The sequence below is a fragment of the Gymnodraco acuticeps genome, unplaced genomic scaffold, assembly GCF_902827175.1.
Source record: "Gymnodraco acuticeps unplaced genomic scaffold, fGymAcu1.1, whole genome shotgun sequence".
NCBI lineage: Eukaryota > Metazoa > Chordata > Actinopteri > Perciformes > Bathydraconidae > Gymnodraco > Gymnodraco acuticeps.
Window position 1 is genome coordinate 1,579,945 of NW_022990015.1, and position 72,089 is coordinate 1,652,033.

Below are 72,089 nucleotides of genomic sequence, written 5' to 3' on the forward strand. Positions count from 1 at the left end.
CTGATATTCTCAAACACTTGTTGCTTCTTTCTTCCAAAACGTGAGCGAGTCAACAGTGGCCTCGTCATTAGTCCAAAATGGACTTGTCCCGCCTCCACGTCCCCCTGGTTGGCTGTGTGTTTGCCTGAGCAGTGGGCTGATGGCTGGCTTAATGAATATGTATATCATCGGTCCTGCTCGGTCAGGCCTCACCCTGCCTGTCATCGGAACAGAATGTGCGATGTGATTATGTCATTTGTTTCACCGGAAATCCAAGCATATTCTCAGAGAAGAGCACATTAAGTTTGTGATAACACTGGGTTGAATTGACAACTGTTGTGCGTAATTACGCGCGATAAAGAGTGCAGCTTTGTATTCGTGTCTGTGGCTGTGCATGTTGTTGAGTTGGTTTCACCCCCCCCCCCCTAACTGTCAATTTAAAGCCACTCCCCTTCCTGACAGAAATGACAAAACTCTCTGTTGTGTGCTACTTCAGGTCATTTAGCTCTGGTTTCAACTGCATACAAACTTGATAAACAGGTTGTGGGACCGCCTCTAAAGCCGGAAACCTTTCCTATATAAACGCACACCTTTCTCTTCACAAAACAGAAACTACGAAAAAAGCTCAAACACTGAACACACGGGACAACTCAACTCGCCTGATTTACACGACAGCCAATCCCCGCAGAAGAATTACAGCCAAGCAGACGCTACTCTAAGCCGATCAGCCCGGAAATAAAGCCACAGAGGAGAAACAAACAAGTAACTGATCTTCCACAAGAAAAAAACTCGCCACTATGATGATGCAGCAAGAATCCCCGTCGCAGAAGAACTCCCTGTTCAACGCCATGAACAGATTCATCGGCGCCGTGAACAACATGGACCAGACGGTCATGTTGCCCAGCATGCTCATGGACGTCCCGCTGGAGCTGGAGGAGGACAGGGAGATGACGAACTCCATTAAATCTGATGAGGACGAGGGGGACATGTACAGCTACTACGAGCTGCTCAAGTCCATCCGCAGGGACATCCAGGTGGGGGTGAGGCGTGCAGAGGCCGATGAGAGGCACAAGGAGAGCATGGTGATCAGCCGCAAGAACTCCTCCGCGTCCATCTCTTCCGCATCATCACTATCATCCTTTTCATCCGAGGAGGAAGAGGAGGAAGACGAGGATCTGCAGAAGCAGTTCCAGTTCCACCTGACCGGGCTGCAAGGGGTCCTGTCCAAGCTCACCGTGCAGGCTGACTCTCTCACCAAGCGATACAAGAAGGAGATCGGTATGTGCCACTAAGCTCGGAACCACAGAAACTGAAAGGGAAAAAAAACAGAATTATTTCTATTGGACTGGCTGAACTGACTTTTCTCAATTGGTTCTCTTTGCTGCTGCTGTCACTACTGATGAAATTTATGAACAGTCATTTGAATGGTAGAGAAAGAAAGACGGCTTATTTATCTTTCTACTCGGTGGTATTATTGTCTGTAGATGTGTTGAACCTCATGAAAGCATTTGTGTACTTAACACCAAACGAATGTGTTTTGCACTTCAAAGTTTTGAACACATATTGCATTCAGCACCTGTGGTGCATATATGAAACATATTTAAAACCTTTTTATTTAATGTAATGTATTTTTTTATTACCTCACTCTGTATAGTTTGAGAGCCAAATGTTATTTCAAAGTTGGAGGAGAGGTGGACTGCATGAACTACAGGACCTGTTGTCTGAACCGCCCCTCTATGGGGGGGGATACTGACGAAAGATCCAGCTTCCTGTTTGTGCTGCTGAGGATGTTAGTGTGTTCAGATGTATGTGTCTCTGTATGATGAGTTCTCCTTCAAATCTGATGTGTCTGTGACTTTAAATTATGCCTGCATGGAAGGAGGCAGATGCTCACTGTAGCTGTTGCCTGTGATCTCCTAATGCCTTACATGCCCATTGAACAAGCATCAAGTGATAATGCCTCTGCATGGAGCATAATGAGGGTTTCCACAAGATGTATTGTTGTTATTGTCATGTATTTGCTATTATTATTATTATTATGGTATTATTGGACCATGTCCATCTGTCAAAATAAGCAAGTGCTTTTGTATGACCCTTCTGCGCCATTTTTGTACTTATTTGTTTCTGAAAATAAACTTTGATATGAACTTACTTCACTTGTTTCATATTGTTTTTCTTAAACATTCTGTCACAAAAATTACATCACAAAAACTGAATTTGGCTAATCCAAAAAACAAATAGACCAACAACAAATGATCCATTAGTATATGGGTTACCCAACACACTTTGTGCTTTATAAAACATACATCTTGTTAAACAAAACATTGAAATCAGAACCTTTATTCTTCCCACAGAGGGGAAATGTACATTTTTACAGCAAAAGTGAATATAGAGACTAAGAATACAACACTATAAGAAAGGGCATGCACATACTATTTAAAAAAATTAAAGTATTTAAATGTACAAGTGACATCCGTAAAATAATTCCAGTTTACATATTGCACACACGTTTTATTGCACAACAGAGGTGTTGTAGTCTCTATTATTTGTGTGAGGGTCTATGCAATATGTTTTTCTTCAGGACCAAGGAGGTTTTATTTTATACATTTGAAAGGACTACAATATGCAGTACAAACTTACTTGGAACATTATTTAAACATTGAATAATAAAGACAGACGCAGTATTGTCTGCATCTCTTCTTGGGAGTGTCTTCAGTTATGTTCTCTCAGTTAGGAAAACAGGTTTAATTAAACACAGAGTTATTTTGGCACAGATGTACATTCAAATAGCATGCACGCACTGCAAAGAATACGTTTCAACTGCTGTCTTACTTGTAAATTCTGTTCAATTCTTTAATTTATGTCAAGAAAAGACATAGAAACAACATCATTTGCACTCTTTGTAACACAGTGTCCCCTCAGAGGTGGATTCACAGTTACCTGTTGGTTGAAGAATGTTGTCAGTCATAAACCTTAAAACATCTGAACTCTCAGTGAAGAGCCAGAGGGGGGAATGCTGCTTTGTTCCATATTATAACCTATAAAAGGGCCAATTTGAATGCATCTAAAAGTAGTTATTTCAATTTGTTTGTGTCAAAAGGGAATATTTCCAGAATACGGTGCATCAGATGTATTGTAGAACAAAATAGAATAAACGTCAACCGTACAGCACAGCTGTCATGAACAGCCTCAAAGGCCAAGAGGAAAATGGATGCAGCTTGGGTTTCAGTGTCACATTAGCTCAATTAGTGCAACACACCCACTTTTCACTTTCATTCTTTCACACCCACAAACTTTGAATAAAACCCAAACAAAACAATGAGAGCAAATGCAAAAATGTCCTAAAGATAATGTTCAATTGGCTTTATTCAGTGGAAAGACAAAACCAGATGAAACAGAAAGTCACTTTAATAGTCCTCAACAAGCAAACAATAGTGGACACAAAACGTCATGGAGAATAGTTGACATTAAACCAAAGACTTCAAGGGAGCAACTACTCAAACATCTTTAAAGAGAAACAGCCAGACATTTTTTATTTTTCGCTGGTTCAAAGCGTTTACAGGAAATGCTGCCACTATATTGGCATGCTGAAGAATCGGTACAAAGTTAACATGCCTTTCTGTTTTTCACTGAATGAAGTTGCTGGTTTCAAAAGCATCCACGGAGGTAACATTATCAATAACCTTAAGGTGAATGCCAGAGGCTATCACTGAATAGCAGTACTTTTACAATCTCAAAACACTTGTGAGCAGGACGACACAAAACTTCTTCCTGGGGCCTTTTGTTTCTGATAATGAGATCCAAATTAATTTGTAAACACAAAGGGATATTAGCAGTGCACAAACAGCAGGGTTTGACAGGAAAGTTTGCTGATATCAGTGGGGGGAAAAAACTATATTTACTTAAAAAGTAGAAAAGTATGACAAGTTAAGATCATGCATGCATAGAATATACTTAAGTACAAGTAGGTAAATATAGGAAATGATAAGCAATAAATAAGGGTAGTATTAAGCATTGAAGCAGGAAAGTACTATTAAGTAAGTCAAAAGTATTACGGGTGCAATGACCTATGAAAAGCATTTACTGTTAAAGGTGTGAAGCTTTTAAGTTTGAGCACCTTATTACTGTTGGGTAGTTTAATGATGCATCATATTGTATAGGCTCTACTTGTGTTTTGTATTTTAAAAAAATGCAAATAATAACCGTCCCATGTGTCTGACTTGAAAAAAGTACATATCCTTGTTAGTAATGTTGTTAAGTAAAAGTAAAAGTAGTGACATGACGTATTTAGTTTCACTGCTGACTGATGTGTTGAAACCACCTAAAAAACCCTACAAACATGGGAGGGGATTTCTCCAAACCTAAAGGGTTGGTTATTTCTGATAACGTGAAGATAAACAAAATGAATTAAGAAGTACAACGAATAAAGGCAGAGTTTTAATGTTAAAGTCAAACTCTCGATTGTCCCTCTGACGAGTAGATAAAACGCTGGCTCTTCCCTTTTTGTCCCTTTGCGCGCACCGTAGAAACAGGAAGTGCAAGAAAAGGCGACAGCAAAACATCAACAAATTGAAGCGAATTAATAAAAAATAAACCATTGTGACTAAAAATGGACAGTCAAAACTCAAAGTCTACGAGTAACGATTCACGCTGCGTGTTTTTTAATACAGATTCAGAAGACTATCGATGCGTAAGTAGCTAACGTAACTGTAAATCAATGTTCGCCTTTTTTGTTGCTAATTATCTCGTTAGCAACATAACGGTTACTTTTAACTCACTATGGGTTAGTAATTATTAACTCCAACTGATGTATTTATTTATTAATCGATTAATACATTGATGCATGGATGCCTGACACCTGCATGGTTCCTAGTGTTCAACAGTAACCGTGTAACTAAGCTTTCAGTCATCTAGCATGCTAGCTAACTTCATTAACTGGTTGATTATTACCATTAAAGTGCATCTAATTTAAACGAGCTAATCCCCACTTGCTACTGAAGAGCTAATATAACTCAGTTGTGTCTGACAAGCTAACAAGCTACCTTAAGCTAACCTAGCTGAGCATTACCAGCTTTATGTATTTTAAGATGATGTTTCTCATACGTTATGAAAGCTTGTTTACCCACATTGTTCTAGAAATGAGACATGCAGGCGGAAAGAGTATGTTTGTTATTTTTAGAAAAAAATGATAAGCATCGTCTTATCTTGTAATGATAACATGTGAACCTGTTTTGCCAGCTGAATGTGATAAAAGTAGCAACACTAACAACAACATCAGAGACAGAGTGCCTACGAATTTATTTCCTGAATAACAACTCTGAAGGGAATATTTCTACGCTATTTTATACCTTCACTCCAATACATGTGTACAGTGTTGTTGTAAGGTAACTAAGTACATTTACTCAAGTACTGTACATAAGTACACTTTTGAGGGACTTGTATTCAGTATTTCAATGTTTTGCTACTTTGTATACTTCCACCCCACTACATTTCAGAGGTAAATTGTGTACTTTTACTCCAGTACATTTATTTAATATCTGTAGGTAGTTTGCAGATTTGTATTGATAATGTGAAGTATAAACCTCACTTAAATAGAACTGTATAATTTAGCTCAGCTACATTTAGGTTAGTGATTTGAATTGTATGCAAGTTGAAAATAAGAAATAGGCCTATTAATATGCTGCATACATGCTTAATCAACATAGTGTAATCCAAATCAAGATCACGTACCATAGACTTAATAATACCTCAAAGTAAAGTCTCAAGCACAAAAACTGCATCACAACCTTCACAAACATAGATTCAAATGATATTGCATACACGTGGTGGTTGTGGTATTGAGTCCAAAACCTGCAGATGTATGTAGATGATAATAAACCAGTCAGTAGTTCTTGTATTCAGAATAACTTTGTCTGGAGATAACCGGCTGAATCCAGACTGAAGTACTATTGCGTGTAGTGAGCTTGTGAAAAGGTGTAGGTGTAACTTTGCATGTAAGCAGCTTAAAGCTCCAGGTTGTGATCCACACTTAACTAAGAATGCTGCAATAATGCTGTCCTGCCTTTAGCCCAGTTATCTATTTTCCCGTCAAGCAGTATCTTGTAATTGCAAGACATTGATCATAGGGTCCCTTAAGCTGTCTGAATAACCCAGATGCAGATAACCCACATTGACCAAGCTGGCTGTACCAGTTTGAGTTTCGTGTCACTGTTCAAAACGAAAACTATCCATACATTCCTCATAATTTCATCAGTATTCATGCAGTCGAGTTGTTTTGTTCTCTGTAGCATCCCTTTTTCTTTGTCAGTTGAACAACAGCATGTCACAGATGTAGGTAATGATTCACTTTTGTTTTGCTCCGAGAAGCAAGTATGTTATTTTCATAAATATAGACTGTCCAAGATGAATAATATATACTTTTGTTCTGGGATTTTATCTTGCGACTTTGAAGTGGGCTCAATGTCAATGATTGAGTGTGTCTCAATGGATTCTGTGATAGCAGTAGCACGTAGTTTGTTTAGCTGTTGTGTTTAAAATGACTGTTAGTTCTACTACTTAGCCTAAACCAGATAGCTGATTAATACACAGCCTATGAAAAAAATATTTTGCAATATATTGATAATTGTCTAATGAAATCCAAGAGCAACAACCAATGACACGGATGCTTGCGCGACTATTATCAGAAGGAAATTCCACAAGTTTACATAAAGCAAGATCTTTCATTTCATTTTCTACAAAATAATGTGTAACTTAGTTAATTGTTGTAGGCTTTGTATCACTCTATCATCATTAATAATAATACATTACATTTATAAAGCGCTTGTCCTGGTGCTCAAAGCGCTTACAAGCAAGTAAAACAAAATAACAACAAAAGTAGAAAGTGCTAAGCTAGGAGGAATAAGGGCAAGGGGTTAGTTGATTAGGAGTTGAAGGCAAGAGTGAAAAGGTGAGTTTTGAGGGCCATCATTTAAATATAATTAAAACAGTAATAACACTGTAGAAAGCATCAGAAAACAAATCCTCCTATACTAGTGTAATCAGAAATCTACTGCAAAGAAAAGTTTAAATACAACTTGACAGTCACTTCTATGAATGACATAAATCTGTCATGTCATTTGTATAGATATCTCTGTTTTGTTTACATTGCAGGTTTTAGACTGATGGAAGTTAGTGGTCTGTTGTCGCTGCTCAGAGGACACGTGTAGGACATTGTGTGCTGAGGGCCACAGCAGAAGTGTTGCACAGCTCAGTGTTGACATGTCTTACTGTAAAACTACAACGGGTCCCTTTCATTTTCCCTGAAGCTTCTTGAACTGACTCACACATTTCTCATTCTTTTCATTCCTCCGCTCTTCTTCCTCTTCCCTCTCTTGTTGCTCTCAGATCAGTTTCAGCTTGGATGTTGTTTTGCACAAACTATGTAGAGTATCAGGTTCTAGCTGTCATTTCTCTCAGCTGTCATTTAACAGCACTCAAAGGCTTCCGAAAGCGTCATGCTTGTGGAGGTCGTAAACACCTTTACATGTCTGAGCAAATATTCACAATTCTGTTACAACTGTTGCCTGAAGTAGATGCAAACTCCATTTTGTACTTACTTTAATTACACACATGCTTGCAAACAAACACAACAGACATGCTTGAACAAATAGCAGTCTTGTCAACCCAGTAATTTCTGAGCCTATGATTATAATCATGGCGGCGCTGTGTTTATCTTTCACTCCTCAGGAAGTTTGTACAATGCTTTGAAAAATATTACACAGAGAAAATATTACGATTAAATATAGACTGATTCTTTCTTATTAATGAAGTTGAGCTATAATTAATTGTTTGTCATTTACAGGTGGTGATTTTAACAGTGAAACGAGCCACAGGAACCTTCTCCTTAGTAGGATGGTAAATATTTCTTCAATGTATTTATTCCTCAAAAAAGACTTCACTTTGATTTTGCACCAGATAGTTTACCTTTTCATGTATATTTTTTTATATCTGATATGTTGGCAGGGTTTTTTTAATACGTTCCTGTGGATTTAAATGATGTCAAACTAGCTTTGCAAAGGTTTTATTCGTGCAGGGTAAACACTTTGTCAGACACACTAATTGTGAACATTACTTTGTGTGTTTACAAAAAATAAACTGCAGGGTTTTTGTTTTACTTGTGCAAACAGTAACCACTTCTGTCACCCTGTAATAAATCTCATCTTTGCAAAGCTTGAGGCTTTGTCTAAGTTGTTTTGATTCACTCTGTGTAATTTGCAGTGTTGTTGTACTCTGTCAAACATGTATGGCCAAGGAAGTAAAAGTTATTAAAGTCTATTGTAAAGTGGTGTGCATAACTGCATGCAATATTTGCTTGTAAAATATAGTTTTTTAAATGAGACTGAAAGATTTCTATTTAAACTTTTCCAAATCCCAGGGCACTATGGAATTACAAATGACTTATATCGAATACTTTTTAGAAACAAACAAGGGAAATTACTATATTGGGACACGTTTCTCCTATGGTCAAAAGGACATTTATAATTTCACAGAAGTCATAGAGTTATTTCCCATTTATTTCAATAGACAGTTGTATTTTGCAGGTGGCTTTTAGTGGCATTTTGATGAACTGCATCTTAACATTTTGGCTTCAGCATCTAGCTTTTTGGCCGGGGAAATCATTCCTTCAAATGCTGCTGAGCAGGTCTCTGGCAGGTTTTCAGCAGCTCTCATTAGTTTCAGTCTAAAATGTCTTTAATGGCCAGTAATCGTACACTAAGCTAAATAAAATCACCAGATTAACGTTTGCTACAGAACCTGCAGGGATTTAGAGTTTAAGTTTGTATGATGTGGGCCTATATGAGTGCAGTAAGCTGGTATATCATTATTACAACACCAAATGATTTGCCCCGTTTGCTTTCAGTTAGCAATAATCTCTCTACTTTCTTATCTCCACAGTATTTTCATGCTCCTTGTGATCTGGCTACTTCGCAGATATCACTCTTTGGCTCAGGTACATTTCCACTACACTAGAGTATGCTTTGACTCTCTTTTCCCCTCATTTTCTATTTGCTTCATTGCCACCGGAAATATGTTCAATTAGCCATGGCAAATCTTGGCATAATTGAACCCAATTAAAATGCACAGATTAATTAATTATGCAGTTAATTGACTCATGGTTGTTCTGTGATAATGACGGCTTTCTTTCCCCTTTAGGTCACACAACAGACTGAATAATATGAGTGTAGATGTGCTTTTCCCTCCATGTTTTCTTGTATCCACAATTCAAAAGTCTAAAGCAGATCAGTGTTTGAGTTTGCAGCCTGCTTGGTGTTTTTAAAGGCAGTCCGGCTGGTCTCTCAGGTTTTGCAGCACTTCACGTTATCCTCCTAATCTGAAGTAAATGACAGTTTAGCTGATACCTCCGCACTAGGTCGCTCAGTCACCTCTTCCAGCTCCTCTAACAACACGCACTGTCCTCACCTCCATCCCCTCACAAAGGTTACCTGTCAGTCATAAACTTTAATGCTCTTTCTTTAGGGCTTTTTCTGTCTCTCGCTCCTCTTCCTCTGTAGCATTGGACTTAAAATCACACTGTACTTTTTACATTTATATTCAATCTATTATTTCATATTCCATTCCTCACATACTTATGTATATATAATATCCTGCTTTATATTTTGTTACTGTACATTTGTAATTCAACATGTATATTTTCAACTTTTTAATGCTATTTTATTTCTATTGAGATGTTTACATTTTGGAATGTTTATTCCAATGTTTATTTCTATTTGTACAACGCAAACATTTCCCAAATTGGGATCAATAAAGTACTTCTTATCTTATCTTATCTTATTGGCAGAGTCATTGCTGGACACAAACTAGGACTGGGTGTATGTATGTGTTGCCATTTTTCTAACCACCTCTTAAAAGAGCTATCTTCTTAAACTATTGTAGGGCACAGATTATCGGATGATATCAAATCAAATACTTTAGTTTATATAGAAGAAGTTAAGCAATCTTTTTCCTCCATCCTGTAATATTTTCGCAGCGTTGTCGCCAGAGACGCCAAGCTGTCAGACGCATCAGTGCTCATTTGATGTATAATTTCTCTCTACGTGAATGTAAATGTGCTGCCATATTAAGTTGGGATGTTTTGTTAGAGAATCCCGCTTCAAGTCTTCCTCTCATTTTCCCTGTACAGAAGATGATCCTCAGCCTGACTGTAGCTGCCTTCTTCAATAGCGTAGCATATGTCATGGTGAGTTACGCGAGCTTGCTTCAGTAAACACCCACAAAACAGAGTTTTCTTTTAGCTGAAAATATGTCTCTATGCTGTTCTTCCTTCTTACCTAGGGTGATTCACATCCAGAGGGATCGCTTTGTGACTTCCAGGCCTGCTGGCTAACTTACTTTGGTAAGACGAAACTTCATTATTTAGTCGCAGGCACACTTTTAACAATAGAGGTTGAGTATGCCAGAAAAAAATTCAACAAAGACATCTATTGAAGAGCTCGTAAATCACAGTGTGAAATAATATTACTTTGTCATTTCCTCTTTCTTTTTTTTAGCTTGAGAACAAAATGTGCTTTGACACTGATGCTCCGGCTTATAGCTGTATCTTTCACCCAGAGCTTATTTGAAATGCAACGCAGGGAGTTATTACTGGAGGATTGTCACGGAGGTGATCTCTGGGGCCATAGATCTCGGCCTCCGTTACGGGTTGTATAGCTTCTTTGTTGATTGTGTTCACCTGGTGCCCTGTGTTGTCTCCTCCCCCCTCACCTGTGTCTTGTTGGTTGATTAGTCTGTGGGTATTTAGGCTCTGTGTTTCCTGTTTGTGTGGGAGATCCTTGTTGCTGGTGACTGTGTTCACATGAGACAGTAAGATTGAGGCTGTGTCATGTGCCACAAGGAGTAATAAATGTCCACACTGGGTTATATTTGAACTCTCTGCCTCCTTGCTTGGTCGGGCCGATCAACGGTCAGTCTCACAAGGATATACAGGCTAGAAAGTGAGCTTTTGAAAGCGATAAACGTTTTAAATAAGTAATTGTAAAGTCACTACTATCAGTCAAAGAGAGTACTAAAGCCTTGCCTTGTATATAAAAAACAAAACAAAAAAAGCATATTGGTGTCTCCAAATAACCAGACTTCAGTGCTTCTTCTTTATGCCTTTTCCATTATTGTATCTAATGTGTCTTACATTGAGTTTATGGTAATTACTTCTCATTGAATGGTTATATTTTTAATTGACATTTTATTAGAGCAGCAACGATTAGTTGTCAGTCGGTCGAGAGAAAAATAATCCCGACTATTTTAATAATTGATTAATTATTTAATTCATTTTTAATGAATGTGTTTCCGACTCTGAAGTATGGCAATTTCCAGCTTGTCTCCTTTTTATATCATATAAAACTGTATATCTTTGGCTGAAAAAACAAGATATATATAGATCACCTTGGACTTCGAGAAAAATGGGAAAGACATTTTACTCAATTCTCTGAAACTTTATTGACCCAACGACTAATGTAGAAAAAACCCTGCAGATTAATCAATAATGTAAACAAATGGTTATTGCTGCCCTATATCTGAAACAGCCTCTCCTCTTGTCCTGTTTGACAACAATTTGGCAACTCAAATTGTGCATGCTGTTCCTATGTTCTCAGGAAAGAGATGGAGAATGTTTACATGCCATTTTGAGATACACCAGTTGTCAAGGGTGGAGGAGTATTCACACACCCATGCCAAGAATACCACACCCGTAACGATGGTGTAACATGTGGGAGTCAATTGCAGCTATTCAGTACACGCCCTCAAACCAGACGCCTTAGTGTTTCATCATTGATTTTACTCCAATGAGCACATCATTTGGGTTTGTCAGACACATCTGCAACTTCTCAATTTGGTTGATATTGGTAGGATTTCTTGGACTTATGAGGGCAGGATTGTGTTTACCTTGAACATCTTGGATGCATTTGTTGCAATTACAGTTCCTTTAGCCCCAATTAGCATAAGGGTTGTCAGTTAGGACTGGCTGCTAATGCAACTCTCCTCCAGGCCTGTTTTATTGGTCTCACAGGCAGACACACATCACCCTCACACACACTCAGACAGATACAGGGTAATGGGCAGTGAGTTAGTGCTGCAGGGTTGCTGCCTGTCACCTCGCTTTATCACGAGGATCCTCACGCTTAGGACAAACGGCCACACATAAACACCGGCTGAGCGGGCACTTTGTTCTGTTGCGAAAGCCCCGAGTCTAGTGGGAGCCGCATAGCGCAGCTTTGCTTTTAACTCGGACTAATAAAAGGTTATGAAATGTGTTTGAAATGGAGGAAGACGGTAGCCGGGGCAGGTGGTGGATCGGAGCTGTACGTTGTCGAGTTTTAAAGCAAAACGCTCCGGCTGTTGTCAGGTTATGTAAGACACGCTGTGACTGTGATTTATTTCGACAATGACATGGACGGCCAGCCTCCTTCTTTCTTAGTCACTGCGCACTATTCCTAAACAGTGCTTGAGTGTACAGACTAGAGAGAGAGAATTTTGTGTATTTGTGTGGGGGTTTGTTGTGCGAAACTGAGTAAGCTGAGTATGCGGCTGAGAGAATTCATCATTGTGACGACCAGCCCTGCCTGTCCTGTCAACAGAAACACACAGCACACACACACACACACACGCACACAGAAAAGGGCTGAAAACAAGGGCAAAATACTGAAGTGAGCTTCCTACTCTCTTCCTTGTCTCTGTAAAATAAATTCATTTCTTTCCACTTTGCTGACTCCTTTCCCTTTCCTTATTTATTTTCCTTTTCAGTTTCACTACACTAGCTCTAGTCCACTCAGTTCGACTCACCCCCTCCTCACCTCGCTCCTCGCTCTCCTTCTCATTTCTTCCTCTCTCACCCCCAACCCCTGCTTATCTCCCTCTGCTTTTCCACAGTTCATCATTATCTCTTCCCCCTCTCATCCATCACCCTTAGCCACAGGTTTCCCTCATATTACTGCAAAATGGGCCTTCATTTATCAAAAAGTGGACCCACATGCACCCACACACACACGCGCTCATACATACAAGTGTGTTTGGACACGCACACTTGCAGGTGCATGCTGTGTGACGAGGGGAGCTATGTTGTAATTTGACCTTGTTGTTTTTCCCTGTGTGTGTGTGTGTCTGTGTCCCTGCAGACTGGAGTGCCTTGGCCTGGGTTTGCCTCATCACAGTGAACCTGTACCTCAACCTGGTCCAAGAAATCAGTACCAACAGATATGAGAAGTGAGTCGGGGACAATTGTTTCCTTTATTGCTTTGTGGATTGTTTTTTTTCTTGTTTTTTTTCTTTCAATTTTCTGTCTTTTTCAGAGTCCAACATCTTTGGAAGAAGTCCATTTTAGTATGTGACAAAAAGTAGAAGAATAGTTCTTACTTTAATCTCAGAATTCTGAACAATGACCATTTTTATTAGAATTATTCCTTTACTGAATAGATATTCATTTTTTTTTAATTCTCAGAATTCTGACTTTAATCTCAGAGATCTGACTTTTTCCTCAGAATTCTGAGATTAAAGTCACTACTCAAATTTGTTATATACTTTTGGTCACAACATGTTTTCTCCTTAAATAGAAAAACTGAAAAATATAGAAAAACAAATATATTTGATCTACTATATTCAATACCTGAGAAAAAAAGAGCTCGAACCAGAATGATGGGCTTATTACTTCCCAAAATAGTTTCTGATTTATTTTTATTTTTATATCGGCTAATTGATCATTCAACAAATAATTTAACGTCTTTGTCCGTCGTGTATACAATTTCTGTTTCCATGTCCACCACTGTGTCTTCCTTTAAATTTAATATTCCCCTCTTGTTTTGCTGTGGCCATTTCCCACTGCCTGTATGTGTGTTAATGTGCATGTGTTTGGTCTGCCAGAGCATGTGTCTCCCCACAGAGCATTGACAGCCCCCTCCCTACCTCCCTCCCTCCCTCTGTCCTCTTCTTTTCTGTTCCAGCCGACGCTCTAATTGAAAAGGGAGTGAGTGTCAGCCGTTAAGTGTGTGAGTGTGTTTGTGAGTGTGTGTGCACCCATCTTCACGCTTTGTGGCTCTATGTTTCTGTCGCTCAAACTCCCATGAGCGCTCTCCGCAGCGCAAGTGTGAATATGCTTGTGTGTGTGTGTGTGTGTGTGTGTGTGTGATATTTTCTCATTTTCCATGCCTAGCGAGGATCTTGTGACACATTCTGAAAAATAAAAATGTATGCGCTCTGTGGGGGGGGGGGGGGGTAAAGCTTTAGCAAGTTAGCAGCAACTCACTTCTGGGAGTCGATTGTAGATGTGTGTGCGCGTACACCCTTCCTACCCATCTGTGTGTGAGGAGTTGGGCTGGTAAAAATACGTTCCCCCCCCTTCCCATGGGACTTTCCCCTGCATTGATTAGCAATAAGCCAGACGATATAATGGTGTTATAACTCAGAAGTAGACGGTTTTATGGATGCAGGGAAAGGGGCCAGCTAGGGGGGCCAAAATGGTCTCGCTTCAGAGCCTCGTCAGCTGCATACCTCTCTCGGGTCCAGAGGGACAAGGTGTGAGGAGGATGTGTCTCTATTTTTGCATTGGGGTGGACACACAACGAAAAAAAAAACAACCTCTGCGTTTAATAGATCAGAACGAAGTGAGGACGGGGTGTCTGGAGGGTTGTCGTGTATTGACTGCACATTGATAAGCTGTGTGTGTTTCGGCAGGATGTGGCTTTGCATGCATGCAAAATTACCCCTCAGCCCCCCCCCCCTACCGCAACCTCCCACCCTTTCTATCTCTCACACACACACACTGACTGACTGACTGACTGACTGACTGACTGACTGACTGACTGACTGACTGACTGACTGACTGACTGACTGACTGACTGACTGACTGACTGACTGACTGACTGACTGATGGCGCAGTGTGATGGTTTATGAATGAAGAAATGGCTAGAGGAGATGGGGAATGGAGGCTTGATGATCTAAGCGTGATTAAAGTGGATGCAAGAGAGGATGGGTAGTGTGTTTATGTGTGTTTGAAGGACAGATTCAGGCAAAGAAGAAGAAGTGGTTTGAGGCTGTGAGGAATGAGATTGAGCCCTGAGAGGTGTGTGTGTGTGTGTGTGTGTGTGTGTGTGTGTGTGTGTGTGTGTGTGTGTGTGTGTGTGTGTGTGTGTGTGTGTGTGTGTGTGTGTGTGTGTGTGTGTGTGTGTGTGTGTGTGTGTGTGTGTGTGTGTGTGTGTGTGTGTGTGTGTGTGTGTGTGTGTGTGTGTGTGTGTGTGTGTGTGTGTGTGTGTGTGTGTGTGTGTGTGTGTGTGTGTGTGTGTGTGTGTGTGTGTGTGTGTGTGTGTGTGTGTGTGTGTGTGTGTGTGTGTGTGTGTGTGTGTGTGTGTGTGTGTGTGTGTGTGTGTGTGTGTGTGTGTGTGTGAGAAGAGCAGAGCACAGAGCGGCCCTGCTGTGCCTCATTAAGCCCATGTTGAGCGCAGCTCCGGACCTCGTCATCTCCCTCTCAAAGCGCTGCGAATGTGTGGTGTGTGAGCTGCAGTGCGAGTGTGTGTCTGCGGGGCTGCCGGCTCTCGACATTGATTTCCTGACAAGCCCCCCCCCTTGCACCAATCATCACACCACCGACTGGCAGGACTGATTTTACCATTTATATCCCTCCTCCCACCACCACACACACTTTCTCTCTCTTTGTCTGTGTCTCTTTCGCTTTTAGCGCTCCCACCATTTCCCTTTTTTTCGTGCTTCCTTGTTTTCTTTTCTCTCACACCCCCTCTTGTGTAGGATCCAAACTCTCTCCCTCTCTCTTTGGATCTTTACATTTCATATGTCTCTTTTCCACCCACTATTTTACCCTTTTTAAACCTCCAGACGTCTCCCTTTCTCCACCACCTCCCACACACTCTCACACTGCTGTCTATCAGCTGAGGGCAGAGAGGGGGGATACAGTGTCAGCCAGTGTAATCAGAATGAGAGTGTGTGTGTCTGTGCCGCACAAGCCGAGAGGGATTGAGTGTGTGTCAGCCGTGTCGCCACCGCTCGATTGACCACACTTGGAACAAGTCATCGAGGACTTCCCTCTATTGACCGGGCGACGCTATACGCTCTATAAACTATCGACGCCCACACCTACGCCCAAGACACTGGCGCGCACACCTCATCTGTCGGACACTGACACACACAGTGTGAGTTCAGTGATTGAGATTTTTAAAACTTCTTAGAGATCCTATCGTTTTTTAATTGATATCCAGTCAGAGCCTCTCTCTTATTAACCATTTTCTTTATACGATGAAGTCTATCCAGCTTTGACTACATATATTTTCGTCACTAGCCCCTCTGAGTGAGACTCCACATCCTGCTTGTGGTTTTTATGCAGACATCTCTGCAAATCATCTTTTCCGCAACACTGAGAGTAATTATGGTTTAAATTACCGTGAGTAATTGGCACTGGCTGTATAGGCATTTGTCTGCACCTGAAAAATGACCCTGATGTCGGTGGCAACAAAGGGATGAACTGAAGAAAATAATTGATTTAGTCTTTTTTTTTTTTGTCTCTGCGAAGCTCCCTGTTCTCTGCGCCTATAACGAAATAAATGTCTGTCTTTTATCAGGTTGTACCATCTGATGGCGTGGGGGGTGCCTCTAGTCATGGCCTCTTTGCCGCTGCTGAAGGGATACTACGGCCCCGCGGGAGCCTGGTGGTGAGTACAGCCCAGCGTCCAGCTGCAGCTTAGTTTTTACGTTTCTTCAGCCTGCCACAGCAGATTTGCTGTTAAATATATTTCCTTTCAAAGAGGGCCACATTACTGGCCTCAGTCCAGCTCCAGACAGGCTTCTTCTCTCATAAGATTTTATGTGATCAAAATTGGCAATTATCAGAATATCTTTGAACCGTAAAACACTCCCTCAGACTCTTCAGCTTCTTTTTGTGAATAGGAAAGGCCTCATTTGTTTAGAGGGAAGTCAAAGGGGTGAGGGATAGGGGAAGAGGCCGGGCCAGCGGAATGAGAATTGGGACAGTCTTAATCTCCGGGCTCGGCTCTCTCTTTCCACTCACGGCTTATTAATAGCTACAGCTGCACAGCTTTCCCCCTCCGCAGTCACACAAGTCTGTCTTCCGCTCACGCTCTCCCTTTTCTTTGTAACCCCCTCACCACTCTCTCTCTCTCTCTCTCTCTCTCTCTCTCTCTCTCTCTCTCTCTCTCTCTCTCTCTCTCTCTCTCCCTCTCACTCTCTCCTCTCTCTCCTCTTCCCTCCTCTCCTTCTCCTCTCCTATCTCTCTCTCTCTCTCTCTCTCTCTTCCCCCAGCTGGATCACAGACGATCACGTAGCCTGGAGATTTGGGATGTAAGTAGACCCTTTCAGCGCCGGCATCAAAGCTTCCCCCACTGGGGGAGGAGGGGGCGGTGGGAGGGCTGTCTCTGCGGGGAAATGTGAAGGGTTGCATGTCAGGGGAGCCTGCAGGGTTTTTTCCCACTTGGTGTAAGGCCAAGGTGGTGGGTGTGTGGTGTGTGTGTGTGTGTGTGTGTGTGTGTGTGTGGTGTGTGTGTGTGTGTGTGTGTGTGTGTGTGTGTGTGTGTGTGTGTGTGTGTGTGTGTGTGTGTGTGTGTGTGTGTGTGTGTGTGTGTGTGTGTGTGTGTGTGTGTGTGTGTGTGTGTGTGTGTGTGTGTGTGTGTGTGTGGTGTGTGTGTGTGTGTGTGTGTGTGTGTGTGTGTGTGTGTGTGTGTGTGTGTGTGTGTGTGTGTGTGTGTGTGTGTGTGTGTGTGTGTGTGTGTGTGTGTGTGTGTGTGTGTGTGTGTGTGTGTGTGTGTGTGTGTGTGTGTGTGTGTGTGTACACACATGTGGATGTGCCTGCCTCTGCCTTGTCAGATTTAGGGGAGTTGCTACACTGTGTATTTAAGTGTTTAGGACGGCTATGAAGGATTATGCCTGTCTACTGCTTTCTGCAACTGGCCCTAAGTCTGCAAAGACTCTGCCAATCCCCCAGCACAGACGCTTAGCCACATACACGCACACGCACACAACAACACTTCGCTATGAGCCAAGGTAATCGCGCTGCTGCTCGCAGCATCAGCAGGGAATCAATCTTTCTAAACAAATAAGCATGCACACACACAGACAGACTTGCACAGACAAACACACACACACACATGCCGAACAACACATAGCTATCAGCTGCGCTAAACGAGCCTGTGTCTCTTTTATCAGCGCTCCTCTGCTTCCCGGCTCTTTCTAGTTTTCCACGCTGTCGTGGCCCGGGGGGACGAGTCGCTCAGAGGATCAGGGAATCTTCATTAGCTCTAATTACATCAAACCAGATGAGAGATTAGAGGCCAAGGCAGAGCCCGTCAAGGAAAAACACTTTCACTCACACACACACACCCTGCTGACAGCTCGCCGGGTAGGCACAGGAGAGGTTTGAGTATTAAAGGTGAAAAGTGGAAAGGGTGGGAGGGGAGACATACGGGGTACAGTTAGAGACACAGGGTATTACTCAGCAGGGGAAGGGAAGAGGGGCGGCATGGCAGCACGGGAAGGAGAGTGAGAGTGAGAGAAATAGATTGCCCTCGTCTCTGCCCACGCCCCGTAGTGTGTCTTCATCAGAGTTCAGCGAAGCAGCGCAGACAGGACTCGGAGGAGGAGGACGCTGTTAGAGGGGATGAAAGAGGAAGGAGAATGAAAAGCAGAGGACAGCGTTTTAGTGACGGAGGTGCAGAATTTCAGGGGTTGAGTCAGCAATTGGAAGCACTCGAGCGTAGCTGAGTCACTGCTCTCAGAGGTCTCCATCGGTGTGTATTATGGGCCGCAGTCAGACACAGCAACGGAAAACTGACCAAATAACGCTCACCACATTAGCCGCCCTTGGGAACTGTCCTTGTAGATCGCGTTCACACCGGAATAAGTCCCTGAGGGAGGATTAGGCAAATGAAGCCGCTGACGTCACTTCTTCTTCTGCTTTGGGTTTACTGGCAGGCCGCAAACAACTTCACGGCATATACTTCCACCCGAAGTTGGGGACTGGCTTCAGTAGAAGCTGATGGGTAGCGTCTTCCGAGTAAATCGCCAGAAGCGCCAACATCTCCTCATCACCGCTCCCATCTTTTATTTTGTGGTGCCATAAGTTAGTCTCTCTCCGTTGGTGTGCTGGGCTAATGCTAATTATGCTAATGCAAGCAAATAAAATGGCGGCTTCACAAAAACTTTTCTGAGTTTTACGGGCCGTGGTTTGCAATTCGCCCAGCCAATCAGAAATTGGAACCTTTTTCTCTCCAGGAAAGTCCCTGCTCTCTAGCAGGGACTAAAAAGGGGTGAAAAGGTTCGCAAAAAAAAGTTCTAGTTCCAGATCTTTTTGGTGTGAATGCAAAATCCCAGGAACTATCGGAACTATTCCTGAGAAAAGTACTCCGGTGTGAAAGCGTCAATGGATGTATAATAAGAACTGGATACAGCGTGGGAGGCGGGGCCTCGTTAATTCCTATGAGAGTTGCTCATTGGTGAAAATGGCCCAACTTTTGAGAAAGCAAAACGTCACGAAGGTATTCATATAATCCGTTCTTATTGTGCATCCATGGGTAAAGGTAAAACTCATGTAGTACTGAACACGTCACATGAACGTGCCGGGCGGCGCGGTTCATAATGCAGAGGAAAATAACTCTCAGAATAACGTTATTAGCACATTTTACAACTTGAGGACCGAATGTTTTTAATAAAGGCTATACAAATGTTAATACTGGGTAGTTTAAAAAAAAAATTCCAACGATTTAGAGACGTCTCTTTCCCCATGTTAGTCAATGGGAAAAAGTCTTTCCGGGCCCAGCGACTGATACGGAAGTGTAGTACCGCCGTTTGGCCACAACTAATATTTTCTTCAGAGTCCGGCGCACTTCCTGGGGGCTTGACTCTCTAGCAGGGACTATCTGGGGGTGAAAAGGTTCGTGCAAACTAGGTTCTAGTTCCAGATATTTTTGGTGTGAAACCAAAACCCCAAGAACTATCGGCCTAGTTCCTGGGAAAAGTGTGAAAGCGCCTAATGGTCCTGATTGAAATATATCAACATGAATTGGGTGGATTGTCATGACATGTATTACATATATTCATTTTGCCTAGAGGATGAATGATGAATGAAACATTATAAAATCTACAAAATAGACTGACACTACTTTTTGTACTTTTAGATTAGATTCATCGTTACCATTGGCTATATCTTCAAAAAAGACAATGTTTTGGGGAATTTCAAGCTTTTTACTAGATAATTCAAAGTAGAGAGGTGACAGGAATAGATGGATTGACATGAAATTTGGATCACACATTTATATTCCTCTCAGAATAGATTGTAATAACTTCGGTGATCCTTGACCTTTTCAATCAGTGCAATCACCAGGTTAAATTATTAACTTTTTCTATATTTATGACAAAATATCGACAAAACAATTGATATGTTTGTCAGTCGCAGCTGTACTTAGCGTTAAGTGCTCAAAAGCTAATAAAAGCATGCAAAAACACTACTCAGATGAAACATTATACCTGATAAACAACCTTTTTTGTCTTGCCTTTACTGTTTAGCTTTCTGCTGCGCTGTTTATACTGCCTTGTATCCTGTTTTTGGACTGCATACCAAAGCAATTAGTAAACTCTGTAAAACTGCAATTGTGAGCCTTTTGAAACTAACATTTAACTCCAGACTACACCCTCAGAGTCACTAGCATGGCTATAATCTATTTTCCTTTTAACTTTTGCATTAGTGCATGTGGTGACGCCCTATACCTGCTCTTCCTGGCCTTTGTGCCTCCTACTCCCTCTCTCTCCCTCGGCTTGTGTCCTCCCTGAGTGGTTGAACAGGTAGATCGTGATCTTTCTCTCAGCAGTAGGATCTTGTTTGTCAAAGTCGAGCACTAACCCGCACAGTCGGGTCCCTATAGTCCTCTCTTCTCCTACCAGCACTTAAATTAAAGCTGCTTTCATCCAGGCCGCATTCTTTACTTCAGAGTGCTGCTGGAGGGAGGGCCAGGCCGAGGCAGATAAATTGAATCTGTTTGTGACGATCTTTCTTCCTGCCAGTTTCAGGCTTCCATCCTTGCTCACTCTTGAAATCCCTCTTTCCGTCTTTCCCTATAGTCGTTCTCCTGGCTGCAGCCTGCTTTTCCTTTTTATTCTCACTGCGAATTTATCCCTCTCCCCGTCTTTTAATCACCCGATGCTTCTTTCTTATTTTTGTTCTTCCTGGTCCTGACCCACAATCTGCTGTCATACATCCACCTTTTCCATCCTCACCTCTATTCTTGTCTTCACTTTTATCCTCCCCTGCCCACTCAGAGTCTTCTCTCCCCTCCGCTCTCCCTCTCGCTCTCTCTCTCTCTGGGTAGTGCTCAGCTGTAGAGCACAGCGGACTCTAATGGCAGATCATTATCATGCTAATTAGAGCACTTTGTAGCTGCCGCCCGTCATTCTCTCTTCCTCGCAGCCCCCCCACGCTATCGTTAAAAAGGCCACCCCCTCCTTTCTCCTCTCCACCAGCCCGCCCTACCCCCCCCCACCCACCTCGTCTCTCCATCATTAACGGGACGTGCGCTGGCGTAATTGGACTCTGTTTATTCCGGAGAGCTGGGTTATTAAATCACACTGAGGTGACGCTCGCGCAGGTCTCCCCTGAAATGCTTTCATCATTGTCCCGTGCCATTATTGAACCTGCGTGGACGCGCACATACACGCGTGTTCAAAGAGGGTGTTCTTTGTATATAGATGTTCCCTACAAGACATAAAGAAACACGATGTGTAAAGCAGCCTTTTCCCTCTCCGTGTTTCCTGCTGTGAAACAAACGCCTACCATCTCAGAATCCCCTGCCAATAAAAAGTTTAATTCCACACAGGATCTTTTTGGGCCCCCAGGCTTGAAAAACAAGTGTGGACGAAGTTAAATTAGGCCAAGGACCCACTATTTGCATTTTTTTTATCCTGCTTAAAGTTGCCGTTTATAGCACACGTGTCAAGGACTTTTCAGCAGAGTGTTGGACATTTATTCCCAATCCATTTTCCTTTTGAAAGCATGTGTGCCTGTATTTATGGGTCAGGCGCAGACTCACTCTCTCTGCTTTGAATTTCAGTTGTTTTCCTCTGGGTCATGTTCAAGCCTGTGGTAACTCTTGATGTCCTCCCTCTGCACAATATAATATGATTATCACGTAGGTGCATTTGGCCGGCGCCTCCCTGCCAGTGCCAGGTGCTCAGGAGGTCTTTGGTCCCGACTGTTCAGAGTTACCGAGGCTGAACAGAGACGTGGTGGCCAGGAACCTGTCTATCAAAGGGAGACAAAGGCCCGTTTCATGATAACAGGGAGAGGTTGAAACTCCTCCGAGCTTACATCACCTCCCAAGAGGTTGCATAACAAGGCTGCCATTCCAACAAACCCATCTCCACTGTTTTCCTCGCTCGTCTCGCTCGCTTTCATTCGCTTAGAAATACCTGACATGTTATTCTCCGCCGCGCCTCCCTTGATTGTCAACCCTTCATCCCGTAGGAATGTCACGCATTTCCGGTGTTGTGACTTGACTGGCATTATCTTTTGTTCTTTGTATGCCTCTCCATCTGCTCACTGAAACTATGAGCAGCACGATCCGTGTGCTGAGTCAGGCCTGTTCTACTCTTTGCTGTTTATGCACAAACTATGTGTCATCTATTAATCAGCTATTTAGGAAAATGGTGCAAAGATTACACCACCTGAACAGTCTAACCGTTATATAAACATTCCTTAATGGAGGCTTGTGGCATGAGTGCATGAAATGAGGAATGATTCATGTTTAAAATCAAGATACAAGATAATATAAAAGCTGAGTAACAAGGGTTTTGCATACACATCTGAATTTGCTTTGGTCCAGGTCCAAATCATATCTAACAATAACGCCCTTCTCAGATTGCATTGCCGCAGAGGAAATCTTATTAAATCTTTTTGTGTCTATAATCGGTTTAGACAGCCCTAATATTTAAACATTGGACACCTAGTATGTTATTACATCCTATCACAGTATAAATTCCATTACGGTATATGACACTCTACTCGTGGCTAAGAAATTAAATTAAATCCAGTTTTTTTTCGTCATTTGACATTTTCTTTATTCTAAAAGAGTTATCAAAAACCTCCTCTTCCTCCTCCTGATCCAAGACTATAAGAAAGCCACAGTAAATCAGACGTTCTTGTAATAACACTGTATAACATTGCTCATTTGTAGTTTCTTTACGACCTGCTCGTGTTTGTTCGTTTGCAGATGGTACGTGCCGTTGTTCAGCCTCATCTTCCTGATGATCTGCTGCTACGCCAGGATAATCTGCGTGGCCAATGCGAGGGTGAGTGCTCAACATGCGTGCAGTCAGTAGCCGTCCAAAACACTGGCAGTTTAACTGAATCCAAGTGCATTGTGACCTTTTAGAAATGTGACATTAGTACAAGCTGACATTTCTGATTGCTCAGGCAGGTTTGATGTTTGTGTGTTTTCACAAGAGTCAAGAAAAATCCCTTGAAAACATTTTCTGTGTTTGATATATAATGTTATGGTTGGGAGTGGGCTTTCGTGGACAATTTGTCCATGCATGGAAGAAGAAACAGTGCAACTCTGACAGTCAATAATCATTTGGAAGCTCTATTATTTCACACTCAGAAGATTACTATACTAGAAAACATCTACACTGTATATGCAATGTAAATATATTGTGGAGTAATGTCTACCTGGTTAGACAATGAAATCCCTCTTCCTCTGTGTGCGTTGTAATATGAACTTCTTTGTTCTTTGTTTTGGCTTATTCTCTGTCAGCATTGTTGCAAATGTTTGCAATGCAAGCTACCTTCTGCATGTTAAAATGGTGGTGGACACAGTCCTGGCTGAGACTCTGAATCATAGTTATTGCTCCTTATTTACTCAAATGTACTCTATTTAATTCATCTCAAAGGGGTGCATCAAAGTCAAATTGAAACTCGATAGCTGGCTTACATTTTATAACCAAATATCCACCTTTCACTTATTCCAACTTCTCATAAAAGTACATTTGTGTCGATAATGAATTTAATTATTGCTTTACCTCCTCTCCTCGTCATAGCTCTGTGTTATTTCCAATTGTAAGGGCACAGTAGAAGCCAAGAGGGAGTATTCCTAAAATATTGCATAGCTTTCATTCCCCTCATCTGACAACACAGTGTGGCCGTACTGCCAGCGGAAAGGTGCTGGCTGACTCGCGCTACAACAATATGTATAATATGTATAACAACAATATGTCTGTGGGTTTTTGATATACCAAAAAAGTAATGGATAATCAGGTAAAACTCACCACAGTCTCACAATAAATTAAAATCGTGCATGTAAGTATTCTTTATTTGTGCTGGAGAGACAGCGATGAGTGGGTGTGACAGATTAAAAGATAGCCGCGCTGCAGACACATGACTTCAGGTAGCTGAAGGGAGGGGAAGGGGAAAGAGACAACACAGCTCTTTATCATGAATGTGATAAAGAGGATGAATTGAATGTAGCCGCGTTGCCACCTACATCTCATAACTCATTCAGCTCACAGTATTCAGCCTTCTCTCCCTCATCCTCCTGGCTCTCTGTATCTCTGTTTCCCACCTTTCTTGTTTCCTCTCTCTTTTCCTTTCCAGCTCCATCTGTCTCTGTCTCTATCCACCCTCAGTATCCCGTTCCCAATAATTTTCCTCCCGTGCCTCTTCCCCCTCTTCAGTCTGCCGTTTTGCTTTCTCTATCATATTTATGAAGAGCTCAAGCCTTATCTCTTTTCAGCTGCAGGCTGTCTCGCTTGAAAGAGTTAAAAAAGCTTTGGAAGCAGGGTAGGTGGCGCCGCATCGGGAAAAGGGATAAAGCCGAGGAGGCAGAGTGAAGAGAGGCGGGATGTGAGCTGGACGGAGAAAGTTTCTCCGCTTTCCAGAGACAGGAGGGGGAGGATAGGGGTAGGAAAACTACTCCGTACCTCATTAGTTTACCAAGTCCAAGCTGTTTACAACAGGATTATTTAGAGAAACACAGACACATTCTGAGGGACAGTGTGAGCTCATACTAAATAGAGGATTTGAAAACTAATGAGTCATTATCAGGCGCGACAGAGAGGTCTGAGTGTGTGGTGCTGTGTTTGTTTTATGAATGTGATTTGTACATCCTTCCTGCCTAAGCCTCACGCATCAATACTTTCTGTCTGAATTGCTCAACTTCAGGTGGCACATCCTTAAAAGAGATTGCAAAAAAAGGCAGGTACTCACACTGGAGACCTGGCCGAAGCCTGACTATATTCCTCTTAGCGGTGGTTGTTCATTTGGATGGGAGGTGGTGCTCTGGAACTGATTTAATGACCAAATGGCTGTTTTTTTCCTTGCACTGCACAAGCACACCACGGTCACGCATAGATTTACAATGACAATCACGTCAGTGCGGTGAAACCATGGCAACATTGAGTTAATAAATTGCAGAACAGAGGAGCGCAAAGCTGCCTCTTTTTGTGTGTGAAGCTCTGGGCCTCCAGAGATTTCTCTATGAAGTCTTGGGTTACATAAACCCTCTGGTTTCCTACGGCCCCCCCGCCCCTATCCCACTATTACCAGTCCTAGTCTTGTGCACGGGTGTGTGCGTGCGTGTGAGTGTGTGTCTATTTTCCTTTGCGTGGCTGTTGACATTTTCCCTGCATTCCCCTGAGAGAGGAGACAGAGGAAGAGCGAAAAGTGTTCCCACGTTCTCTCCGGAGATCTCAGATCTGCCATGTTTGCTCCACTTTTTCCTTTTTCTTTAACACTTCTTCAAAAAAGGTCCCTCTTTTCTCCGCACCCTTTTGCCTTTTCATCTTCTTCCTCATGTCACATTGTGTGCGCTGAAGCTGATCAGTACCCTCTTTTTGTGAGATGCTGGGAGCTGTCTAAGTGCTCCCCTCTGCATCTAAGCTCTGCACTCTGCTGTGAATTAGGCAATTCTTGCAGGGATGTGTAATAAGGTGGAGGGATTCAGCATTGGAGTGATAGCCAATGTCATATTTGTTCGCCTCTAGACCTCAGGAAACTCTCTAGGAAAAAACTACATATTTAAATGATCATATTGCTATTCTGCTTGTTGTTGTTGGCCAAAGTAACTGCCCTCACCTTTTCTTCCCATTTTGTGTCTTTTATGCACAGATGCAGTCATGGTTGGGAACCTTCAACCCGGAGAGAGAGAGACGAAAGGTAAAGCTTTGTCCCATTGTCAGATGTATCAACACACACTCAAGGCATGCACACGCATACACACAAGGATTAGTGTGTGTGCGGGATTATGCTCGCACGCTGTTAGGTGTCAAACAGCGGGGAGCAATCTGAACTTGTGACACCTACGCTTCCCACTGTGTGTGTGTGCCTGTTTATTTAAATGTGGGTGCGTGAGTATGCGTACGTGTTTAAATTTTGGAGCTGAGGTGCCTGTCTGTTTTGCTCCTGACCTTACTGAAACACAAGGGAACTAGAAAAGTTACCTGCCAAATATATTGATACCTAAAGAAGTCAGATTGAGTAACAGGACATGAGGAAAAAAATAATCGGGGAATGGAGAAAGGTAGACAGATAGTTGTAATTAATGAATATTAAATGTAAATGATGACGCCACGTGTGCCATTGGGCTTATGCTTGTTTAGTTCATATACAGTAAAGACCACAGCTCAAATCAGAGCGATTTTATACATTAGCCGAACACCTACACAGGAGGGTTTTTTAAAAAGATTGAAGGGACTGAGACGCTTTGTCAATAACAAATTGGGGATAATATTGCACAGACTCACCTGGAAGACATTGTTGACCATGATTGTTCTCATAGAAAGTGACAGAAAAAGTTGTGAAAGGATTAAAAAAGGACGCCTGAGAGAGAACTTTCTCACCTCCACACAGCTGGCTCATCATGGTGTGAATGTTAAACCTTCAAAAAGTTCTAGAAATTGTCAGACGCCATTGTGACAAAGAGTGCTGGCAGCTAAAGGTCAGGGAGACTCAGTGTGTCAACACAGGTCAGAGAGGGTCTAACAAAAAGACGTTATGGGTTGCATTTGGTAAATGTAGGTTACAGAGGGTTTGACCCGTGCTTTGGACTAAATGTCAAGATCTCTAGGCCTCTGCTGTTTGAAATGTGTCTCATATAGGTCCGTACACTTTATGGAAGCGCAGTACTAAATTGCTGGAAAACATGTTTGAATAAATAATCAAATTCTTTCAGGTTCTGGAAAGTATTTCCCCTTTAAGTCTTTATCTGGCTATTATACAAACATCTTGTTCAAGTGTCCTCCAGAAAGACACCTCACCCTTACCTGCCCACGCATGGTGCATGAATATGGAGACGACCAATAATTAAAATGTAAAGCGCTGCAATCCACCGAGCACCCTCCACAGAGGTGATCAGAGTCACAGCCTTACTGAGGAACAGTTGAAAAGGTGCAGTCTTGCTTTAGGTTACCTCACCCCTCCTTCCCTTGCTCTAGTGTTACACCTCCACCCCGCAGGGAGATGCGTGTGTTGGGGGGGGGGGGGGCAGGTTAGGGTTAAGGTTATGTAGATGCTGCCCCTAAGTGGCAGATGTAATTACTGCACACTGAACTGGCATAACCCTCACAAGTGACGTGTGTGTGCATGAATGTGTGTCAGCAACATTCACACCCGCACTCTCTGCTCATGTGGGCTAATTGCTATGTGTTGCACAGAGTGTAAATAAGTCAGCAGTGGTTTCTATCACACTCTCCGTTTCCTCGTATATCTCTTTCCCAGTAGCTCACCTTGTTTTCCTCTGTTTTCCTCCCTGCCTTTTTGCTTTGTGCTCTCTTTCTTTCCCCCCTCTCTTTCATTGTCCCTCTCCCTCTCTTCCTCCCTCCCTCCATCTCTCTCACTCTTGTACTCATAACCAGCATGAATAAAGCAGCAGGCCAGGTTCATGGGCATGAATATTTATGAGAGTTTATGCACGCGCTGCGATGCTTTAAAACAACAACAACAGCCTCCCCGATTGTGCTTGCCAAGCCAGCGAGCCCTGGCTCATGTGTGAGTGTGAGTGTGTGAGTGTGTGTGTGTGTGTGTTTTGCAGCAGGTGTAAACTAGAGAAAGCAATTCCTGCTGGGTTTCTGAAGACCGCTGGCTCTGGTTATTTCTATTCACTTCGCCACATCTTCCTCCTTCTGCACCTCACATGTTCTCTGTTACTGTACACATGGACGCCGGACACACACACACACACACACAGACACACACACATATCAACGCTTCTCATGTTTTGTGTGGTCAAACATGTGGTTTTCTGCGTATGCCATTCTCGATCCTGTTTTTATCTCTCTCTCTGACTCAGCCCGGCACCATCCCCCTCCCTCGCTGTGTGTGTGGGTGTGTGTGTGTGGCCGGCGTTGGCAGTTATCAGGTCCGTCAGTCACATGATTGTGACACATCTCTATGTGTCCCGAGCAATTTGTTTGCGGTCATGCATGAGAACACAAACACACACCACAAGGTCTTGCAGCAGCGCAGGTCAGCGAGGGGGGTATTCAGGAGAGGGTGTTTAAGTCAGGCCTCACTCACACCTTTAAAGACATTTGCACAACTGCTCACACAGCAGCTCAGTCCCGTCGGGTAGCAACAAAGAGTAAACAGCGAGCTGCTTGTTCGTTATCTTCCCAGGGTGTTTGTTTACTGATCCACACAAGCTTTGCCTTGAGTCACAATGCGAGGTGTGTGTGTGTGTGTGTGTGTGTGTGTGTGTGTGTGTGTGTGTGTGTGTGTGTGTGTGTGTGTGTGTGTGTGTGTGTGGTGTGTGTGTGTGTGTGTGTGTGTGTGTGTGTGTGTGTGTGTGTGTGTGTGTGTGTGTGTGTGTGTGTGTGTGTGTGTGTGTGTGTGTGTGTGTGTGTGTGTGTGTGTGTGTGTGTGTGTGTGTGTGTGTGTGTGTGTGTGTGTGTGTGTGTGTGTGTGTGTGTGTGTGTGTGTGTGTGTGTGTGTGTGTGTGTTTTATGTGCCAGGTTTCACTTTTTACATGTCACCAACATCCTGAAGTACTTCTTTACTCTGAGTAAGCTGCAAGGACAGTTGGGTTTGTCTCCTAAGGGCTCTCCAAAACGACATGTGGCTTTGACAAAACACATACAACTCCTTTTGTAGGGATCCACTTCCCAGCTGTCAGGTATGTGTTGTTTCGAGTGCTCAGCAGTACTTCTGGTTGCTTGACGGGATGCTTTTGGGTTTTAACTGTCCCTGAAAATCGATTTTTAGAAAAACAAATTGTGTAGTCAAGGTATTTTAAGAAAGGATTATGGAAAATAATTAAAATATGGCATTTTAGTTCCAGCCAGACAATCTCGCCAATTGTGCCATTTTATAGTTGCTTTGGAGCTTTCAATTTGACCAAACCTCATCCCTGAGTTTGCTTAGCTGTCATAATATTGTATGTGTTTAAATCTCCTTTTTTATATTTTCTAAAGGACTTCTTGTCCATGTTGGCTTAAAAATGGCTATTGGAGAAAAAGAAAACTGCTCAACTTGTATTAGACATAGAAAACATCTAATGAAGACAAGATAAGATAAGATGGTACTTTATTGATCCCAATTTGGGAAATTGAACAGGAGGATGCTTTTTTCATTAAGTTTAAAAGTTGAGATAGAGGAGGGTACATGCAGCACACCAGGCAGAGCAAATGCATGTTTAGAATGAGTCATTAATGCAGACCACTACCCCTTTTATTTATTTGTTTGCTGCATGCTCTCCCCTCTCTTCCCTGATTTTCTGCCTATCTCCAGCTTTGCAATCAATAAAGGCAAAAAGGCAAAGAGAATACAAAAAAAAGAAAACATTTTTAAAGCTCGATACAGCAGTTGTCAAAATGATACTTATTTCTCAAAACACAATTTACCAAATCTCTTTCCTAAACGACTTAATTCATCATTTTATCATTTTAAAGCCTCTTTTTGGTCAAATTGGACATTTAAAAAATGTGGCTATATAAATACAAATGAACCCTGAGAAAACCCCTTATGATGATCACTGGTCTGTCATTTTCACTCAAAAAATACGTAGTTTGAAAAGTCCTTGAATTTGACGATGAAACCTGATGCTGTTATTCTTAGAGTATTTTTCCTCCGCGAGTGAGGGTGCAGTGGGTGGTAAAGGGGATGGGTTGCTCCCGATAACCGTCTGTAATCTAGCTTGCGTCATTAAGGTTGGGACCGCAGTGCCCGCCGCACATAATTACGGTTTCATTCCCCTCTGCTTCCCGAGCAGCGCCGGGGCCTCTGACACGGGAGGACTGTGATTAAAAACACCAGGCCCTTTAGCCGCGCTCCTCCTCCTCCTCCTTTTCCACATCCTGTCTCTTGGGCATTGAAATTCCTCAAATGCCTGCCTCTACACCTCAACGAATTTTCATCTGAGATACTGGTTCCATGCAGGCTCTAAAACACAATTTCTGCAGTGGCTCACACACCCACAAATCTTCTTTTCCACTTAGCATCCTTCAGGCTTGCGGCTTGCCCTTTTCCTCTCTTCCAATGACACAGTCATCCCACACACACACACACACACACACCAGGCAAACACACCCACTTGAGATGACAATAGGCAGAGCTTGACATGTCCGGTGATGTCAGAGCTCCCCATCATGATAGACATTAATAGGGCTAAGCCTAATGCTTGCCTTTGGGTTTATGCTGTAACCGGCTGTGATGTGGAAACACGACCGAGTTCTGTTCAGCTGATCACATACAGCCAGTGTACGTTACACGGTGAAAATGTGGCTCTTATTGTCAACATATTCAACGTGCGTGCACACATACACACACACAAAAGAAGAAATACCTCCGGGGGGCTCTCGTGATTTTCATTTTAATTGTTTAAAATGCCTGCGTTAGAGCTTGCACGCCTCGGGGTCTTTCTGGTGAGTAATTAATTTCCAGCATGTGGGGGTAGAGACCAGAGCTCGTGGGCCTGCCTCCTGGCCTCCACTTTATGTGTGTGTGTTAGAGCGAGAGAGGGAGGGAGGCTTTGCGCTGCTACTGCGCTCTAGCCTAGGGGAGGAGGAGGAAGAGGAGGAGGAGGAGGGGTGGAAAAACAGCACGGAAAATCGATCCAGGGGCCGCGCTTCTCAGCCTCTTCCGGGCGCAAGAGTCCTCCTCCCCGGGGAATTAGATAACGGCTTGTAAAAGCACTCCCCCTCCTCGGCTTAGAGCTGCTGCTGCTGCTGCTGCCGCATCTCTCCGTCTTCCTGCCCGCCCGTCCACCAGATATTGAATCCATCCCCCCCTTCACATTACGGCATTAGTATTGGCTTCCAGTTTAATTGGAATCCCCGTTTCTCCTCATAGCTGTGTGGATATTGCGTATTATCAGCAGGTTAATATTTTATTAGGGTTTAATTGGCCTTTGTTGTTTTCCTCAGTGCACCGATCTTCCAGTTAAGTCCCGAAGTGTGTGTGTGTGTGTGTGTGTGTGTGTGTGTGTGTGTGTGTGTGTGTGTGTGTGTGTGTGTGTGTGTGTGTGTGTGTGTGTGTGTGTGTGTGTGTGTGTGTGTGTGTGTGTGTGTGTGTGTGTGTGTGTGTGTGTGTGTGTGTGGTGTGGTGTGTGTGGTGTGTGGTGTGTGTGTGTGGTGTGTGGGTGTGGTGTGGGTGTGTGTGTGTGTGTGTGTGTGTGTGTGTGTGTGTGTGTGTGCTTTGAGAGACAAGGGTGTTAATGTGAGTATTACGTTTCTCAGCAGTCACTTTTCTCTCCTCCAGGTTTCCTTGGCCGAGGAGATCAAACCGTTGAAGTGGTATCCCTCCGTTTACCTGGTGGTGTCCATCTTCCCCCTCATCAACAGGTAACACACACACAACACCTATACAGCACATAAACTCGGCACTCCGTTGTTTTATTGGCATGTTGGCTTCACTATGCAGCTATCTTATCTCTTCTCAACCCATCACCCCTCCCTACCTCACCTGCCTCCCCTCTCGTGCTCCCTCTTATCTGAACCCTCAGAAAGCCTCTCTCTCTATAGCAGCACGAGGAGATTGTGTGTGTTCGAGGCACAGAGCATTTTATTGGCTTTTTTTAAAACCAGGGCTTCATCGGCTGAGGGAAGCGAGCAGTCCAGTAAATGATAACCTCGGTGCTGTTATTACTCTTTCACTCCCTTCCTCCCCCCCCTCTCTCTTTCTCTCCCCCTCTTTCTTTCATTTGCTGCCGCTCCCTCCCTTCCTCCACGCGGAGACCGGTGTGATTGACAGGTCAGGGTTACTAAGTGATTAGCTGCAGCGGCTCTGCTTGTCGCCCCGGCGATGTAGGCGGAGACACAGGTCAATTACAGGGTCAACGTCTCTCAAAGGCTCCGCTTAAACACCGCCCATCCCCCCCTCACCTCACCCCTCTCCTCCTCCTCCACCTCTCCATCCCTCCTCCCTCTCTCCCCCCAACTGTCGACTGATGAAGATGACAAACTGCATCCTGTGCAAACCCCAAAACAACTACCCCCCTTTCCTCTCCCCCCTTCCCTCCCTGTCACTTTCTCTTCCTCTTCCTCGCGTGCAAGACGTCTTCATTATTTCCCCTCTTTTTTTCGACACCTTTTCCTTCTGTGTTTATATTCAATTCAAATAGCTTTATTAGCATGACTATAATGACATGCAGTATTGCCAAAGCTTTGTCAAATCAAGATAATCATACATTTGGAATGTACCGGTAAGTTCATAAACATTGTGAACCAAGAATAAAATGTTTTCTTTTAAAAGGAAAACAGTAAACATTTTAGAAAATGTATTAAATTTAAAAAAAACAAAGCAATACACAGAACAATAGAAAAAGTTAAGGTGAGTTCTTGATTTTTGTGCAGGATAATGCACATAGTCAATTCATTTAATTCTATAATAATAAACCAAATAATAATAATTTAAAAACATGAGAATCTCCTACTCCACTTTTCCTCTCTTCTGCCAAACAAAGCCCCCTCTCTTCCTCCCCCCCTCTCCCCTCCCCTCCTCTCCCCTCCCCTTGAGCAAATACGCTCGCTCGCGCAGCCTTCCTCCAGAGAGCGAACGAGGAGAAAACGGGAATGAATTGCTCTCTCTCGTCGTCCTCCACCTCCTCCTCCTCCCTCTCCACCTCCCCCGTTTGCAGCGCTGGCTGTGTATATCTCCGGCTCCTATTAATTTGTTAGCCTCCCCTCCCTCTTCCCCTGCTCACTCACCTCCCTCCCTGGCTCATATCCTCCTCCGCCTCGTCCTCCTCCCCTCTTTCTCCAATCTCTCCCTCTATCCCTCCCCTCTGCTGAGTGCTGGAGTGTGTAAAGTGTTTGTCACGGTGCCGTGCTGATGTCGCTGTGCTCTGCCGTGCGGAAGCAGCAGCCTCGGTGTGTGTGTGTTTCTGCTCGTGTGTGTGTGTGACTGTGTGTAGGCGGGTGGTTGGTTTCGTGTCAAGGCGAATGTGCTGTCGCTGCTTGTTGCCTCGTAGGCCTATGTGCGCACTTGTTTTTTCGCCTCGACTTGCGTGTCTGTTTGTGAGCATTCCCGCGTGTTTGTGTATGTACGCGTGTGTGCATTTTAATTTTTATTATGTGTGTGCATGCCTATCGTGTGTGTGTGTGTGTGTGTCTGAGTGGGGGATTATTTCTATCTGAGCTCCAAAGCCTCCTAAACAGGGCTTAGAGAGACGGCCCAGGGCAGCAGCTAAAGCCGTTGGGTAGAGCTCTCTCTGGCTCTTTCTCTCCCCTTCTCTACATCCCTCCCTGCTGCTCTCTCTTTCTTTCTCTCCCCTTCTCTGTCCCTCCTGCCCTGATCCATTGCGTTAATACACAGACACTCCCACACACAAACACACTCTTGTTTTGGCCCTCATCTGCTTACACACACACACACACACACACACACACACGTGTAGAGACAGTCACACGCCACACACAATTTTAATCTGTTCCAAATGCACACTGGTAAATGTGTTAATTCGACACCAGCTGTTGCGAATTGAAATGGGAAAGCGTTCCTACTTTTTTCCTCGCCCGCGCTCGCACACACACATGCATGGTTCGAGTCATTATAGACCCTTTTACCATACACACTCTCTCTATCTCACTCATTGACGTGTCCTCGTTTGGCAACACAAAAGTAGCACCAGACACTCGCACCTTCGCACTTATCCCTCCTCCTTCTCCTCCTCTCTCTTTGTCCTTCTTTTCCGTCCCTATTCGTCACTTCAATCTCTCTCTCGCAGCTCGTGTGTGTGTGTGTGTGTGTGTGTGTGTGTGTGTGTGTGTGTGTGTGTGTGTGTGTGTGTGTGTGTGTGTGTGTGTGTGTGTGTGTGTGTGTGTGTGTGTGTGTGTGTGTGTGTGTGTGTGTGTGTGTGTGTGTGTGTGTGTGTGTGTGTGTGTGTGTGTGTGTGTGTGTGTGTGTGTGTGTGTGTGTGTGTGTGTGTGTGTGTGTGTGTGTGTGTGTGTGTGTGTGTGTGTGTGTGTGTGTGTGTGTGTGCGCGCGCTGCCCGGGCACGACTAGAGTTTTCACAGTCTGCTTCTCACATCGCCTCCCCTGTGTGCTTTATGGTGTGGGTGTGTGTTTGTTTACAAGGCTTGTCTAGATTCCTACTGTGCGTGCTTGTATGCCTGTTTGCATAAATAAGCCCTCTCCTCTGAAACCTAGCTGCTGATTTCCGCGGCGCGTCGCAGCTTGACGTGCAAGTGCTCCTCCTGGACAGCCTGCTTGTCTTTTTTTACGAGAACTCTGCGCTCTGTGCTTAAACCCCCCTCGCCAGCCCACGTTCCCCTTTTGACACCAAGCGCAAATAAACTGGCATCCCCATTTAGTGTCTGCTTTTCCTCTCATCTTCAAGGCTTTCTCTCCGAGCCCTAAGCTCCAAAGCACGGCACATGGCGGGAGAACTATAGATGCCTTTAAGCAATCAGCGTTACGTGCCCGGCAGAGGGGTGCTTCAGCGCGGACGGATTGGCCCTGGCGGCGGGGCTTGAACCGGTGATTTGTCTCTAACCTTGAGTTCACCCTGTCGCTCCAGGAGGCAGCTCGCATCCTCCTAGTTATTCTTGGTTTCCCTCGATGCTGCGTGTGGGTTTTGTGATGTGTATAGCCCTATACATGCTTGCAGGGGATTTTTTTTTTGTATGGGCTCCCTACAGCGCCTTAGACCCCCCCCCCCCCCCCCCCCCGTCCCGTCTTTCTCTGGAGGAGATCTGATTTCCCTGCTCCAGGCGAGCAGCGAGAACAAGACGGTGTGTGTGTGTGTGTGTGTGTGTGTGTGTGTGTGTGTGTGTGTGTGTGTGTGTGTGTGTGTGTGTGTGTGTGTGTGTGTGTGTGTGTGTGTGTGTGTGTGTGTGTGTGTGTGTGTGTGTGTGTGTGTGTGTGTGTGTGTGTGTGTGTGTGTGTGTGTGTGTGTGTGTGTGTGTGTGTGTGTGTGTGTGTGTGTGTGTGTGTGTGTGTGTGTGTGTGTGTGTGTGTGTGTGTGTGTGTGTGTGTGTGTGTGTGTGTGTGTGTGTGTGTGTGTGTGTGTGTGTGTGTGTGTGTGTGTGTGTGTGTGTGTGTGTATGTTCCAGCCCGCACGCGCAGCCCGGGCCAGGCAGACCTTCCCCATCTCCGTTCTGCGCTTTGAAAAACGAGGGAGGAAATCTCAGAGCAGCAGTTATTATTCATCCCTCAAAGCAAACGGGGAGGAGGAGGGAGGGAGGGAGGGAAGGGATGGAGGGAGGGAGGAAGGAAGAAAGAGAGAGCCAAACGAGGGGGCTGAGGGGGATACATTAACTCTTATCTCACTGTATTTGGCATTCTGCATCCCAGGATGCACTCTTTCTCTTTCTCTCACTCCTGCTTTCTCTTTTCTTTCTACACTCCCTTCCTTCCATTCCTCGCCTCTCGGAATATATTGCATTCATCGCGTGGGGATGCGTGTTTGTGAAAATACATTTTCAGTTTGATATAGCTTGCAAGTATTTGATACGAGAGTGATTCTCTGGGTTTTCATGACTTGCTTGACTTTGCTACATTTAAATATAATTTCATACACTACAATAGATCCCATTAAGAAAGCACATAGGATGACAGTTCTAATGATCAGTTTGGATGGTCAAATTATATTTGACATTCTTTTTACTGCTATTGACATACAACACAAAAATCCTCAAAGTCAGAAGACGTTTGTGGTGTCAGATGTCTTGCTCTTTGAACACCATGATTGCCCACATGATAGCTCAGCTACATGTGGGTGTGTAGCCCAGATAACATTTAGGTGGATAGATGACCATTCCTGTGTGTGTGTGTGTGTGTGTGTGTGTGTGTGTGTGTGTGTGTGTGTGTGTGTGTGTGTGTGTGTGTGTGTGTGTGTGTGTGTGTGTGTGTGTGTGTGTGTGTGTGTGTGTGTGTGTGTGTGTGTGTGTGTGTGTGTGTGTGTGTGTGTGTGTGTGTGTGTGTGTGTGTGTGTGTGTGTGTGTGTGTGTGTGTGTGTGTGTGTGTGTGTGTGTGTGTGTGTGTGTGTGTGTGTGTGTGTGTGTGTGTGTGTGTGTGTGTGTGTGTGTGTGTGTGTGTGTGTGTGTGTGTGTGTGTGTGTGACAGGCAGTGATCGGTGTGTAACTGGAGACAGAAAGCCCCGTAGCCATTCGTCTCCTGTTGAGCAGCGGCGACGCTCTGCTATTCATCCCCATTTAGCGAGACAGAGAGCTGGCCTACAGGGCTGTGTGAAGTGCAAACACATACACATACACAAACACAGGGCAGGCACTTGCGTATAGTCTGGACACACACACACATAGACACTGTAGATTTAATATCCGAGTAGACTTTTTTTATAGACAGAAAAATATACATTTGCATGAGTGTAAATCAATATGCAGACACGAAATACTCGTAGACAAACATACACATTATAACACATATAAAGAGAAAGGCTCTATATGAATGACTCTACTCCTACACATAGCTTATATAGGCATACCAACTACAGACAGGCACACACATCATATATGGTAGCACACACAAATGCTATAGGAGATACGAGATAACGTCCCTCACACACACTTAGGCATGTGCACACATTCACAAGCGCATGCAAACACTAACGCATGCACATACATAAACACGGACACACACACACCCTGCTCCCCCTCCCTCTGCTCTTTCAGGCACGTCTTTAAATATTCATCACTCTGGCTGCTCTGAGAGTGCCGTAAACGCTGCCTCACACTCCAGGGAATCGCTAAAGCCTACTCTATCATCTGCTCTCCCTCCCTCCCTCCCTCTCTCTCTGTGTCACACACACACACACACACACACACACACACTTCTGGCCACAGCCGCTCGCAAGCATAAAATCACGTGCACCCACACTCAAAATAACAGCCAGTGGCATCGCTGGACACACAGACACACGCCGGTACATTAATCAGGATCAAGGAAAAACATACGCAGTGATGGACAACAAACTGATTTTTTGCATGTGTATGTATTTGCGTGCGTGTTCTGCTGGCTGCTCGGAGCACTGAGGGTTGAGTGGTGTTGTGTTCCAGGAAACAGGATGTCTCTTTGTTTGGGGTTTTTTTCTGAACGTTAGCCGCTTCTGTCCCCAAGGTTTGTGTGTTTCTTTGTCTGTCAGTGTATGTGTGCGCAACCGTGCAGGTGTGCAGGCTCACATGTTTTTGTGTGTTTTTGTATGTGGTCGGTTTGCTTGTTTCTGACCGATTCCGGAAATATTTGTTTTCGCACAGTATGTGTGCATCTGTGGGTTGGTGTATAATGGGAGTCATGCCTGTGACCGTCATGGAAATCCCTGTGTTGACCCTATGCTGTCCATATCTATAGAGCTGCAGAGTTCCCAAGCATCAAAGCTTTATGCACATTTGAGTGGCTGATCACATGTTGCCACTGGACAATAAAAGGCCTGTCCTCAAGGCCGACACACATTCTCAAGTAACAAGTTGTAAACCCACACAACCTTTGGAACCTGTGTATCCACACCGCAGGTTTTCTCCTAATTAAATGTCCATCATTGAGTAGAAAATGTAGTTATTTATATCTTAAAATGTTTGTTAAAACTGCATTAATCCGATCATTCTTTTAGGGATTTAGATTCTTACTGCAAATTCGATAGAAGCTATCATGGCGCAAAGCATCATGCAGCTTAATTAGACGTCTTGGAACTGTGGCAATTTCTTGTTAATTGTTATCCTTGTGTTTGTTTCTGGGTTATTCTGTCATCTGGTGTTACTATTTTATTTCTCTAATTGGAACTACATTTAATTAAATAGTGCATTAAAATGGTCTCTTGAGTTTAAAGCACTCTGCAGGTAGTACACTCTCCAGTAAGTATCATCACAGCTGGTCATAGGTTATGTAGAAATTAAAGTATCATCTATAAATCCCTAAATAGTGCACCAAAATGGTATTATCCTCAGAAATTAAGGTTGAAATCACATGTTCAGTTTGATTATGTATTCATGCCTTTATTGTCATATCTGGATGTAGTCAAACTGTAACGGAGTGTTTCATGAAAATCACATTCTGACTTTGCCCTGTGTCGAAGAATTAAGCTCGTTTTGGCAGAATTATCCCTTTTAGTCAGATAAAAGTTCAGATCTGCTGTCAGCAGCTGCACTAGGGACTTGTTTTGGCACTGCGAAGCATGTGATTCGTCTGGAGGAAGAAAGAAAAAAAGCAGTCAGTCCGTCGAAGAGAAGAAGAAGAAGAAGAAGAAGAAGAAGAAGAAGAAGAAGAAGAAGAAGAAGAAGTGTAGTCGGGGTCAGGATGACTTCTCTGTCTGGCCGCCCTCCACTCTCTGGAGGGAGTTCTCATCCAAGCTGTTACAATACGCCTTTCCCACAGCCCCGAGGATGTTCGCCACAACAATTAGAGGCAGACAAAAAAGGTGAACTCTGATGGCGGGAGGAGAGAAATTGATGCCTGGAAAGTGGTATAGACTGGCAGGGTGGGATATTGGAAGAGATAGGGAGAGGCAGCGGATGAGGGATTTTGCAGTGAATCTGGAGGGTGAGGGAGAGAGACGGGTTCAAAGTGACTGACAGCATGATAGATGGACGGTCTGAATAAGTGAGCAAGGCTCGGAGACGCTGTGCGGTTACTAATGATTGACTTCATGCGTACAGGTGGCAACAGGCTTCCACTGAAAGCGCCTGCTGCTGTGTGTGTGGGTGTGAGCGTGCGAGTGTGTTTATTGTTGTTGACCGTTTGCTCCCGAGTCATACAGTACACACAATATCATCCCTGTTGTCCAACACCAGTCAGCCAATTGTGAGACTCACTCGACTGCGCCACACACACACACACACACACACACACACACACACACACACACACACACACACACCCAGCAGCTCAGCCAGGCATCGCCCGCAGCCACACTCTCCTTCCCACCACTGCCTCCCTCATTCATCTTTCATTAGCCCGGCTCACACAGGAGAAGCAGCCCACCCCCCCTCCTCCTCCTTCTCCACACGCCTCCACCCGTCGCTCCCTTCTCTCTCTATCTAACCTCCTCGCCTTTTTTTCTCCCCCTCGTCTTATCGTGGTTTCTCTTGCACGTAATCTCTTTTGTTTTTCTCGCTCATGTCTTGCAATCTGTCTTTTTGGATATCTCTTCCCCCTACTCCTCCTCCTCTACCTAGCTCTTTACCTCCTCTGCTTTTTAGTGTTTTCCTTTCAGCCTCACTCCCTTCCTCCTCCTCCTCCTCCTCCTCCTCCCTCCTCCTCCTCCTCCTCCTCCTCCATTGCTCTCGGCCCTCGTTTCCCTTCGCAGCCTCCCTCTTGCACATTCTCACCTCTTTATCGTGTTCTCCTTTCCTCTCCCTCTCTCCTTCCTGTGCGGTGCCGTTTCTTTGACACTTGTCTCCCCCCCTCCCTCCCTCCCCTCCCCTCTTCCTGTCTCTCTCTCTCTCGCCTGCTCTTTCTTTCCTCCTTTCATTTCGCTCTCCGTCTCTCCCTCGATGGAGGGGAAAGGCTCTTCGCCTCTAATTGCGGCTGTTCCGTTGCCATGGCGCGTGTTGCTCGGCGCTGCGAGGTGCTGTGTGTGTGTGTGTGTGTGTATGTGTGTGTGTGGCAGGCAGATGATTGCTTGCTGCCAGCTCTCGTTTCCCGGACGCCGATCGCATTTCTTTGCGGCAGCAGGGAAAAAAAATGAGACGCCAGAAATAGCCCCCCTTCACACAGACCCACTCACTCTCACCGCTGCGCTGTCAGAGAAACACACACACACGCACAGACACACACACAATGGCAGACGCACACACAAACGCTCGTCCACAGCATTTCCTCTCCACCTGACATCCTCAATGCACATGACCTACGTTATACTGTGTGTACCCACCTACGCACAGACCATGATGTGCATGTGTGTGGTTTTGCATGTCCGACTTCCTCCGTTTGTGTGTGTGTGTGTGTGTGTGTGTGTGTGTGTGTGTGTGTGTGTGTGTGTGTGTGTGTGTGTGTGTGTGTGTGTGGTGTGTGTGTGTGTGTGTGTGGTGTGTGTGTGTGTGTGTGTGTGTGTGGTGTGTGTGTGTGTGTGTGTGTGGTGTGTGTGTGTGTGTGTGTGTGTGTGTGTGTGTGTGTGTGTGTGTGTGTGTGTGGTGTGTGTGTGTGTGTGTGTGTGTGTGTGTGTGTGTGTTTCCTGTGTCTCTAAGGAGGTTGTGTGGGGACTCCTGATTTATTTCACCTTTAATGGGAAGTGAAATGAATGTGAGCAGCAGCTGGTCTGGTCCTCGGAGATACAGCAGTAGGCTAACCCAGAAAATAGGCAGCGTCGCTCCGAAATGGTCCTTACTCCGACAAGTGCCAGGACACGCCACTTTGGTCTCCACAAGCTGCACTGTTGGTTTTATTTTAAACCGCATTTAGTTGACACCATTACCCCAAATGACTTAAAGCAGGTAGGTTCTCATTATAGATTGGCCTGCAACTTTCGGCCAACCCAACTTTCTTCCCCTGTCACAACTTTTCAAGAGCTAGTTGGAGGGTAAATGGAGAAAGATTAGTGGCCAATAAACCTTGAAACCTTGTGCTGCAAAAGAGGATTATAACCAGATTTGAGGAAGAATCTCCATAATCATCTTCTGCGCTGTTCACCTGCAGTTCTCACTGGGTGTCAAATGGATCCTAATGATGTGCTTCCTTATGCCTTATTTCTACTGCATGGTTCGACTCGACTCACTTTTGGCACCAATGCTCAGTGTAGGCCATGGATGTATAAATAGAACTGGACGCAGAGTAGGAGGCCGGCTGCTTTTCATTCCATATGAAAGTTGCTCAGGAGTTGAATGAAGATGAATGGCTCAATTATATAATTACCTGTATCATCCTTTGATCCTCTGCATCTATTAGCCTATGAAGTACTTGCCCTAGTGTTTCACCTAAACCCGCCTCCTAGCTTCTCGTCTCGGCTTATTCACATGATTGGAGAAGGGAAAATATCGCATTCACTTTTTTTGCTGATTTACAGATGTCTCTTTCCCATTGTGATTCAATTGGAAAATGTACTTTTGTGTATCACACGACTGAAACTGAAGTTGTTATTTCCCAATTTGGCCAAAAAATGGCCTCAGGACCAGCAATCTTCCTTGGGGGTTGGTGTTAGCGGTTTTCTTAACATAGTCATGGAAACTGCTTTGAAACGATCATCAAAGTAATACTCTATTATTCCTAGCGTCTGCACCTTGAATGCCGTAGTGTACGTATTGAGTGAATCTATTGTGCATATTTTAAATGCTTGATTTATGCTTTGAAAAAAATATGGACAATTTAGCAAACATCGAACAGAAAAAATCTTACATTATTATTGCATACTGTTAGAGACTAATGTTGTTTTTTTGCTGACATTATTGTTAGAAATATTGTGTTTGGTTGATGGAATAGACTGTCATATCAATGTGTTTGTTTCAATGCTGTCACACTATTGGCAACACTGTTGTAACGTTTTTAATTGGAAGAATAGTTTGAAATATAACAGTTTTGGTGTTAAGAAGAGTAAAACAAAACCATTCTCATTTTAGACTGAAGATGTGTTTCCTCCTCTCACTGTCAGTCACAAGGAGATGAGTGACTGTGGGGTCTCACGTAACTCCTTGTAACCACAACAGTGGTTCTCTTCCTCAAATGGTTGGTTTTGTATCTCCCTTCCCTTCGGGGCACAAGGTGCTCAGGGAAGACTTTCAGGACCCCGAGGTCAACCACCACGGCCACTTAGTTCAGTCTACACACCCCACCCAGGACCACAGGGGGAAAACGCTATGAGCTGTGTGCGGTTTGATTCTCTCGCTAATAGATCAATAAAAGACATTAGCGGTGGGCTAACCCAACGAGCAGTGCTAATACAGGGTTAATCCAGGGTTAATGGCTAAGCAGCATCGTTCTCGGAGGCAGCCATTAGTTTTGCAGCCACACCACACAATATCAGGTTCTCCTTCCAGTGATGCCCCAGGCTCCCGGGGAGATAGGCACAGCGAGGGGAATTGAAAAGAAAAGATTCGAGGATCGCCCTCATGAGTCAAGATGAAAATGAGATATCCAGACAGATGAAACCGAATGCAAAGAAATGGGAGAGATAGCGTAGAAGGGGGGGGGAAGGGCCGTTTGTAGAAAACGTGTGTGGAATGAAAAAAAAGAAGGAGAAAATGGGATGGTGAATTTGTGGTCAGGAGAAGCAGGAAACTGAGATGAGATAAAAAGAAGAAAAGCAGAGGAAGGGAGTTGAGCGCTACTCTTCTCCCTGTCCTTGTAAAGTGCTGCGTGCTGTCGAGGCGGCAGCCAAGAATGTGTCAGCCCAGCCGTCTCACGCTGCCTAATGGGCTCTTAAACGCTGATATAAAGCTCACTCGCTCTTTCGCCCTACCCTTTTTTCTTTCTCTCCCCCTCTCTTTCTCTGCCTCTGCCGCCTGCTCTCATTACCTCTTCCTCTCACCCTGTCCCTCAGTCTGTCACTCAATTGTCCTCTCTCCCCTTTTCTGTGGCTGTCTATCAACCTCTCGCTCTCTGTCTTTACCCTTCGTTCTCCTGTTGCTGCCTCTCTACTCCTTCTGACTTCTCTTTCGATTACTTCAACCTCACCGCTGAAGCTCTCTCGCAGGTTGTCTCTTTATTTACAACTTTGAAATGGATGAACTCAATACTCCCTCTCTTCCGCTCTCTCCTCCTACAGACTCCATAATGCCTTCTACCCAAAGGATCCATCCTTCTTGCTCACCCTGTTGCACGTCCTGTCGGCACCACTCCACGGCTTGGCCAATGCCTTTGTCTTCGGCCTGGACAGGGATTGGTGGAGCCTACTGAGCCCTACTGGCATGCAGGTACAGCAGCTGCACACACATACATCTATAGCCCTGTTAGGACATGCACATCACTCCATACATTTGTTAGGAATTTAACAAATTGATCATGTCTGAATACATCCCCAAGTCATTTTCCCTTAAAAGCTGCCAAGCTGAACAGAAGATTCTTTAGCCAGGTGGCTCTGTGATGCTGTATTTATGCTCATTTTCAGGTTCATATCGGTATTTTGTTCCTCTACTGGGACATGTTTATCTTTATTTTTTATTTTTTTATATAGCACATTTATTATGTTTACATGCTTTAATGTTAAAAAAAAAAAAAAAAGGTCTTTATTTTTCTCATGCTGCCTCTTTCCACCCTCTGTCGGAAACAAGAGCCCAGTCTGGAGACGTACAAAAACCTATAACACTCTACAGGAAAGGGAAAACCCCAAAAAGCATAATATGGCCTCTTTAAAGATCAATGTCAGAATGTCAATATGCTCACAATGACAATTCTAATATGTTGATGTTTACCTTATTTCCAGCCTACTTTAGTGTGATACCCTGCTTACGTTTGCTATCCATTGTCAGCAGCAATTCAAGTGCTTATTGACAAGCCTAGAATGTAATCAACTTGTTAATGGGACATAGCAAACACAGGGGAATTAAGTCTCTGCATTTCACACATCTTAGTATTAGGAGCAGTGGGCAGCTATTATATATTCAGCTCCAGGGGATCAGTGTGGAGATCTGGCCCCTCTCCAGGCACCAGTCCACACGCTGTATTTGGTTCTTTGGGGACTTGAACCGGCGACCCTTAGGTTCTGAAGCTAGTTTTATGTGATCGGAAACTAAATGTTTTGGGGTTTTGTGCTGTTGGTCAAGCACTGTTTACAGTTTAGAGATTGAGATATTAATTGCGATTGCAAATGAGGTTATTAATGAATAAAATCACTGTTAATTGTAGCCTTTAAAATATTTCAAATGCATCTTAATTTCATAAACATTATATAAAAATAAAGTTTGAATAATTCTTAAAGTGATCTGTGTGTAATCCTGCAAAACAGGTGTTATCAGTTCCTCGCTCCAGAGTTTGTAATTAGGCTATTTAACTTTCCAAATTGAACGGTACCATCTGTCACAAGTGTTTATGAATCATCTACACGATAAATAATGCTGGGTCTGATAACAAAATCCCCTTATTTAAATAGTGAAATAACAAATAACTAAGACTTTCTTTCATTATATATTTTACAAATGGAGCTTTTAGGGGAATCTTATGAAGAATAAATGTTTTTTGTTTTTTTTCGACAATTGAACTGCAAATCCTAACCGTTGCATTTCAATAAACACCACAATCAATAGCATTCCCCACAGATTTGTCTCAATCTACAAACATTGGCAGTATCTGCGGATATGAGCCAAAGCTGGTATCGAACCAGAAAGGAAAAAAAACACTCTGTAGTCTCAGTTCACACACACACACACACACACACACACACTGCAATCTACTCAGTGTCACCAACCACGTTGATAACGGGTCATGAGCACAATGTGGAAGACTGGAATGTGTGGTATGACCTTCAACCCAAATGTCAATGTTGCACTGTGGTGAGTCGGGAGAGACACACAGAGACAGAGGAGTGAAATGGAATCTCAATGTGTTCGTAAATCACAGAGAAAATGCTGTTTGTGTGTGTCAGAGAGAGAGAGAGAGAGAGAGAGAGAGAGAGAGAGGAGAGAGGAGAGGAGGGAGGGAGAGAGAGGGAGAGAGAGGGAGAGAGAGACGGTGTGTGTTCGTGCTCTGTCGTGACTAACAGCCGGTTGTTATTCATCTTGGCATGCGACTCCCAGCAGCCCCCACACATCAGGTCGAGATTGGCGAGGAGAGAAGGGGAGGTGGTGGTGGGGGGCTGCTGGGGGGGGCTTGTTACAGCGTCAAAGCATTCCTCACTCAACGCTACAAATCTGCGCTTTCGTACCAGACTCACCCCCCACTCCTCCTCACCCTGTCTCTCGTGCTGTTTGCCTGCGGTGCATTTACATGCGTTTTAAAGGGATTGGCTCAGGTCTTTATTCACTACTCGCATGCCTCGTGTACAACGAACGGGTCCCTCCTCTTCATACTCACAGTTAAGGGATCATCTCCTGATGTGGCGACAGTGTAGGACACTAAATATACCTTCCTTTCCGTTGTCCCTTTCAGGTTCTTCCCAAACTTTGATTGTGGTTTCCAACTTTGTTAATAACCCTATGTGCTTCTCAGCGTTTCATAATCGTATTTCAAATGCAAAACTGTGTCCTAAGGCCATCTTGAATGCTGGCAAGAACTTAGAAGCATTTTGGATTTAATAGCTAAATAACTAGTTCTGCAGTATGAAGGTGTGAAGTGATGCGATGTATACCATCACTCAGTCTAACTGTAGTGAGCTTACAAACGACAATCTCACTATAAACTTCATGTTTGTGTAATTGAAAAATTAAAAGGGACAGGTGCAAAGGAAGCTAGTATTTAGAGATGGTCTTGTTAAAGAGGCCCTATCATCATTGTTGAGAGTTTCCATTTTCTGTAGTGTGTTATATAGGTGTTTGTGTAAATTGTCTGCAATGGCTAAAATCTCAAAGTTGAGTTTCTCTCCCAAACACTCCCCCCCCCCCACTGCCTGAAACACCTTCATTTGTCACCTTTGTTTACTTTGTTTACATAATGACATCAGTATGTATCACTTAAGCTTCTATTGGCTAGGGCTCCAACATATTATACGTGATAGGCTAAGGGGCGGGACATCTCTAAGCGGTTGACCAATCACAACAGAGCCGGTCAGCTAACCAATCAGAGCAGACTGGGCTCTGGTTTCAGACAGAGGGTGAAAAGAGGTGCTGCAGCACAGGCAGTATGAGAACAATAAAGAATGTTTTAAATACAAATATGAGCCTTCTCGATATCATTGTGACTTTCCGAGGATGTCATTACCCGATGTTCAATGCAAATACACGACACCTGCCATTAGAATGTGTCTCACACGCGTCTTCAGTGACCGCTTGTAAGCGCATTTCCCCGCTTTGTATACAAAGATACGTGTACAACATTAACCTTTTACATATACAAAATAGGCTACATATTTGAATGGAAAATAGTCTTTGTTACTGGTTTATTGTGTGTCAGTTGTTACTGTAATATAAATCACACATTCATGCAGAAACGTACAAAGACTTCACTGTTAATACCAGTTCTGAACAGGCCTGAGAATCCTTAAAAAAATGTATTCTCTTAAAATAAGTCTAGTGATAGTAATCTGAACATACATTTCAAACAAAAACAATAGAAAGTTTTTCTAGATCAATTCAAATACAGGCCAAAAAACCAGGCTAAAGTTGAAGCTCACAGTGTATATACAGTCTATGATCTGAGTGAGGGTGGAGGCAATGGGGGTGGGGGTTTCAATTGTTTGTCTATGGGGAGCTCCGAGTGTCAAAACACTGTCACACAAACACATACACTGGAGACAGAGGCTGCCATGCAAGGTGCCAGCTGCTCATCAGGAGGGATACACATTCACTCGTAGCACTGTCATAGCATAGGTCTCCATATACAGGTCTATCTACCCTGCCCAAATAAAGGTTAAAGGCCATAGTACACTTTGACTGCAGGGGGATCAAAACTTGACAACTGATCTACCTACTGAGCAAGCGCTACAACTATGACTGAAATGTTTGGAGAAAGAATCTGAAGAATAGTAACCCTTTTTTCTAATGCTTTCAATTGAGAATCGTATTGTAAAACTCTTAATAAAAGCAAACATTTCCCAACCATTCCTGCGCTAAAGAGCATTTCCCGCTCTGAGTGAATGCTCAAACTAAAGTTACAATAACTAGGTTACTGCTGTCTTCATAAACTTGTCTACTAATCACCTATGTCACCAGATTTCTCTCAGTAACCTTGTTCCTCTTGCACATGTAAACTTTCTCTCCGCCTCGTATCCCTTGCTATATCTAGCCCGCCGTTGTTTCTTTTCATCTCTTCCTCTCAGTCTTCGTCTCCTCTCCTCCTCCATCTCTTCATATCGCTATCTTTATCTCTCTGTGTGTGTGTCTCTTCCCATCTCTTCTGTTGCCTGTTACAACATATCTGGTATTTATCTCCCTTACATTATTTCTGCCGCTCACTTTAGTGCAGCATCTCCCTCCCACCTGTGTACTCTTCCTCTCTCTCTCCCCGCGCTTCAATCTTTCCTTCCATTATATTGATCTGCATTCTAGCCGCACAGCTTGAACTGCCTGTGGCTCTGCAATGAGCTCACCATTCATTTCTTCCTCTTCTGTGTGTATGCACGAAAAAGCTGCTCCAAATCCCCATAAGTCTCACTGCAATCTTAGAGCTAGGTACACACAAAGCAAGCTTATTTTGAAAATGCTGTTTATGTGTAAACGCCTCTTTCTGCCATTAAACATTAAAACCATGCGTCATGCCAGCCATGTATTAAGAGTAGGCGACTCAGCCTGGTTACTCTGCAAAATAGGAGCCATTATCTTTTGATCTATGTAATCACCTATACTGTGTTTTAAAACAGTGGAATTTAAATGTCTCATTATTCCCTGTTTCTGTTGTCACACAACTGAATGAGCATGAAATAGTGATTTGATTGCAGGTCATAAATGTTATCTGTTAACCATGCAGGACAGCCGTTACAAAGTGTTCCGACAAAATCAACATAACTAAAGGTTGATTACGTCTTTTATTGCATGCTTGACTAGTTTAACAATTTAAATGAGTGACCAGACAAAGTCAATCCTCTCCAAGGCTTGAATCATTGTTTCACACTTAAGGCGTCAGTATGCTCCTTCTGGCCCCAACGCCCTTTATACACTCACATAAACTCAAAGAAGCAAACTCTCTATTGCCTCTCACAAGGTATGCTATAAAAAATAGATTTTATATATTTTTAACCCAAACAAGGCTATGCTAAAAGCTGGACGCCCAAAGACGTTTTATGGCAATTTTGTCAAAAACATATAGGGGTTAACAGAACACACTTGCAAGAAAGTCACTCTTGAAAGTCAGTCATGGTGTTGCACTTTAAAGTAGTTGTGTAAATAATTGAAAATAGCGCTTGAAGTTCAAACCCTGGCTCCTTTCACAGCCGGGCCAATCACGCCTTGACAGTGTTTTCAGAAAGTTGCAGAAATGACACAGCCCCCCCAAATCAGACACCAGAAAGATTTGAGACAATGGACATTTATATTAGTGCCATTACAATGTGAGCTTGATAAAAAAAAATGGTGTTAATGACTTAATGGGCCAGTGCCTGAAAAAGGGAGTTAGTAACGTCAATATGTCTGCTCCACTCAAAGATTTTGCTCTACTATTCCTTTATCTGTCTACTCACCAGAAGTTGAGTTGAGAATGATGACTCGAAATATAAGAGAAGCATCCTTAGGGGAAAGCTTAGTGCGTTCAGTGTGCTTGAGAGAAAGAGAGGATGCGCTCACAGAAACCTGGTGTTGGAAGTTGCGTGCTAGTAAATGTACTACCCTGGTTTCAGCTTGCCGATGAATCATCTCTAGCTCCTCTTGACCCAAGTAAAGATGATCAGGGATTTTTTTATTAGAAAGCATCAGCAGAAAAGCAACCTTTTTTTATTTGTGTATTTTAACTTGCAAGCATCGAGCATGTAAATGACGTACCATTTTACATGCTGTTATTGGACAGTTATTTTTGTCATTTGTCAATCAACAAAGTGGTTCAAGTTCTTTCTTATTCAAGTCCCCGTAGTTAGAAAGTTATTCATATTGAGTGCTATTGACCGGGACAATACGCTTTTCCTCCATTTCATTTGAGATCTGGTATTTTGTGTCTAGAATACCATAAGTATAAAATAACAAAATGTGTTGAAGAAAAAGGCATTGTGGCACCCTTAGTATACTAGAGTAAACTTCAACTTTATTTCACTTTCCAGGTTGGCACTGACATTTTTTCATCTTAAATGACAGCACCATGTTATGTTGTTCGAAATTACAACAGCCTCTAGTGCCTCTTAGTCCCTATGTGTGAACAGCCAGTGGTGTTTCATTTATAAATGAAAACACCACAATAAGATGCTTTTAAGTGTGCATAAAAGCATCTTATTGTGAATGGATGACCAGAACAATAATAATAATATATGTGGATAATTATGTAAATGATGCTGTATGATGTCCTTTTGTTGTTCTATTTATGCTTTTATGTTTCATGTGGAAACTACTTGAGCAGGTCTCCCTTGAAAAGGAGATCAATGATCTCAATGGGATTTATCTGTATAAATAAAGGTTTGAAATGAAATGAAATGAAAACAAAGAGGAAAAAAACCTAATGTAGCCTGCTCGGGTGAATGCAAACCAGTACAATCATTGTGTGTTCATTTCAACCTCTGCTTGTGTGTCTGTTTGTAGCTGGCTCTGCAGTCCCGGCTTGTATGACAGGACTCTGATTGGAGAGTACCACCCCGGGGCGGTGCGCTACACACAGGCTGACCTGGTCGACCTCAGCGATGACGACGACGACAATGACACCAACGTGCTCTTCTACTCCCCGACATGACCCTGAAAGACGAGGGCCCTGAGAGAGAGCCGGAGAGAATAAGAGAGAGGGGGAGAGAGGGATAGAGGGGAAGAGCCCGGAGGATATGGAGCACGAACGAGGGTCACAGCCAGAGAGAGACGCCAGCGGATTAGAAACTGAGAGAGAGAGGAACAAGAGGTAGAGAGGGAATGAAAGGAAGATTGGGGGACAGTAAGGCAGATAGGAGGCGGAGATGAGCTGTAGGTTCATTATTAATCCCCATCCTTACTATTTAATATCCTAAAGAACACACACACACAAAAACACACACACACACACACACACACACACATACACACACACAGCGAGCAGAGCTGCAGCTCCCTGCTATACTACTATGGGAGAGGAGCAAAGACAGGATCGGCTCTAAAGATCCTCCTAATGTCAAAGGCATCTGCTGCATCCCAAAGGTTTTAAAACAATTTCCCCTCTCTGCACTGCCTTCTTCACTCCTGCACTCTGCAGTGTTTTGGCACACCGCAAAAGTGAAAGGGGGGGAAAAGGAACGACTGAAAGGCAATCATAATAAGGTGTTATGTTTTTCTCCTTGCATATGACTTTATTGTTGTTTCGCACAAGTGTTACTTTGAACGGTTGTTTTGTATTTTAATGAAATTCTACATGTGTTTGATATACTGTATTTATCACTGTACCATATATATTTAAGTGTACACTCTATTTTTGTACGTGCCTTGGACTGGAATATGTCCAAACCTGCTGCTCTCACATGACAGTTTAAATACATAGCCTTATGGACAACTACAAAACATGTATTGTTAATCAGTCAACACGAACACACACACATACATACAGACACACGTGCTCTCTCGAAAGTCCCTGTCAAAACAGGTCCAAATCGAGGACACGCACACATGCCATAGCAACAGCCTGTGATGGTTCATCACCTCCTGGCCCTTGTCAGAGGTGCTGAGGTGTGATTGGCGGGATAATGGAGTCGCTTTATATTCAACCTCATGCAGCCCATTTGGTATTTCCACACATCGTGGTGGTTTCATCACTGTCTGTGCGAGCTGCCGGCTGTCAGCTGCCTCTCTGACAGGTTGAACTAATGAACCCACTCTTGACCCCTTTTTACCCTTGGGTTTTTGAACTTTTCTGCTCGGCGTCAATGACACTAGAGCGCAACTTTAGATTGCAGTTTACAGAGCCCCACCACTGTGTTATACACACACAAACACATACACACACACATGTCCACACACACTGCCTAAACCCCATTTTAGGCACTGTTGCTGGTTTTACTTGACTGTGCACTCCATCAAATAAATGAGCAGGAGAGACATTTCATAACAAAGCTGAGACTGGGCGTGTTTATTTCATTTTCACATTGATGTAATCCCTCATTCCCTCATGCCACTACCCTGCCTCCCATGAAGTGTTGAATGTGCAGACGTCTTTTAGACCTGGGCTGCCTAAATAATGGATATTAATTATTGGTCCGATCCTGCTGGCCCCTGCCGTGTCTCCAAATCTGGTTAACTGGATTTTGATTAATGAAATATGTGCGTCATGTCCTCAAGAAAACGAGACTTTTTTTTTTCCTCCACGCACCTAGCTCTCCCGCACACTCGAGCCCCGAACCCCCTCCATATAAAGAGCCCTGGAAATAAACGAATCTGCCTGTCACGCAAGAAGAATTATTATCCCCCCCACCACTCGTATCGTCGCATGCGCCGTAATTGGATACAATTTAACACCCGCGGCCCACGGGCATGTCGGCAGGCGCACACTGCCTACTATTAGCTCGCCTCGCTTCGCCACCCTATCATTTGTCAGATCTGTGTTTGTGTGCTCCTGGTGCCTGCGTGTGTGTGTTTGCGCGCGTGCATGTGGCTCGAGAAACCGGAGCCATTGTTGGAGTCCGGCCATGACCTAGCTGTGACGCACAGAGAGGGGAAGAGAGGGAGGGAGAGAGGCGACAGCAGCAGCAGCCCAGACGCTGAAAAACAAGCCGGGGCTCTGTCACCTCGCAGGCCCGCTGCTGTTTGTCTCTCCTCTGCAGCAGCCTCTACCCGGCTGCTGTTTATTATAGAGCCTAGCAGTATTTACAGGCGGGGATGTGGTGCAGGGTATAACCCCCCCTCCTAAACTCGGCTCTCCCGCCGCTCACTGTAAATATAAGGCTGGAGAGGTTAATGGGGAGATTACAGCCTGCATGAATGATGTCTTAAAATTATAAATAATTGACTGGAAGTTCTTGTGCAGCCCTTTGCATTGAATGTTTTAATTAGCTAGTTTTGCTCCAGGCTGTTGGTATTGAACTGGAGCTTTACCAGGCCTGCAAGAATGTGTCTAATTACCCCTTTTTTGCTGATATGGAGACATCAAGGAGTGGCATTTGATGCAAATCTTGGAGTGGATTTTATGTTCAAAACTAAATCTTAGTTATTTTGCAAAGATTCAAGGTGCAGCCCATGTGTTGCCGCCTCAACAGTCTTAACCTATTGTCAACAAATCCCATGAAAGACTTAAACCAACAAGGTTTTTATCCAACTTCTCTTTTCTGTCTTTGGCATTCAGCACTCAAACCATTTTTTCCTAATGAGACATTGCAGTTTTATTACAGCTCCAATGTATAGATGTTTTAACAGCTCAGTTGTTTTCTTTAAAATCGTAGTCCATCCCTCTTACCAGTGTGCAAGGAAATACCAAATGAACGGGTAGCTTCTATTTCACAATGGCCGTAAATCAAAGACAGCTTATGAAAAGAAGCTGCTGCTCAGGATTTCTCACTCTCCGTTTGACACTGACCTTAAATCTGTGATCTCTTTTTCTCAGGCAGAGCTGAACACAACAAAGCTCAACATGTATACATTACAGTTGTGATACTGTTGTGGTTCAGAGATCTCTAAAGGCCTGTGGTGAAGTTATCTAATTGAAGTTGATGCTGTCTAAAGACCAACATGAACCTGAATGCATGAGAAATAAAATCAGTTGAAAATCTGGAAATGTGATCATTTAAATACATTATTGTAGAAAAATGTAACTAGGCTCCCCTTTTAACTAATTATTGGCTCCTGTGCAGATTATTGCCTTTTTAGTAAGTGCAGCCGTATTTGCAGGACCGTAGCCAAGATTTGCAGCAAAATCCCCCAGATGTTGTGTCACCAACCAAAAACAATGTATTTATTAAAACAAAAAAAGTTACGCTTCATATTTATGAATTTACCAAGCTGACTATTCAAACTGTCATCCAAGAGGCCAAAACCCAAATAAATTCTGTTTACTGTGATATGATATAGTAAATCTTCACAATTGAACAGCTTACAACAGCAATTGTTTGGCATTTTTTGCTTGAAAAATTATATTTGAGTATTTTTCAAGCAAATCAAGTTAACATTATAATCGTTGGCAATTAAGTTGCTGTTGATCGACTAATTGATTCATCTTTTCAACTCTATTATATACATCTTTACTATAGCTCTTGTAGAGAATGCAAATCCCTAACATATTGTCTTAGAAAAATATCAGATTTAGCCTTAACACATTGTTCGTAATTGATCACGTATCCCCCAGAATCCCCTGAAATATTACCGAGTGCTTGACCTTGGTGCCTAATTATAACCCTGCTACGTCTGTATTTCTCGAGGATCGTGTGTTGAATGTGCCTCTTCTCGTCTTGCCTTTCATCAGCCTCGCTGTGCTGCTTTCCGAGCGGAGCGAGCAGAGCTTCCAGCGCTGCGATCCGGCCCCGAAAGAGTTAAATTAATCTCTCCCTCTTCTCTCGCTTGCTCGCTCTCTTTTCTCTCTCAACACACACACAGGCTGCCACCGCCCCAGATAACAGAGGGGCGCCTCTCCCCAGCCAGCCAGCCTCCGCTAATCGCAGTGGCAGGAGGGGGGGGGTGTGGGAGGGGGGGGGGGGGGGGGGAGTTGAGTGCCGGCGGCCTCTCACAGCGCTGGGCTTTTTATTGACGCTGCCTGCCTGTGTGTGTGTCATCAGTGTGTGTGTGTGTGTGTGTGTGTGCGCGCAAGGCTGTGCATGCTTGTGGGTGCGTGTCAGAGCGAGAGAGCTATAAAGAGGTGTGTGTGTGTGTCTCCCTTTGCTCTGTGTGTGTGTCTCCCTTTGCTCTGTGTGCGTGTGCGTGCGTGTGTGTGTGTGGGTGTGCGCGCGCGCTCCCAGCCAGCAGCGGAAAGCAGGGAGAGGCGGGGAACTGGGAGGGTGGGTGGCGAGGTTATGAGCGGAACTCGACAGAGGCCGACAGACGAGGGGAGGGGAGGGGAGAAAATGAGGAGGGGGTGGAGAGATCTTTCTTGTGCTGCGCTGAGAGCCGCCACAGCTTCTCCTTCCTCTCAGATAAGGCTCGTTTGAAGGTTTTAATCTTTATTCTATAAAAAAAAAAAAAAGACGCACAATGTTTTTGTCCACGCGTATTGGAGGGGTGGGGGGAGGGGGTGAGGATAGGCACTTATGGGAATCCCCCCAGGTCGAAATAAGAAGTGTGATTGATCGTGTTGGTTATTTATGTCACGTGGCTGCACTGATTGATTGCATCGATGAATTTAGCAGCCTATTGATTAGGGTTTAATCTATAGGTCTCTCACTGCTCCAGTAATCCCTCTCTCTCTCTCTCTCTTTCACTATCTCTCTCCCTCTCGCTCATCTCTCTGGCTCGGAGCCACGCTCGCCCTGCCGCGCCAGGCTGTAATTATCCCGGTGAGGCCGCGCTAACGCAGCGTGGCGCGCCTGTTGGGGAACCGGTTAGCCCGACAACACCGGTGGGGGTGCATGCTTGTGCGTGCCCGTGCGTGTGTGATTTCGTGTTCGCGGGAGGGAGAAAAGATGCTGTGTTGATATTTCAGTTGCATAGATAGATAAAAAGATAGATATTTTATTTATCCCAAATTGGGAAATTGTTTTGTTGCAGCAGCGATCTGTTCAATCATTACAATATTTAAAAGGTGGAATAAAGTGTAAAAATGATTTTAAATAAAGCAAATATACACACAGTACATAAGATATTACATATACAATATGATAAGTAGGGGGTGTTCAAGTACTTACATTTGTTTTGATACATTGAGATTAGAAAATTAATTTTAAACAATTCACTTTCAAGTCACCATTGATTATCGTGAATACACAATGAGTTTCTATAGACATTATATTGGAGCACTGTTTGCTTTTCTGACTATCGTGAACATGCATATTCAGTATTGTGAGTGTTTAAAAGTGTTCAGTTAAAGTATTGATTGCACGTGTCAAGCCTGTGCGTGCTAGTAAAGTGTTCAAGCAAGTTTGTGTGTGCATGGGGTGAGTGTGTGTGTGTGTGTGTGTGTGTGTGTGTGTGTGTGTGTGTGTGTGTGTGTGTGTGTGTGTGTGTGGTGTGTGTGTGTGTGTGTGTTTGTGCCTGTGAGTTGCAGTAAGCGATCCATAACGATCTGCAGGTGGATTGTGCTGATTAGTACCGGCTGCTGTGGACTGAGCTGCGTGCAAAGAGCTTCCTGCAATCTGAGCCTGCCGACAGTGTGTGTGAGTTTGTGTGTGTGCTTGCTTGTGTGTGTGCTTGCTTGTGTGTTGGCAGGCAGCCCTTTCAAAATGTGTGTGTGTCTGTTTTGGGCACAGCATGTGTATATTTGGGTAATGCATGCTCAAAGTGTGTATGTTTGTGCTTATGTGAACTTGCCGTGTGTGTGTGTGTGTGGTGTGTGTGTGTGTGTGTGTGTGTGTGTGTGTGTGTGTGTGTGTGTGTGTGTGTGTGTGTGTGTGTGTGTGTGTGTGTGTGTGTGTGTGTGTGTGTGTGTGTGTGTGTGTGTGTGTGTGTGTGTGTGTGTGTGTCAGGCCACTGCTTCAGTGTCTGATTGCAGTAGCAGATGGCTGGATCACTCTGACCTCCCAGAGCGTGGCTCCCTCTACACCCGCGTGCAGGCATGGGTGTGTGTTCACGCTGTTTTGGTTTATATACAAGACACACGCACCTACATGACATAGAATGACAGTTGGAGGACGGATTCACAGATTTAAAGCACATTTTTCGTCGCCATTATCCAACATGAGTGTTTTCAAAGGCACATGCTGTTCTCGGGCTCCCTGTTCAAACCACAAAGTTCACACACAGTCGTAAAGTGCAGCCATCAAAAAAGGCCTGCCTTCGCTTTCCAGACCTGTTTTTGTGACTCCCAGCATAGGTGTTTTTTTCTGTAAAAACAACTTTGTGTTTAAGCGTCAGAGACTTGGTTTGCGATGGAGAGTGATGGAGAGAGCCGTTTGCCTCTGAGTAAGAGGGAGAGGAAGACCCGTTGTCTAGTGCTGTTATTACGCCCCTTTTTTCCAACACCCATCTGACCTTTCAAAGTGGTTATTAGTTACAACAAAAGTCTGTTTTTAGCTTCTTAAGAGCAGAGATTTATAGGAATTTTTAGCAAAAATATTCCGCCTGACTTTTCTTGGTATTCAATACATTTTGGCATACAATGGAGCAGCTTCTCTCAAACTGTTTGGAAACAATCAGGTTGCATCTCAAAACAAGCTGACAGATCTGAAAGGGCACCTCAAATCTTTTCATGGCCGCGTATTTACACAACAATACAAACAGTTGGTGGAGGTTGGATTCTACCTGCAAGAATCTGGGCAGGAGGAGAAGTTAACGGGACATATGGTGCAGTGTGGCTAAATGTGTAGAGCACGACACCTCATATTACCCAAGACTAAAGATGGTGGTGTCCTTCCAGGGGAAATACAGGCTGCCATATTCATAGACAAAAGGACATGTAAGCGGAACTAAACAGAGAGTGCAGATATGCTGTTTTGAATAAGTGCAGCTCTCCGCATGCCAGCTGCCACTGTGTGACCACATAAAAAATGAAAAATGGTTGCCTTCATGTCCGTTGTTTACTTCCCATCTTGTGGTCGGCTTCTAAAGATTGAATATTCAGAGTCTCGGCTTTGAGCTGTTGGACCTCTAAATCTGTACTTGATTTTCTGAGCCACAAAATTACGCTCTAAATTTCATCACTCATATTATTAGGATACTGTCACCTCTTTCTCTTTAAGATTCATGTATACCCATTATAAATGGAGTGGACATAAACAAAGCAACACTAAGTGAATAGGAAATGTTATATCTTAGTAGAATGTATAAACCTGAATAGAAAGTCCATTAAATGGCATGTGTTACAGTGTCCTATAATGTCAGCCCCTTGACAAGTGAAGTGAAGCATAGACTGTCCATTCTAGCCAGCTTAATAAAACAATTCATTTTTTTTGTGCCTTTAATTTTTAATTTTCCGCTTTAAAAAAATGTCTCCCAGCGTAGATGATTCTTAAAATGCTGATCCTGTGTTTTATTGTGAACGGAGAGAACAATGACCTGAGACTGGTGCAGGACTGCGTGGCAGTACAATTTAAGATTGTCAATTGGAAAAATGAAACCAGCCAATTACAGAGCACAGCTGCTGTCATCAACCGGCATTCATGATTATTTTGTCAGAAGGCTTTGTGATCAAGAATAAAATACTGATTAATTGACATCTCATGGTGCAACAGCACAGGAGTTAACACTCACACACATTTTTGATTGGCCAATTGCAGCAGCACCTAGCCAGATGACATTGCTTTGCAGTCAGAAGTTAGGCCAGGTTTATCTTTGCCATGTGGGCTTGCTTCTTTGTTGGTAAGTTTGTTTTGGACAACAAGCCATCACTGGCAGCTGGGTTTGACCAATTAAGATGTTTATAGCAGTCTGTCCGAACCTGGCCTTACTGTAGGAAGAAGAATCTGTGAGATGCAATCAACTCACGTTTTATTATCTGTCAAAAACTAAAAAAAACTACGGTCAATTAGTGAGTTAAGCTTTTTCAAACAGCTCATCCTCAGGGTTGGAGAACTTATAAATGATATAAGCAGCTGACACACAGGGTAACCATCAAGTGTTTCTTCCACTGCTTGTTGTTGGGAACTCACAATTGTGTATTTGTCTAAACAACGACAAGGAAGAAGAGATTTAGGCAGTATTCCTGCTTATTAAACATCCCAGTGTATGAAAATGTACCTGAACCCCCTGGTGTAGATTGACATATTTTCAGATTCAAAAGTGTGGACGAAGCCTTGGTCGCCTCACTGTTCAGTGGCGTGGTCATAGTGGGCAACTCCCAGTTAGGAGAGGTAGAGAGTGGGGATAATGATGGGGCCTGATTTGATTTAAGTTGGATTAAAGTTCTTCAACTTTCACAAGATGCATGCCTCAGCCAGAGAAAGTTGGAGTTTTATCTCTGTGCATCAATACACCCACCCTCTTTCCCTTCCTTCTCATCTCAAGGATCCTCTTCTCTCCGCTCACTTCTTTCATGCCTGTCTCCAAACTTTTTGGGTAATTTGCCCTTCAAGATGAGCTTTGCTTTGACTGGCATCCACATGCGAGTGCTTTGTGAGCTTTGTGTTTGTTTGTGTATGACTGTCGGCTTTAATTTCTACTTTCAACAGCTGTGGCGAACGTAGCCAGACCTTCCATTTCCAATCCCCCTCTCTTTCCTACTCCTACTCTGCTTCTGTCTGTCTGTCTGCTGCTTTTCTCTCTTCTCTCCCTACACACACACACACACACACACACACACACACACACACACACACACACACACACACACACACACACACACACACACACACACACACACACACACACACCACACACACACACACACACACACACCCACACACACCACACACACACACACCACACACACACCAAATGCAGGCACATGATTCACACCACACCTCAGGCTTGATATTCATAGCCTCCCTCCTCCTCCTTCACTTGACATGGGAGCCTTAACAGATGTGCCCCAGCCTTGAGCTGCCTCTCCCTCTATCCCCCCCCCCTCCCTCTCTCTCTATCCCCCCCTCCCTCCCTCCTCTCTCTCCCCCCCTCCCTCCCTCTCTCTCTCTCTCTCCCTCTCTCCTCCCTCTCTCCCTCCTCCCTCCCTCCCTCCCTCCCTCCTCTCCCTCCCTCCCTCTCCCCTCCCTCCCTCTCCCCCTCTCTCTCTCTCCATCTCCCTCTCCCCCCCTCTCTCTCTCCATCCTCCTCTCTCCCCTCGCTCCCGCCTCGTGCTTTGCAGATTTACCTTATCTGTTGGCTTGGAAAAAAACAAAAGTGACATTAAATGTGTGTCCCACAGCCTACATTTTATATATTCATAAAATATGAACAATGCTAGAAATGTGAGTGAAAGAAGGGAGCTACACAAACAACAGTTCATGAAGCCTATAAAACCAACACCCAGTTGGTTACAGTTGTTGCCATCTTCTCAATTATAACAAACTGTATATTTGTTAGACAATACATGAGTATGTCTTTTGTACATCATATGTTTAGCGTGTGTGCACTTTTCCAATGGTGGAGCCTCTATTTTCCTTATTTGTAAAAAAAACATTTAAATATTTGCTCTTGCCTTTTATTGCCTTCATGATAATATAACACATTATATAGATGACATCATCAGTTCTACTTCATTTTTCTGCCTTATTTGTGCCGGTAAAACCTCGCCTATTCTTGTTTTGGAGTTTCAGCGGAGCCTGTGTGTGCGTGTGTGTTTTTTCTGTGTGTCTCAGCTTGAGTGTGTGTGTTTTTATGTGTCTCAGTGTGTGTGCGTGCGCGCGCAGCCAGTGCCGTGGCGCTGGAGGCTTATGGTAATTGCGGTCTCCCGACTGGCCTTCTGGGTAGAGTCCTGCGCGAGTGGGAGTGGAGCGAGTCGCTCGGTCTCGTTCATCCATTCTGTGCGGCACTCCCCGTACAGCTCCCTGCGAAGTCTCCGCGAACCGGGGTGCTCTCTACGTTCCTCGAGCAAAACGCGGGACGAGAAGCCACACAGAGTAACCTTCAGCGAACCCTCCGAGATACGGATTCGGAATCGCGGAGGACATGGAGATGGACGGGTGGTAGCGGGAGAAATGGGGCTTTTTTCCGAAGACGGCGTGCTCCGCTGAAAACCCAACATGGCGCTGCTGCGAGGTACGGCTGAGCTGAATTAATTTCTCCGCGAGTCCACCGACCTCGCCACCTGTGTCCTGAGGGGGGCATTGGCTCTCCCGACTTTAAAGGACCTTAACGGATTTTCCTTTAGTGGATTTCTCTGCGTCCTGACGGTTGTTTTTTCCTCCGCGCAGGATCGTTTTGTTGCTTTATGGCAACCCAAGTGACATTTGCAGCAGAGAAAAAGTCCGTTGAAAATATCGGGCAATGGATGAGAGTTGCCTGTAGACAATAGAAGAGCTGTATATGTTAGACTTGTTTGTTTCGTGACAGTGGATAACCTGTAAAACACTTTTAGTTGTTTTTTTTGTCCGGCCGGGATTGTGTGTCTCGGGCAGACACGATCGTGAACCGGGCTCGTCTACGCACGCACGGATCTCTGTCCTCCTAGTTAACTTGGGAAAACAGGAAAAAGGCGTGAGTGGGTCGCACAGACGACGGCTGGATCTAGCACCAATTACCCAGGTGAGATAATCCATGACAAATCGTAATGTATTTTTCTTGCACATGTGGCTTTGGCGATGTGGAAAAATCCTGAATGAAGACAGTTGTGTTGAATACTTACACAGACGCTTTCAAAATATCCAGTGTGTTCTTTAGTGTTTTAAATGAAAGACATTCCTTCTTGTGGGGTTGAATGTAAACGCGATGTTGTGCGCAGAGACTGGGAGAGGATCGGCCACTTCTAAGAATAGCGCATAGGGTGGTCTTTGTGCGTTTCGGCGGGGCAGTGGCATGTGGTTGATAAATAACACACACGCGCACACACATACACACACACACACACACACACACACTGACCCCGACCGTGAGCCTGGCCTCTTTACAACTGTCCTGTCAACGGAGGGAGGTGAGAAGGACGTCCCAGAGATTAGCGGACTTGAAAAGTGGCCCGTCCTCAGTGGGTGAATATTCAGTTTTCCGCACTCTGTTTGGAGACGAATGTGATAGAGCCTGTGGGGGGAGAAGGTGGAGGTGTGTGTGAGCGCGTGTTCGTGCGCGCACACGAGCTTCTGCGCTAAACAAGGTTACGGAATCCAGCCTCGCCCTGCCAAAGGGAAGCGAGCGGTGCTGCTCCGTTTATACACGGTTCAGTTCAATTGGAGGGCATCCCCGCGGTGTGTTTGTTGGTGTGGCAGCTGACTGTGTGTTCGTGGTTTGGGGGGGAGGGCTTGTTTGGACAGAGTGGACGTTGATCAGTTGTCTCATCAGTCCCAAAGGTAGCGTGTGTGTGGGGGGAGAGAGACGGGACTGCACCGCTCACCTTCCTGTCTAGTTGATGGAAACCGCTCTGGCATCTTGCCACACACACACACCCACCCACCCTTCATGTCTTGCAGGTGTTCTCCGATATGACTTTGCGCTGCAGTGTGTTTTCTCTCACTCGCTCGCACGCAGCCTGGCTGTGTGACTGCTCTTGCATTGCGGTGTGAATATCCATTTGCGCACGAAGGATCCGTGTATAGCTCCAGTTAGGACCCCCTCCCTCCCCCTGCAGCTACGATAGGCTACTCCATGCTCTCTACCAGGGAGAAAGTGTCACCTCTTTACTATCCAAATTGTTTTGTTTTTAAAAAGTGCCACTTATAACTGTCACGATCATTTCTTCATTACTTAGTGAACTTTTACGCAATAAAAACCACTTTGCAGTTCCACAAAATTATACTCTGCCATTATCATTTGTTTTATTTATCTATTTCTACTACCCCCCCCCCCCCGTGAACCAATGTGTGGGTGGCAGCCATCAGTATGAACCACATCAAGTTGCTGTTTAATTGAAATAAGTGCTGCTGGCTGGAAGTGTTCCAAAATGAATCGTCTTTTCCTTACGCGTCTCCGAAGCTCCTCTGCGAAGCCAGCTTTTCGCGACCAGCAAAGCAGGGTTAACCATAAGGCATTGTGTCTTAACATGACTTTGTCAGAAGAGAACGGCTCCTATTGCGGGAGTTTTCCTCCTCGCCTCTGCTGCCTGTCCCGGAGCCACGCAGCACTAATTAGGGGACGCTCTCTTAGGACGATCGATGAGCCTCATATTGGCTGGCTCCAGCTCATTGACGAGCTTAGTGAGGGAAGCAGCTACTAAAAAGACCACTTCGCTCCCGGCAGCCAATTCGCGTGCGGTGGAGAGAATTGCTCATAAGGCACGCTGCTGATGCTCGCGCAGGTTGCGAGAACAGGACCTCGTGTTGGAAAAGAGCAGGGGGATTAACTGGTGGGGGGTGGAGGCTACTTCAGGGGGATTTGATGCAGAATAAAGGGTTAATTGTATTTAAATGTAACCTCGGTCACCATTGGTTTGGTGGGGGTAAATGAGCGTGTCATACATCGACTTAAAATTGGATTTGATCTTGTACTTTTTAAAGAATAAAAACAAACCAAGTGCAGATCATTGTTCCCAATTTGAGGATTACGAACATTGATGTGTAAAACCACAAGGCTAATTATTTACCAAATTTTCCAAAGGACGAGTTATGTTTTGATAAGCATTGCCCCACTTTCTTTTTTGTGTGGAAATAATGAACAAGTGGACTTTTCCCTAAAGTGTCAATATATTATGACATTTTGTCAGGATATTATATTTAGAATGTTTGTGCAATCTTTGAATCTTCGCCTCTTATTGGCCTTATAAGACTCATTTGGCTACTCTATGCACACTATGCCATTATTGTTTGCCTTCAAGTTACCTTGAGGCCCTCGACCTCACAATAACTCACACATCTTTACAGCCAAGATAAACCTTGTTCCTGACTCTGCCTCTTTAAACAGCTAAGTCTGATCTTTTGGTAATATAGGCTGTTCCCCTAGTGGTGTGCGTGTCGTGGAAGCAACAAATACTTCACATTTCGTGTGGGCCGAGTTTATTATTTATAGCGTACCACGTGGGACTGATTTGCGCATCATTTTTCCACTGTGCACTGTGAAGTCGTGTGGGACTGATCTGTTTTCCAGGTGTTTAAAACACGGAGGGGGAGGGGCTGCTAGATTGACATACCGATTTATTTTTCACTCTTCTTTTCACGCGAGAGGACCTTCACACTTCTACAAAAACAGGGTTTGATTGCTCAGGGCCATTAGCTGTCTAAAGTGGGGGGTCAAGGTTGGCGCAGCAAACAAAATAGGATTTAGTTTTGGCGTTTATTTTGATTATAATTACTTTCATAGAAATATGCAGAGGGTACTCAGATAGTGTACTTAAGTGAAGTAGCCTACTAGAGTGTAGGAATACTCTACAAGTAAAATATCTGCTTTCAAATGTAACTCAAGTAAAAGTACTCATTATGCAAAGTGGCTCGGAATAATATATTATATGTTTTCATTTGAATTGTTAATGCATTATATGTTTATCAAAGATGGTAAAGGTGCAGCTACTTTTAAATATGTATGGAAAGTAAGTACCACTGTTCACCTCTGAATTGTAGTGGAGTAGAAGTACAAAGTAGCAACACATTGGGAATATGCATGTTAAGTACAGGTCTCTCCAAAATTGTAACTTGAGTATAGCTACTTTACACAATGGAAATATGCAAATATTGCCTTCAATGTTTAACTTTGATCTTTTGTCAACATCTCTCTCCACACTCGTATAATCCATATCAATATGTCCTTAACATCCGGGAAGTCCGATTTTAAAGCATGTTTAGTATACTCTCTACTGTTAAGAGCTTTCTAAGGATCTGTGCGCGCTGGGGGGGGGAAGGTGCACCTGACAAGTATTCAGAGCCAGCCTCCTGCCTGCTGGGCCATATTGTCATGCTGAGTGATGTGACAGTGGATGTGTCACCTGTGGGGTGTCCAGGGAGGGAGGGGACTCTGCTGCTGTGTATACGGGCAACCGCACCTCCATTTTAAGCCCATTACCTTCTGTATGGCCCGCTTTCTTTATCTGGAATCAATAAGCACCACACGGGGGATATTACCTGCAGATATAGAGGAAATCACGCGGACCAGTTTTGCAAATCAAACCACTAATGTGTTGGACGACAGGCAGGGGAAATGCGTAAACACCGTCAACAGTAAATGTTCGGTTTTAAGATCCAGCCCGAGACACGACGAGGTCTTGCCTTATTGTTGTCGCGCTTGTTTTTTTCTCTCGCCTGGATATAAAACAACAGCCTCGGCGCTGCTGGAGCGAGGTGCGTGTGAACAAAAGCGGAGGCACGGCAGAGCGCCGAGGAGAGATCGGTTTTCCAGGCGCTGCGAAGCTCCCGGAGGAGACGTCACAGTTTGATTGAAGCTATGCTCCGTGCTGGCCTCCCGGGACCTTGCGATGAAACGGGAGAGCTGTCTTCCCCCCCCTCCCTCTCCCTCTCTCTCTCTCTCTCAGCGCTGCACAAAGCTTTTTGTTTCGACGAGGTCTGGAGCACACGGATCACTTCCCCGCAGAGATGTGTCGCCCCCCCCCCAGTACTGCTTCACCAGCATAGGTCATTACGGCCCATCTTACGTACTTATGTACTTTAACACATGCCTCGCATATTGAAACTGACATTTCTGCACACGATTGCGCACAGATGGTCATTTAAACTAGTTTTTAGAGATTGTAATCATCTTGCCTATATTATGTTTGTTAATCATGTCTCCAAAGGCAAACTGTGGACTTCTGTTGACAAATAGATGTTAGATGAGTTAATACACGAATACAGTGTCTGTTCTAGGGCTGTCCAATTTAATCGATCCTGCGATATATATCGATATTTAGTTTTCCGAGAAAGTATCGATATTTCAGCCGCGGGTATCGATACATTAATTCTGATAACTGTGTTCGTTATTCTCGCGTCCAGGAGAGAAGCTTTAAAAAGGAGACTAATTGAGTCTCTGAGAAGGTTCAAATGTATACTTTAATTAATAAAAAGCGCGGTAATGTTACAAGCAGAAGATGGTTCAGTCAGAAAAACAGCTGTGTTCTGGCTCTCATGAGTGAAGGGAAGAGAGCGAGCTCCACCTTTCCAGCTGTTAAATATCCTCTGCTGGCTCCTCCCTGTGGGCCGGTTGGCGCTGCTCGGGGCGGCCCTCCACATCTCCAATGTTCGTTGTTGCGCATTACAGAGGATTCAGACATTGTACATTAAATATATAACTTAACACGCCTTTTCTCCTCCTTATCTCTTTCATGACTTTTCATTTAATACATTTTAAACGCTGTAATCAATACTCCAAAAATACCTCACGGCTGGTATCATTTCCGGTAGTTCCGGATGTTGTCTCATGCTACCCACGTCTGTAAACAAACGTATTCAAATAAACTACCTTCATTTAATATTCAGCAATAATAATATCTCGACGTCTATAGTTGTAGTGTTGAAATCAGTAGGTTTCGGTGTGCAACACTCCGTGTCATATCGCTACTAAATTCACCTCTATAGTAAATGGTATATTAGCCACATGCTAAATGCTAACCGGAGATGAAGGATTTTCAGAATAAAGCTTAACAACTGGTTGTGCACAAGAACTTCTGGTTTTTCAGTATAAAACAGCATTTAAACTGACGGTATGTTTAAGGTACTTTATGCCATCAAAACATTGATTTTAATTTCTAACAAGTCCCATTCAAATCCCCCGTGTTCCGCCACCTGCTGCACCTTTTAATTCTCCATTGTGATACTGCACTTTATGTACTTACGTTTCAAAGGCTTGTAAGCTACAGTTTGCACTGTTTCAATAAATGAAACTAATTTTCTCACCACATCTTTTGATTCATTTTGTCCAGCATTTGCAAGCTGTAGACTCTCTGTCAGAGCCATATATTGTATAATTGATGCTTTCAGTTTTCAGTTGAATTAATTCAATCCAAGTCAATGGAACACTCACAAGATGTCACCAAAATCACACTGTCCCTTTAAAATCTTTCAGAAAATGATATAAGTGTATCGAATGATATCGATTCGTATCATTGGCTGAATATCGTGATATATATCGTATTGTGAGCTGTGTATCGTGAGATTAGTGTATCGCTACAGCCCTAGTCTGTTCCTAAACATCTAAATCTCACTAAGGTTGTGTTTACTCTCCTGACCTCGCTCTGGCCTATCGAAAGATTGATTTGGCAGCGGAGTAATGATGGCACCTCGCCTCCCTGCTCTGAGTCTCTGCAGGCTCGGTCTTGATCATGCCTCCTCGTTTGTTTTTAGATGTCGGTGCCTCGGGCATCTATCTATCTGACGAAATCCCACAGACGCTTGGCAGGGTGATGGCGATAGGAGTTTTCTACAGCAGCTGTCTTCAGAGCTGGAATGTCTTATCTGCCGTCTGCGTGGCACATGACTGACTTCATGTTGGTTATAAAAGCTTTTGACCTCGAGTTTAGGATCATAACTCGGCTCTAAACCAAGTAAACACCTACAGTTATCATTATAGTAAAGACAAAAAAATATGTGAAAGATTTCTAGGCGTCATTTGCTCACCCAAAGTGTGACCTTTTTAAAGGCTAGAAATGTAGGCCCTGTCAGAGGTGTGGAAGCTCGGTTTACCGCAATGAATCGGCACCTGTTAAACTGACAGTCATTTACCCTAATTAAGCCTGTCTTTACACACCACCAATAATTAAGCTTTCTCTTTTAAACAGACTATTCATCCTATATATATGAAGGGGGGCGGGGCGTTATATGTAGGGGGATCAGCCCTTTAGCGTAATGTTCTTTCATTAGTAGCCTAACATCAAACACATGAAAGCAACGCCAGCATTTCAAAGGAAAGTCAAGAAACCTCCGGTAAATGCGGTCCGACTCATGCATGCGCATCTCTATTACAATCGGGTCCTTTGGTGGCATAAAGGGCCATTTAGTCCCCATTTGGCCCGGGATGAATAGAGCCAGTTCAGCAGCCGCCACCCGGGCCCTAGTGACAGCACGAGGGGCCTCACAATGTCGCCGTTGTTGACGGCCGTGTTGCAGAAGGAGGGGGGATTGAACCGTGCACCGACTTGCATGCGGCTGTGCAGCAGCCCGCAGGACGGAGGGGCCCCTTGTTTACAGCTCGGCCGCTAATAATGTGACAGCTGAGGAGACGCTGCTGCTCCCTCTGCGCTCCCCCAGCAGCTCTGTCTCTCCACAGCGTTTATCTCCTCTGAGCCCCTCAGTCTGTACACCTCTGTATCACAATCGAGCTTATTGTCAGGAACTTTTTCACATATAAGGAATTTGCTTTGGTGTATGGTGGTGCCAAAATAAACAACATAAGGAAATAGCCTAAGTAGAAGGTACAAATACAAAAACGATTGGAAACACAAATAATTAAACATTAAAAAATAATAAAGACAAGTATTTACCCCAAATATACAAAATAAACTAAAACGTAGTACAATGAATATATGCCATACTTTTATCAGAAACTACACTGAGAAGCATTAGGTTCCACATATGGACTCTTAGTCTAAATTGAGATAATGAATTGGACCATTTGGCACACGTCAACCTGATAATCAATAACAATTCAAATTGGGCACGCGTGCTCTTCCACGCTCTGTCTGTCTTTATGATGCTGGGTGTGCGAGGCCCTGAGGCTGTGTGCTTGGTAGTCAGGCTGTAGTTTTGACCCACACTCTGTTTTTCTCATATTTTTTACCCACTGATTTCTATTTCGTTCACCGGCAGTGTGAGCAGAATTCCTTTCGTTTTGGGCACACACACACAAACAACTTCGGTCGTGTGTACGGTGTGTGCACGCCTCTTTTAATCCCTGTTTACGCCCACCCCACCCCCGTCGCTGCGGAGATTATCCTGCGTCACACTGCATTTTTTCAGAGCTGTACGGAGCTCTGCGCTTCAGAGAGTCTGGCAAAGCTCCAGGGACAAAGAGCGAGAGGGAGCCTTCACTCACGTTAGCGAGACCCACATTCCCGGTTTCCCGTTACCGAACAGACTTTTGCAAACCTGATCATAAACCCTGCAGGTATTTATTTATACATGATTGATGGCCCTGCGGTTCTTTTAATGTAGATCTGCGTTTCTACTTGGCTATGTGTCAACTTGTAAAGCGAGTGGAAGCTGTTGTAAACACCACCTTCCCAACTCCACCAACCCTCCCTCTCTCTCATGCACACACACGCGTATTACCGGTGCGCACGCAACCAGTGCTTCCGGGCAATAGAGGCCCCTACCCCGGAGGAAATGCTGAGCGGTGCCGGTGCGTGTACCGAGGGTCACGGAGAGTTCAAGTAATTGTCGTTAGGAACAGGAAAAGAGGGATACGCGAGTTAGTTTTCTCCCTTTATCAGTCAGTCCCTCTGCCCTTGTTTGCTCTTCCTCCCTAAAATGCAGAGCTATATGAGGTTCCGCTAAAAACACCCGGTGGTTTTCTGTTTAATGGCGCGAGTCAGGGCTCCGCTCCAGCGGTCTGGTTTATAAATGCAGCCCCGACCACTTCCCCCCCCCCCCCCCTGCCTGCTGCTGCTGCTGCCGCTGACCAGTGTGATGGATTGGATGGCCGTCGGGAGTTGTTTGTTGCTCAAACTATTCTTAGCAGCGAGGATGAGCGTCAACACGCACTGCCTTTTCCTCCTTTCCTAGCTCTCTCTCTCTCCCTCCCTCTCTTTTCTCCTTCCCCCGTCCTTCATATGGTGACATTTTGGAAGTGTTTCTCCCCGAGAATATTTAAAGCATCCGGTTTATGGGCCACTAATGTCAGATTAGAAAACACAAGCAACAAGCTAATTTTATGTTACTATAGCCCACTGAAACTATAAACGTGAGATGTGAAATATAGGTTTATGGCCTTTTTTTAAGTCTTCATGGTTAGTTGTGACGGTTGCATCTTCACCTCCCAAAAATCATTTTCAGGTAAGAATATGACTTGACCAATTACACTATATTCAATGCAATGTGTAAAAAAACGATGCATTTGGTTAAGTTCCACGAGACTCAGTTGAAGCACCATTCACACGACACACATCTGAACCTGCCAATTATACATGGTGATGGTGCTGCAGCTAGCTCTCGCCCAGAGAGGAGGGAGGCATAGTGTGTGTATTTAACCTCATTTCTCACAGTCCCTGTCGTCTGTGATGTGTCTTTTTTTAATAATTGGGACCAACACATTCTGTCGAAATGTTTAATATTTGGTCTAGTTTCCTGTAGTAGTTTGTATGCAGGCTTATTGATCAGCTTTGTCTAGTCTAAAGTAGCCTACATTTCTTAAACTGTTATCATTCTTTAATATCATTTCGCGATCAAGAGGAGATGTACAATCGTAGGCAATTTTTGCAACATAAGTGTAATTAAGCCTAAATGTAGACCTAATGCTTTGGCTAAATTACAAATACATGCAAAATCATGAAAGAAAATCACAGGCATTGAAAACACATTTTGATATTTGCATCACAAAATGAAATTGACCGAGTACATTAGGTCATACAACATTTAATCCAATCTACACATCAACATTATACCCATAATTTGAAATGAATGTTTTTCTAACTATTAAAGAAAAAGGGCCATCTTGGGAATTCAGGTGCCTTTCCCTGCCTACTGTTACACAATTATAGTGCACCTATTCTTCTCCAAAGTAGGCTAGGCACAGTATTTAAGAGCACTATCATGCTGCTGTTATAGGGAACTTTGCCCCTATTTTTTTCAGGCACATTTTATTTACCATTTTGAATGTGCAGTGCAGAGCCTACAGGGGTCCTTGCATACTAAGGCTGAGCTGTATTCCCGGCGGTGCATGCAGTGTGCCGTCAAGTGCTTGATCCTGACCTTGAGGCCCGGCGCAGCCTCTTATCTTTTCTGGGCTAGGCTACTATTAATTTCATGGAAATGACAGGTGCTGTGTCTGTGCAAACTAGTCGGTCATCAGCACAGTGTGTGCACGTTGTGGGGAAATAACAGGCCTTAAGACACCAGACTGTATTTTTGCAGTAATGACCTGAACAAGAACAGATAATTTCCTTTCTGTTGTCGCTCAGCTTTATTTATTTGCTTCTGGAAAAAGATATACAGATAAAGGTGGGGACTGATATGTCCATTATATTTGCAGTGGAAGTTTCATCTAGGTTAAATGGAAATATCCATAAAGGCAGCGTGTCATTTGAGTAAGAGGCTTATTTCTTTCATTAGGCTATCATGTTGTTCTCGTGGAGCAGTGCAAGAGGAGCCGTGTGTGCGTGTGTGTGTGGACGTGTAAGGCAGGCCGAGAGGTGCATGTGTCGCTCCAGGAAATAAAGGAAACGGGACTGATGTGATTTCTCAACGGTGTCTGCAATTTGCAGAAACACAAAGTCTGCACGTGGCTGTAACACATTTGCAGCTCCACTGTAGCACATTTACCCACGCACGCACACCGTTTCAGTTCTGTCAGCTGCGGATGTTGTTGAAGCAGGACTGGCCTCGGGGAGCCGGGGTAAGGGGAGCTGTTGGGGGATGGTAGCGCTGGGGCAGGGAGGAGCCGTGCCGAGGGGCCCGCAACAGGCTGATTAATGGGCCCCAGGTCATGGCAATAAAAGTGGCGTGCCAGCGGCGCGGCAGCCAGGCTCAGAGGCGTTTCTGTGTGATCGAGCAGCCGAGTTTCTCTGCTGCTCTCTGCTCTGCCGAACACGGCGAGGCTTTACTTTTACTATTTAAGGCGCTTCTCTCCCACCTCATTACCTCACTGCCTTGCAAAAATATCTAACCTAACTAGTCAACTCTAATATTCAAACTTAAATATTTCCTTTATAAATAAAACTGCCAAGTTGGAATAATCTTTCTACCTTGTTGTAATTTTGACTTGTTTGAAGATTGGCAGACCAGGTTAGATATGAAATGTCGGATGACTCATAATGGTTTGGTTTTATCGCTCGTTTGTTAATTGTACAGCAATGTTTAAAAAATATCAAATGTGTGGAGTTTTTTGTTCTTTGAGGGGCCAACATTCTGAGTTGACTTTATTATTTACTTTAGTTGGCATATCTTTAATACATTTTTAAAATCCATTCCCAATCAGCAGATAAAAACACATATCTAATCTTAAAGACCAATTATTACATTTGCCATCTCTTAAAAGTTTTAAATGATTACAATTGTCTTGCGAGTTATTCAATATCTCCTTAACATAAAATAACATCTCAGTTATGCTCCAGTGCTTTCCACGGAATTTAGATGTAAACAAACATTTTCAGATTAAAGGACATTTCACACAAAAAGGATCTTAATATTTTTACTTAGTAATTTCTCTTGTGGAGAAAAAGAAACACCATTTTCACTTCAGTTGTCAGTATGCTCTTTTTCTTTGTACAGTATTTTATTCATTCTCACATCAAATATATGGTTTGTTGTATAATTTACATGATCGTCTATTTCTCTCCTGCATATTATACTTTTGCCTGAATTTGGTTGGTGCGAGTGTTTGTTGATCTGTGGCTCTGTGTTGGCGGGCGGTAAATGGTCTCCCACCGAAGTGGTCTCTGATGTATAATCTTCCCTCGCTCCGCTGGCTAAGGCAGCCGAGAGAGCAGGTCAAAGAGGGCACAGAAAAACCAGTGTGCGGGGAACGTGACTGAATAGATGCAGCCCCACAATGCTTGTCTAGCCTACAGGGTGGGCAGGATGGGGGTCACGGGAGGGGGAGAGGGGGTGGCTGAGGGGTGTTGACGGATGGGAGGGGAGGCGAGCCCACACAGTGCTTTCATCTCTACTGACTACCTTAGTGTATTTGTGTGCCTGAGAGTGAAAGGAAGGCTGACAATAGCTTCCAATCTTTCCTACCTTTATACATTGCCTTTGTTGACCCAGAAGTGTGCAAAGCTCGATTTCTTAATAACTTTTCTTATGATATTTTTTTTATGTAGCGGGGTTACAACAGAGCTTGTCTGTATCTATGTTTGTGTGGCAGAGCCAAGACACTGACTGCTTACTGTTTGTTCATCTCCACAGGGCAACATCTGTCCGTGATGTCATTGCTGAGACACAAACCAACCTGGAACTAAGACAAGAAAACCACATCACACAAAACATGGCAAGTCCCCGTGCTCGTCTTAGTACCGTTTACACTCATTTGTCACATTAGTCATCATTACCTGGAAATGTGGTGTGTTTCACTATGCATGCACACAACTGATCTGATTTCTCTAATGTTGGTTAAATTAATTTCTCTGGCGTCCCTTTTTGCTGCAGGTGGATGCAAGGTTAACGCCCCTGGCAGCAATGGGGCTGGACCGAGGCACTCTGATGCACGATGGTCTTCGTCTCCATGGAGGGGTTGTGTACCCAGGCATCAGAGCACTACCGGCGGAGAAGAGCCGAGAGGGGCCCTCACACCCCCTCACTTATAACAGAGATGGTCTCCAAGAGCTCATCTACAATTCTGATGGCCCTCTGGAC

General features: G+C 44.1%; 3 protein-coding genes across 3 annotated transcripts in view; all 3 read left to right on the forward strand.

Annotated features, from left to right (window-relative positions):
* Positions 1-483: 483 nt before the first annotated feature.
* mid1ip1b (MID1 interacting protein 1b) lies at positions 484-2,131 on the forward strand. Its single transcript, XM_034213511.1, has one exon. It carries the CDS (start codon positions 777-779, stop codon positions 1,269-1,271), a length of 495 nt encoding a protein of 164 aa, XP_034069402.1. The 5' UTR covers positions 484-776; the 3' UTR covers positions 1,272-2,131.
* A 2,364-nt stretch (positions 2,132-4,495) lies between these two features.
* si:dkey-100n23.5 (cyclic AMP receptor-like protein A) lies at positions 4,496-51,125 on the forward strand. Its single transcript, XM_034213582.1, is given in 15 exon segments — positions 4,496-4,669; positions 7,820-7,872; positions 8,914-8,968; positions 10,160-10,216; positions 10,312-10,372; positions 13,143-13,230; positions 16,590-16,679; positions 17,287-17,325; positions 23,238-23,316; positions 26,129-26,176; positions 31,712-31,794; positions 43,101-43,248; positions 49,642-49,665; positions 49,667-49,775; positions 49,778-51,125. Coding segments are annotated over 15 exon segments (1,092 nt in total). The 5' UTR covers positions 4,496-4,588; the 3' UTR covers positions 49,855-51,125.
* Positions 51,126-59,477: 8,352 nt separating this feature from the next.
* The window catches only part of bcor (BCL6 corepressor), a 34,391-nt gene continuing 21,779 nt past the window's right edge, over positions 59,478-72,089 (forward strand). The window contains 3 exon segments of the mRNA XM_034213519.1: positions 59,478-60,264; positions 71,643-71,724; positions 71,883-72,089. The exon segment at positions 71,883-72,089 is cut by the window's right edge and continues 886 nt beyond it. Coding sequence (XP_034069410.1) covers positions 71,722-71,724; positions 71,883-72,089 — 210 coding nt within the window. The 5' untranslated portion in view covers positions 59,478-60,264; positions 71,643-71,721.

What these genes read in the sequence shown, in the direction of transcription:
- mid1ip1b (XM_034213511.1), top strand. Translation starts at nt 777, where the DNA reads ATGATGATGCAGCAAGAATCCCCGTCGCAGAAGAACTCCCTGTTCAAC.